This window comes from Scaptodrosophila lebanonensis, unplaced genomic scaffold, assembly GCF_003285725.1.
Source record: "Scaptodrosophila lebanonensis strain 11010-0011.00,11010-0021.00 unplaced genomic scaffold, SlebRS2 tig00000024-arrow-pilon, whole genome shotgun sequence".
Taxonomy (NCBI): Eukaryota; Metazoa; Arthropoda; class Insecta; order Diptera; family Drosophilidae; genus Scaptodrosophila; species Scaptodrosophila lebanonensis.
The window spans coordinates 5275085-5347173 of record NW_022060538.1 but is presented as its reverse complement, the minus strand read 5'-3'; the positions used below and the strand labels follow the sequence as shown (position 1 = coordinate 5347173).

The following is a 72089-nucleotide window of genomic DNA, read 5'->3' as shown; positions in this document are numbered from 1 at the left end:
CCAAAGCCAACCCTCCACCCAACCCTTCAACCGCTACTTTTTTTTACCAACACTAGCTTACACGCGACCATACTCCGAAAAGTGTAACTTGGGTTACAAAAGTTAGCGAAAAACTGTAAATTTTTGTGCTCGTTGCGCCAAACTGGGTTAAAAGGGGAAGCGGCGAGGAGGAGAGCCCACACATCACGGCCCACTTAATACAAATTCATGAATTTTTTAGCAGCGTGTGGTGGCAGTGCGAATGCGAATGCGAAAGCGAATGAAAATCTTCACTCGTCACTTCTGGGGCTTACAAACGGTTAAATGTAATTAAACGTCGTTTAGACGGCGGCTTATACATCAGAGTAATGAAATTCAAATTACGGCCGAAATGGAGATGCATCTGATGCTTCAATTGAAGCTGGTAGCATAAGTAACATGTCACATCTACACACACGAAAACACTAAGAGGAAACGAGAGTTAGTCTTCAGCTTGACTGTAGCGAAGGAGCAAAGGAGTTTCCTTAAAACACCATTATTAAGTTTCCATTCACAATTATGTGATACATCAATTACAACATTCTTTAGTTTGATATTTGAACATCACGTTTCATTTATTAACAGAGCATTGAACATTTACCCATCCTTCTATATCATCAATCAATTCGATACTTCTTCCAACACCTTTTTAAGCAACAACAATTTATTTGAGACACATTGTTGTTGGGTTAACAAACACAAAACAACTTTAATCCATTTTTTATATTAGTTTGGCAGATGAATTGAGTGAGTGTTTATTAACCGCTTAATTAAGATACATTGTAGCTTCTTATTAAAATGTATATTTTTGGTTATCCTCTAAATACTTAACTACTTGATTAAGCTCGGAAGTGGAATTGCTTTCGATAATGAAGTGATTTTTTCTGAGTGCAAGCATTGACAGCAGTCAGTCGTGTGTTAAAACGCAAGTTGACAGCAAGAATTTTTGATTTAACCAAGTGCATGATCTATGACAGCAAATATGTACGAGTATGTCTCGCACAAAGGCAGCAGCAGCAGCAGCAGCAGATATTAGGACAGCTGAGGCACTCGACATGGACTGACACACAACACAGGGACACGAAGGAACGAGTCAGAGGCCAAAGGATAGTTCCGAGCCGCATTTGGTTGAATCGCTCCTCTATTGCCAGTCATGAGTTAACACGAATCAATTACGCTCCTACTACAGAGAGTGAGATTGGATGGGATAGGAAAGGAAAGGATAGGATAGGATAGGATAGGATAGAAGAGAAGAGTGAGGCATATACTGACATTACGATTGGGAGAGCAAGTACTGCTGTCATACGACATTTGACCTGGAAGCTGCTATCTGAAGGATTTACAATTTAAAGCAAGTGGCCAATAAAACAGATGAACGAGCGACCAAACGCAACGTACTCATAGGCAGCAGCAGCATGAAAACAGGCAAGGGAGCGGGCTAAGAAGCAGCGCGGCAAAATGTTTGACAAGCAAAATGTTGGACGACTGCAGTGTACAAGCCAGTAGTAAGTGTCTGTGACTGCGACTGCGACTGTGACTGTGCATGTCTCTGCTCAAAAGCTGGAAAAACGCTCATGCCAATATCAATCGAGTTTATGGACCGCTGCTGACAACAGCAGTTGAGCGTACACGTATGAGACTCTGTTAAAGTATTTATGTGGATGTGCCAGTGAGTGATTCGATTCTGTGAGTGTGTGTGTGTGTGTGTATGTGTGGGGGTTTGTGGGTGTGTGGGAAGTGGTGTGTGGGTATGGGTGCGGGTGTGGGTGTGGGGCTCAGCTAGTGCGCGCACCAAGGTAATAAAAGCCATAATTACAACATAAATGACAGCTGTTACATGCGGCAATAGACAGGAATACTCGTACGGGTCAAATGGCAGAATGGCAGACTGGTAGAATGGCAGAATGGCAGGCACATATTAACAGCCATTATCAAACTATAAAGCTCTAATAGCTATTATTGTTGTAGATAGTGTGGGGTGTGAAATGTAATTAAATGTGAATAAATGCATGTTTAGGATGATTGGTTGGTTGGACAAAGGCTACGCAGTAAATAGGTCAGACTAGAAGCAATATTGACCGCCGGGTTAGTAGTACCGTTTAAAGTGTTTATATACTTCACACATTTCAATTGATTGAATGCTATGTTATTGCACTTTACTGGTAAGCGCATAGTTGAATCTAAAGTATACGTATCAGAAGGGACTTCTAGAATCGAGCTAACTGACATTTGTACTATGAAGAATCTAACTTCCAGTTAAATTATTTGCTATGAGTGCTGAATAATGTGGAGATAATGTGACGAATATTCACAATTGACTTTTGGATAGAGTTCCCAGTTGTAATATCAGAGTTTACTTTGTTTCCACTTGCAACTTACGGTTCGATTTTAAACATCCACAAATTATTTCCTTCAATTGAAACGTTGACAAGAAATTTTCACCATGAATTTCCATTTCAATTATAACTAACTATACTACAGGGTGCGCCATCTTTTATGTCGGTATGTAAATATTGAATAATTTTGTCATTAGTGAATCGATTGACTTGAGTAGACCAGTGTTGAAAACCTCAGTTCGAGAAATTGTACAGAACCAAATTAAATAAAAATATCTCATACTTGAAAATCGGTTGTTTATTTTCAAAGATATTCAATGTTTACATACCGACATAAAAGATGGCGCACCCTTCCAGTTTTTACCTAAGTTTTAGAATAAATGTGAAGAATTTCCATTAGAAATGGATTTAAAAGCGGGCTTTACTTTAAAAAAAAGTGTTCTCTTCAAGATAATGTGAAGAATATTCACATACTTGTATGTCCTTTGGAAAGAGTTTTTAGTTGTAATATCAGATTTTACTTATAACTAACAGTTTTGATTTTAAATATCCACAAAGTGTTGTTTCCAATTGAAATGTCCACAAGAACTTTTTAGCAAGAATTCCCAGTTTCAATTAAAACTAACTATACTAATAGTTTCTATTTAAGTTTTATGCGGAATTCCCTTCAGAAATGTTTTGAAAGGCGGTCTTGCTTTCATGATTTTGCAAACATAGTTCTAGGCGAGAAAGCCGTCTTAAATCAACACTTGACACATCAGAATGTCTCATTTGTTACCAAGTGCTTCTCTTGTTTAAGTTGACTCGTCATTTACTAGCAAAAGGCCTGAAATAGTGTGTCAAATTTACCAATGCAATGTATGTAGCAGGCTATTGACCGTTATTCAATGCTATTAATGCCCTGTGGAACAGCGGTCTACTCCTAAAAACCGACACTATTCCAATTAGAGTGCGGCAATGTGGAACAGTGAAGATAACTACACGATTTGGGCTTGAAATAATCAATGCAAACGTGCAGGCAACTGCACACACAATATGTGTCCGAGCACACAGGCCCAACATTACAAAAGGCATCTCCTACAACTGTCATCAATGGATGCGGCAGTGGCGTGCCGTTCAAAAAAGAGATGAATTTTGCGTAACTCATTATGTTGCTGGTGAGCAATGGACGACTGAATTTTACATAATTACCTACAGAGTCAATACAAACATACATATAGACACACACATACGTAGATGCAGCGGCTCGACGGATGTCGATAGGCAGTGCCTTGCTTTTGAATGCGTCCTGTGACTGACGGGACTGGCAGGCATGCGTGCTTTTAAAACTTCACGACCGCCCTGAGTTACCCATCTACGTATATCCATCCGGCCCGGTCCGGTTCGATTCGATTCGGTACTGTTAGACCGCCACATGCGCCCATTCATCGACATTTGCACATCGTCAGCGTTTACACTTGGAAAACTGCGCTTTGCTGGACCACTGCAGGAGGAACAGCCGAGCCCGGAGGGCAGGCCGTGCGGTTTGGTTTCGTCATTTTCAATGTAACTCTGCTACTTTTGCCATCAAATTGTGGTCCGCTGCATGCTCTGAGCCAATGCCTAGATTCCAAAGTGTTGAGCCAAAAATAACCGTGATAAGTTTTTGAAAATGGTACAGTATTGATATACTTGATATGTTGGTATGAAATACTTTGTAAAAGTAAGAGATTAAAAGCTTGGTATTAAATATAAATGTTCTATCCCTAATAGCAATTATTACTTAATCTTAAAGAAGCACATTTTCAATTAGGGTTTCAAACTAGCTTATGACTACATAATTTTTAATCGAAAAAATAGGTACTATATTAGATAGTATTTATACGTTTTATTATGGAACTCAATTCCATTAAAATCAGTGATTTTCAAAAAGTGGTAATACTAAGTTAATAATTTTAAATTGAATAAAATATTTATCTTTGATATTAAAAAAGAAAAAATACTCTTCCAAATTGGTAAACCAATCCTATACCAAGTAACGAAACTATTTTAAAGTTTATGCATTAACAAATATAACATATACAAGTATTGTATTATAAATATAAATATTCCTAAATTACTGGAAAGTTTGAATCCAATTACAAATGTCAATCTTTCTTGAAGGAACAATGATTATAAAATATCGTACAACGTTCCTGTTAACCGATTCTTGCCGTGCAATCTGGAAAAAGCATATGAAATAGCATTCAAGTTTTGAGCGATAGAAATACTGGTGGAGATTGGGAGATCCGTCTGAGATGAGTAAATGGGTATATGAGAATTCCAATTACAAAGAACAGTTGCAAAATCACAGTTGTTCGCATCCCTAGTGGCCAGCCATGTGTGAGTCACGCTTTCCACTTTACCACACACTTCCGCCATCGGTGGTCTTTGTTTGGACGCTAACGCTGACTCTGCTCTCATCGCCGGCTTCCCGACTGCATCATGTGCATCTATCAAATACACTTCAGTTGTGTAGTGCGCTTGCCTCGCGCAGCATAACCGCTTTTCAATTCTTTTTTTTTTTTGAGCCCAAAGGAGTTATTTTGGTTCTCTTCTGTTTGGTTGTTCCTATTTCGTAGGATTTATCGCCCTCTGGTGGATAGTGAAAGTGGTAACGTCATCAAGAATTTCTTTTGGTATGACACTCGTTGTCAAAGGACGGAAGAAAGGAGGAATTCCCGCAAACAAAGGTTTCCTGTCTTCGATGTTGGTCAAGCTCTTCCTTTTTGGTTTCAACCCCTGAAGTGAACAGTTGTGCGCGCTTAGCTCGATTATAAGTGGAAAAGTTTAACTTATATCAGATTATTTAAAAGTAATATTGTGGTGAACGTGGCCCAGAGATATAATTATTTATTCGGTCACTGTCCAAGCGCCGTATTTACCAGTAAGTGGTCTGTGTCTTGCCTGCAAATTTTACAAGGAATGTAATTCTAATTTAGAGCGAGCGAATGAAGCAATAGAAGCCCACCCGGAACCGAGGGAATTAGTTCACATAATTTGTGGTGCTGTTCCAGTTAGGGTAGGTTATTGGCATCATATATATATTTGTTTTTTTTTGTTTGTAACAAGGCTCTCTTATATTTAGAATTGGCACCACAAGTGCAAAATCAAGCACAAGTGCAGTTTCAAGCACAATTGCTAATTTGTTCGAGGTATTAGAACAAGTGCAGCCTACCCCCCGAAAAGCTCTGCACCGACTCCGTCACCCTGATGAAATAGGCGACAGTTCACCGTCGGCCTTTATATACGACAGTCGCCGCGTGCCGTTCAATTTTTAGTTTCGGTCGTAGTGTGCCGAGTCAGCTGCTTATGAGATTTCACCCAGTGGAGTCATTGACCTCGGGCCACCGAAACGGGAATTAATAACTTGCGTCAAACGGGCCAGCCACGGGTCTACGTGGAAGATTCGGCTTGAAGCTGAAGCTGCGACAAAATTTGGCTAAGGGTCCGTCCCCTAACCTTAAAAAGGGCGCAGACGACACCCATTTCATATATAGTTATATATTCTTTTATTTTATGGTTTGGATTTTTTTTTCTGTGAAGTCATTTTTCTTTTTTTTGTTATAGTGCATATATTGCGATACAAATTAGTGAAATATTACATATGTATATGCAGAAGCCAAAATATGAGCTAGCGCAAGGCAAAAGTGAAAAGAAGTTTTAACACCACCAATATAGTGGAAAAAAAAAATGTACAGCAATTTGCTTTGACGCCGCCGCCTCTCTCGCGTAATATTGTTCTGCTTTTCAGCTGGCCGCCGCTCACAAAAGATCTTTTGGACGTGGATCCACCAGCTGTGAATGTGAGTACTCGCTTTACTTATTTACTCCGCCTCTCTGAGAGAGCTTTTTTTTTTCCTTTTTGTTGTTTGTGTTTGAGGGCGAATGCGCGGGTGCTGCAAACCGGCAAACAATATATATATATATGAATTATTATTACGATAAATATATTGTTTGTCATATGTTCGCTGCATACGGCAGGCCACTTGCTGTCTATAGTAATTACAAAAAATTTTTAATTAAAAGAATTTAATTTTGAATATGGAAAAGTTCCTTTAAATTATTTAAAGTTGCCAGTCATATTATTTTGCCCTGATGCTGCACCTATACCTTTGAATTTTTAAATTGTTAACCATAATTTTTATTATTTTATAAATTTTATTATTTGCCTTTACATTATATACATCTTTATATGAATTTGTACAATTGATAAGCAAGGTTGAAATTGTTTTTATTGTATGGTTAACCACCACGAATAGTTATCTAAATGAATTTTATTCAAAATTTAAATTAAATGAATAGTTACACCATGATGTTTTAACGTGTCGTAATTTGTTAGAAGCCATGACGAGAGGTGGGTTTTTGACGTAGGTTCTGGTAATATTAGGGATCACCGGTTTCGACCTGCGGCCAAAGGTGATCATGGTAGGGTGGGCACCGAACCTGCTGACGCAACACCAGCAGCGCAGCAGAGACCAGAGGTAGAACCCTTTACAACGACAATTTAGTTTTTCCGTACTCGCTTTCTTTTCCGTTCTAATACTTTCCTCCAGACATACCAAAAAAACAAAATATCAGTAAAAAAAAAAAAAGGTAAATAAAAGCACGCGAATTTTAATGGCATTAAATATTAGCGATCGAGCAGGTAGCACTGCGGTCATAAAGAAGAACCACCCCCATATTGCCGACGACCGCCGTAGCCGGAACAAGCGCGTGCTCCGCTTAGCCGCTACACCCACCATCAGCTCGGCCCAGAGTAGTAGCGATATACGTTGCATGCTACAGTAATTAATAATATATTAATGTTATTTGGCGCCCAACGTGGGGCCAATTTTGGTCACGATTTTGGCCAAATCGTTACCTCGTTGGTTCCATTCTCTTAAGTGATAGGTCAGTAACATCAGACCACCTTTTTTGTTATCTTGGTTGAATATTTTAGTCCTTCCCTTGTCCTAGTGATTGAAGAAATTAGCATATTGTTCACAATTGTTGAAATAGCTAAAAATATATCAATTATCTTATGTGTTTAGACAAGACTCGCTGGATATGTCATAGCTTTAGATAGCAATGACTCCGCTGTCTAATACTGTTTAAGCCATTTAATCCTTGTGCTGCTGCAAAACTGGGGAGCCAATGTTGTCTATTGGTTTTACGTGGAGTACTGAGCTACGGCCATTCCATTGGCGCAAGCAGTTGAACAGCTTCACCCTTCGGTTGCATGATGGAAGTTACTTCACTTTCAATATTAAGTGCGTCGCCTAGGCAACCAATCCCCTCCCAACTTTTTCTTTTAATTTCATTTCTGAGCTTCAGTTTGGAATCGCAACGGTCAGGTGATCGAATTGTTGTCTTTTGCCTTTTCAATCCAAAGACGTGCTTAAACAAACTAGCTTTCTACCAGGATCCGGCTAAGCTAAAGTATACATTGCTAGGCGTGTGTAGGATAGGGTGGAAAACTACCCCACATAGGCAGCATAGTGTTACTGTTTAGTTGACCCTCCTCCTTTATTTTTCCTTTTATTTACCTTTCATAAATTGTCGTTCAAAGAAAACACATAAAGGTTCTAACATACCTAATAAATGCAAACCAATCGCATGGCTTCAAATATCTTCTGTGCAAATTTTGGAATATTTTTATTTTGAATCGATTTGAATAGCTATTAATTAGTATCGTATATTTTATTCGTTATATAGAACAAATTAAAAAGAAAATGCCTTTAGCGCGCAGTCCAGAAAGTTTGCTTTTGGTTGACAATATTAACCAAAACTGCTTCATTTGTTCTGAAGTAATTGCTCATCAGACTCAGCTTCTGAATACAACTTGTGGCCATACTTTTCATAAGGCTTGTTTTAATACAGAAGTAGGCTCAGCAGGAATTTGTCCCGTGTGTAGGCAGTCTCTGAATCCAACCGAGGCCAGTTCGCTAAGTAACCTTACTACGGACCGTAATACACCTTCTTGTTCAAAGCAACATCAAACTAGGTCTCAAACTAGAAAACAACAACACACGTCCCAAAACATGGCTAATCCAGCTCTTCACCCAAATTTGAATATAGAAGTGTCGGGAAATCAGTCCGAAAATGTTTCCGTTGATCGTCGTGTATTATCAGAAACAATTGCTGAAGCTGTTACGGCTGCGATGGCACAACACTCTCAACAGTTAACCCAGGCTATTGTTTCTGGCTTTCAAAGCTTGTCCGCTGCCACGGCTAACTCCAGCCCTCATGTACAAATGACGACATTGCCAGCGGTAGAACAGCGACCATTTCAACCACTGTTGGGTCTGTCTCAATCACAAGAGCATGGACAGACACGACCCGCACTTGGGAGTGAACGAACAGCAACTCATAGTGCAGTAAACTTTGATTTACGTCCAGATCGTATCAGTCAGATCATGGCAAATTGGAAGATTCGGTTTTCAAATAAAGCATCAATGACGATAGACGATTTTATATACCGAGTTGAAGCCTTGACGAATCAGACATTAGATGGTAACCTTGAATTGACTGCTCGATACGCAAGTAATCTCTTTGAAGGCAACGCTAGCGAATGGTTTTGGCGTTACCATAAAAGTGTTTCGCTAGTTCATTGGCATGATTTGTGCATCGCCTTACGTGGCCAGTTTAGGGATAATAGAACTGACCGCGATATACGTGCTGAGATTGAGCAACGCAAGCAGCGTCATAATGAGTCATTTGATGATTTTTATAATGTTATTGCTGCGTTGGCAGACAAACTGTCACATCCAATTGAAGAGTTTACACTGTTAGAAATAATTCGTGCAAATTTACTCCCCGAAATTCAGCACGAGATTCTGTATGAATCTGCCTCGACAATAGCAGCTTTGAGACAACTTGTACGCAAGCGCGAAATTTTTATAAAAACTCTTCCCAAGGCTCAAACGGTCACGCAACGATTTTTGCCTCGTCGGCAAGTGAGTGCTTTAGATGTAGAAGCAGATTCGCAAATAGCTTCAGATATGTCGGAGGTAGAAGATTATGAAGTGTTGGCACTAGAAGCGTCCTGCTGGAATTGTGGTAGCCAGGGACACAGGTATCAAGAATGCGTGGCTGAACGGCGTGTATTTTGTTACGGTTGTGGCAAAGCCGATACTTACAAGCCCAGTTGTCGAAAGTGCAATTCGCACCTATCAAAAAACCAGCGGTCGCGTGCACCATTGACAAGTGCACGCAAACAATTTGCTTCGATAGCAACCAACACCGAGTAGAACAAATAGTTGATTTGAAGCACCAATCTATTCACAGGAATTCAGATTTTGATGCTTCCCGTTTCGATACAAATTACCCGAATATGTATATTTCTCGTTGTCGTCAAAGAAGAATCGCCTTTAATAAACGTCGAAAATCAGAAATGAAGTTAATTTTAGCCACTATCATCGGCAAGAACCACGACATCCGTCCTTATGCACAGGTAACCATTTTCAACAAAAACGTAGTTGGACTTATGGATACAGGTGCATCCATTAGTTGTATAGGCGGAAAGTTCGCGGTAGAGTTACAAGAAACAGATGCAGACATAAAGCCATTTTCTTCAGCGGTCAAAACTGCTGATGGCCAAAGTCAAGCCATTATGGGGCGAATTAACACGGACGTATGTTATAAAGGCATTACAAAACAACTTACGTTTTATATTGTTCCCTCTTTATCGGAAGATGTATATTTAGGCATAGACTTTTGGACCATATTCCAACTGCTACCATTACATCTAATGACCACAAACTTTAATGTCTCCTCTTTAGAGGATTCCTCTATGAAACCACTTTCTGCTTCGCAAAAACAATCTTTAGCAATGGCAATCAGTTTATTTCCCTCATTTGCTAAAAAAGGGCTAGGTAGAACTCATTTGGTTACTCATACAATTGATGTGGCCGATGCGAAGCCTCTAAAGCAGCGTCACTACCCAGTTTCGCCAGCCACAGAGAAGTTGATGTATGTCGAATTGGATCGCATGCTCAAGCTTGGTGTTATAAAGGAGTCAAATAGTGCTTGGTCATCTCCGGTAGTTTTAGTTTGCAAGCCAGGTAAAGTTCGGCTATGCCTTGATAGCAGAAAAGTGAATGAAGTCACGGTAAAAGATGCATACCCGATGCCAATAATTGATGGAATATTAAGCCGTCTGCCTAAGGCAGAATATATAACCAGCTTGGATTTAAAGGACGCCTTTTGGCAAATTCCTTTGGATGCGAAATCTCGCGACAAAACAGCCTTTACAGTTCCCGGTAGACCCCTGTATGAATTTATAGTAATGCCATTTGGATTAACCAATTCACCACACACAATGTCTCGATTGATGGACAAAGTAGTCCCAGCGAATTTACGAAACGAAGTCTTTGTTTATCTCGACGATCTTCTCATAGTGTCCGAGTCCTTTGAACGGCATATTGCAGTTTTGGAAATTATTGCCGCGCAACTAGAACGCGCCAAGTTGACCATCAATGTAGAGAAAAGTAAATTCTGTAGAAAAGAAGTAGTGTACTTGGGACATGTGATTGGCAATGGCACTATTCACACAGATCCAGAAAAAATATCGGCTGTAGTCGATTTTCCCGTACCTAGATCGTTAAAACAGGTTCGACGTTTTCTTGGTATGACAGGGTGGTATCACAAATTTATTCGAAATTATGCAGCCATAGCTTCCCCCTTAACTGACACTTTGAAGCAGAAGCGTAAATTTTTGTGGACCCCGGAAGCACAGCAAGCATTTGAGTCGTTGAAATCCCAACTGTGCAACGCTCCAGTTTTGCATAGCCCAAATTTTTCTGCTCCTTTCTTTTTGCATTGTGACGCCAGCCATACTGGTATAGGCGCAGTTCTTATGCAGGAGAACGCTGAGGGAGATGAGATCCCTATTGCATTTATGTCACGGAAGCTCAATCAGAGCCAAAGAAATTATACAGTGACTGAAAAAGAGTGTCTTGCGGCTGTGATGGCAGTAAAAAAGTTTAGAGCTTACATAGAAGGCCAAGAATTCACAATTATAACCGACCACGCTTCACTTAAATGGTTGATGACTCAAGCAGATTTAAGTTGTCGATTGGCTAGATGGGCACTTAAGCTGCAGGGTTTTAAATTCAAAATACAACACCGGAAAGGCAGTAAAAATGTCGTACCTGATGCGCTGTCACGAACGCATACTGAAAATTTATCCGCTCTATCTTTAAGCAGTCTCATAGTGGATATGAATTCCAAAGAGTTTGAATCGGAAGAATATGTTGAACTGCGAACAAAAATTCTGTCTAACCAGGCTAAAATGCCAGACCTCAAAGTGGTTGACAATTTCATTTATAGGCGCGCTGAGCACGCTATTGGCGAAAAAGTATCCGATGATGCCTGTTGGAAGCTTTGGGTTCCAAAGTCGCTCGTGCACGAAGCACTTAAAGTTGCGCATGAACACCCTATTTTTGCACACTGTGGCATAAACAAAATGTTAGACAACCTTAGGCGTTTATACTATTGGCCAAATATGGTGAATAGCGTCAAAGAGTTTGTAAACAATTGCGATATCTGTAAAGGATCAAAGCATCCCAACCGTACGCTAAAACCTCCATTGGGTAGGTCGGTTCAATCGGAAAGGTTCTTTCAAAAATTATATGTTGACTTTTTAGGCCCCTATCCGCGTAGTAGGTCCGGCAATATAGGTATCTTTGTAGTATTAGACCACCTATCGAAGTTTCCGTTTTTAAAGCCAGTCAAAAAGTTAACGGCTGACGCAATAACATCGTTCATGGAAAATTACCTTTTCCACTGTTTTGGCATTCCAGAAACAGTAGTATCGGATAACGGAGTGCAGTTCAAATCCTTAGCATTCAATGCAGTATTAAAGAAGTATAACGTTAGCCATGTTTATACTGCTTACTATGCACCGCAAGCCAATGCGTCGGAAAGGGTTAATCGATCTGTTTTGGCGGCTATTAAAGCTTATATACGTCCGGATCAGAGGAACTGGGACGAGCAATTAAGCAGCATTTGCTGTGCCCTGCGCTCTAGCGTTCATTCCGCCATCAACACAAGCCCTTATCGGGTAGCATTTGGCCAGCATATGGTAACCAATGCTACTACATATAAGCTGTTGCGAAAACTAGACATGCTAGATGATCGCTCAATTCAATTTGAACGGGATGATGCCTTTGAAATTATTCGACATCAGGCTAAGAACTCTATGATCGCTCAACGCAATCGTAATGAGCGAACTTATAATTTACGCACTCGAGAAGTCACTTTTAAAGTAGGCCAGGAAATATTTAGGCGCAATTTTCAACAGAGTAATCTGACGCAAGGATTTAGTGCAAAATTGGCTCCAGCCTTTGTCAAAGCCCGTGTCAGTAAAAGGCTAGGAAATTGTTATTACGAGCTTGTAGATTTACAAGGCCGTCCGATAGGTAAATATCACGCCAAGGATTTAAAACAGTAATGGTTTGAAGTATTCCTGTCTGCTCGGTTCAAGCGTGTATCCCTCTTGTGCAGTGTTCCACCGCCAAGTGTGATTTCAGTGGGGGGGAAATTGTAGTGCGCTTGCCTCGCGCAGCATAACCGCTTTTCAATTCTTTTTTTTTTTTTGAGCCCAGAAGTAGGCAAAGGAGTTATTTTGGTTCTCTTCTGTTTGGTTGTTCCTATTTCGTAGGATTTATCGCCCTCTGGTGGATAGTGAAAGTGGTAACGTCATCAAGAATTTCTTTTGGTATGACACTCGTTGTCAAAGGACGGAAGAAAGGAGGAATTCCCGCAAACAAAGGTTTCCTGTCTTCGATGTTGGTCAAGCTCTTCCTTTTTGGTTTCAACCCCTGAAGTGAACAGTTGTGCGCGCTTAGCTCGATTATAAGTGGAAAAGTTTAACTTATATCAGATTATTTAAAAGTAATATTGTGGTGAACGTGGCCCAGAGATATAATTATTTATTCGGTCACTGTCCAAGCGCCGTATTTACCAGTAAGTGGTCTGTGTCTTGCCTGCAAATTTTACAAGGAATGTAATTCTAATTTAGAGCGAGCGAATGAAGCAATAGAAGCCCACCCGGAACCGAGGGAATTAGTTCACATAATTTGTGGTGCTGTTCCAGTTAGGGTAGGTTATTGGCATCATATATATATTTGTTTTTTTTTGTTTGTAACAAGGCTCTCTTATATTTAGAATTGGCACCACAAGTGCAAAATCAAGCACAAGTGCAGTTTCAAGCACAATTGCTATTTTGTTCGAGGTATTAGAACAAGTGCAGCCTACCCCCCGAAAAGCTCTGCACCGACTCCGTCACCCTGATGAAATAGGCGACAGTTCACCGTCGGCCTTTATATACGACAGTCGCCGCGTGCCGTTCAATTTTTAGTTTCGGTCGTAGTGTGCCGAGTCAGCTGCTTATGAGATTTCACCCAGTGGAGTCATTGACCTCGGGCCACCGAAACGGGAATTAATAACTTGCGTCAAACGGGCCAGCCACGGGTCTACGTGGAAGATTCGGCTTGAAGCTGAAGCTGCGACAAAATTTGGCTAAGGGTCCGTCCCCTAACCTTAAAAAGGGCGCAGACGACACCCATTTCATATATAGTTATATATTCTTTTATTTTATGGTTTGGATTTTTTTTTCTGTGAAGTCATTTTTCTTTTTTTTGTTATAGTGCATATATTGCGATACAAATTAGTGAAATATTACATATGTATATGCAGAAGCCAAAATATGAGCTAGCGCAAGGCAAAAGTGAAAAGAAGTTTTAACACCACCAATATAGTGGAAAAAAAAAATGTACAGCAATTTGCTTTGACGCCGCCGCCTCTCTCGCGTAATATTGTTCTGCTTTTCAGCTGGCCGCCGCTCACAAAAGATCTTTTGGACGTGGATCCACCAGCTGTGAATGTGAGTACTCGCTTTACTTATTTACTCCGCCTCTCTGAGAGAGCTTTTTTTTTTCCTTTTTGTTGTTTGTGTTTGAGGGCGAATGCGCGGGTGCTGCAAACCGGCAAACAATATATATATATGAATTATTATTACGATAAATATATTGTTTGTCATATGTTCGCTGCATACGGCAGGCCACTTGCTGTCTATAGTAATTACAAAAAATTTTTAATTAAAAGAATTTAATTTTGAATATGGAAAAGTTCCTTTAAATTATTTAAAGTTGCCAGTCATATTATTTTGCCCTGATGCTGCACCTATACCTTTGAATTTTTAAATTGTTAACCATAATTTTTATTATTTTATAAATTTTATTATTTGCCTTTACATTATATACATCTTTATATGAATTTGTACAATTGATAAGCAAGGTTGAAATTGTTTTTATTGTATGGTTAACCACCACGAATAGTTATCTAAATGAATTTTATTCAAAATTTAAATTAAATGAATAGTTACACCATGATGTTTTAACGTGTCGTAATTTGTTAGAAGCCATGACGAGAGGTGGGTTTTTGACGTAGGTTCTGGTAATATTAGGGATCACCGGTTTCGACCTGCGGCCAAAGGTGATCATGGTAGGGTGGGCACCGAACCTGCTGACGCAACACCAGCAGCGCAGCAGAGACCAGAGGTAGAACCCTTTACAACGACAATTTAGTTTTTCCGTACTCGCTTTCTTTTCCGTTCTAATACTTTCCTCCAGACATACCAAAAAAACAAAATATCAGTAAAAAAAAAAAAAGGTAAATAAAAGCACGCGAATTTTAATGGCATTAAATATTAGCGATCGAGCAGGTAGCACTGCGGTCATAAAGAAGAACCACCCCCATATTGCCGACGACCGCCGTAGCCGGAACAAGCGCGTGCTCCGCTTAGCCGCTACACCCACCATCAGCTCGGCCCAGAGTAGTAGCGATATACGTTGCATGCTACAGTTGTTCGATACGCCAGCAAATAGTTGCCTTTGGGCCTTGTTAGTCATTGCATTGAAATTAGTGCGTTAATAGCTGTGCAGACTGAAACTTTCGCTTGGAATGTCTCCCACAAATTTGAGCAAACTTTGCAAAGCGGTCGTCACCCACACTGTCGAATAGTTCGTAGCTGGGTCAGTGGGTCAATCAGTTGGCGTTGGCTGTTAATCTGCGGTTTATTATTCAAGCAAATCCAGACCCCAAATCAAATATTTACAGATCGTCGCTGACATCCGACTAATTAACACTGCCCACACAGGCATTTCAGATTAGCAGCCATCGTCCAGCATAAACTTTTCGTCACATCTCGTGATTAATTTAAATGGCGCATAACTTAAATGTCCGTACGGAGCGCTTTAGCCTAAAGCACTCGGAAGCATTTTGGCAGCGTTGATTAGCCACAAACACTTTGCGCTCCATTGGGACGTCGCCTCGTTAAGAGTGTCTTGCCCTGTTTCTCTGTGCCTGCCGTCTATCCTGAATGGATATGCATTTTGCATGAGCTCGACCCACACACATACTTGTACTCGTATACCAATACACTCACTCACCTGCACACGTTAAGTTTGGCTAATAGCCGTTTAGTGAAGAGGCGAACTGGACAATGTGGCGGACACGCAATCGCCATGAATGCCGCAAAACAAATGCAATCACCGTGGAAGGCCGCCCCCATCTCTGTCGCCTACACCCACACCCACACCCACACCCACACCTACAACTCACCTGATCCCACCCACCCCTCCAGCCCACATCTATGCTACATATTTTATGTATGTATGCTACGCTAAGCTGATTTGGCTCAACTATGTGGGTGGTGTGTGAGTGGCACAGTCAGACTAATTTCGAGTTCATTTCGAAAATAAGCATACAAGCTTATTGAGAGACGTCCGTGAGATTTAATGCCATGGAGCAAGCGCGCCCAATTATAATTTAATGCCACAAATGAACCAGGTTTGCTATTTAATTCTAGTTCTTTATTTTAACAAGGTGCAGTTGTACTTATTGATCAGCATTCACTTGACTTCCATAAAGTTAGCTGAAGTTGTAAGCAGGTCTATTGTGATAATTCAGTTCGTTGTTCGGCCATTGAGGAGGTGTTCGACGCTATTTTCTGTTAACTTGAAGTTTTAGCATCCAGTCTCGCTTCATATATGCAGCCAAACATTCATAGCAGTAGTCCTTTCATGTTGTAAAAAACACTACAATTGAATTTGTAATTCATTCCAAATATTGCTACGCTTTAGATAAGGTTTACTAATTGTAAATTTTTTAATAAAAAATTTAAATATCAATGAATTATTGTAAGAATATCAAAAGGCTTGCAACATATTTCCTTGGAAATAAAAAGTTTCTCTCAAATCTCTTAAACAATTTTCTTTCATTATTAATTTATGGCCGGTTGTAAAATTTTAAAGACATGCTACACATTCGAGTATATAATTCTGGGATTTCCCAACAACAGCAAAGCACTTTCGTCATTGTGTATAAGTAAGTGGAGTGCTATTCTAAGTAGGGAGCGCATTGCCACAGAATAGTAAATTACTAATACATATGTCGACAGAAAACATACTAGAATACTTAGAGTTCAAATTATATTAGTTAAAAAAATGTGTGTTTATATTTAGTATCTACATAAGGTTCAATAAGCTTCAAATTAATATTTCAGTCTGGGCTGTGGGATGATGTGTTTTGAATTTAACGGTTTATCTTGAAGTTTAAAATTGCATTATTCTCAATTTCTCACAAAGAAGTCAACTTGAGTTTTTGAAATGATTTGTTTCTAATTCATGCACATTTTTATGGCACATAAGCGGAATATGCTTAGCTCTTCTACTCCCACTGTACAACTGTCTGTTGCTCCACATAAATCTTCGCAAAGCTGACAACAATAACAATAACAACAACAAGTACAGCAACCATTTGTCAATTTTAAACACATTTATTGTATTTGTATGCCTGTCTAGGCCGCAAAAGGAGCAACAATAATTTAATAACCAACAAACGCCAGACACAGACAGGGATCGCACACATAACTTTTCTCATATAAACAGATATGTACATATATACATATATGTGCATGGGCTACCATATAGAAGATTGGGCAAGTGATGTGCTTGTCTATGTATTATTCAAATTCAATTATAAAAAACAGCAATAAATAAAATGAAAAAATGTATTTCTATGCAAAAACACAGAAAAATGCCAGACCAGCAAATGTAAACGGAGTACAAGGCATACATTGTATATATATATATACCTACATATACACGTATATATGTGTGTACAGTACATATATCATTTGGCCAAAATATCTTTGGGGGCGCAAACAAGCGAGCGTCAAGTTCATAAATAAGAAGAAAAATTGACAAAATTAAGCGTAAAATGCAGGGAAAATTGATAAGAAAAATGTTGTCGCATTTGACGAGTTGCCGATGCGGCATACAAATAATAATATTAGCAATAATAATAATCAATGTGTAGTGTAAATAATAAATAACATCTTATATAGATGGTCCGGCACGCACACACTCTTATATACCAGCAAGTCTGCCTTTGGCAGCCACAAAAATGCCAATAAATTGATAAAATATGATGAGCTTGAATTTGATAGCCGCCATAATAAACTCGGTAAGCGATTAGTGAGCACACGCATATATCGTGTATGTATTTATTTATAAGGAAGGGCACAACGACGCCTGTGAAGTGCCTAAAGGTCAAACCACCCTCCCTCCCTCGTCCCTCAACACAGCCTAATGGGCCACAATGCAAGAGAATTACATAATTTATTTGCTGTTAGCGTAATGTTATTTATACCTTTCAATTACAATAACAGCGGCTCGGCAACAACAGCAACAAAGTAAATAATAAAGCATGACCCATCAGCAATCAGCCAGTAATGTCCCCACCCGTCCCAGCCGCCCTGTCGACTCCCACTTTCAACCGTAATGCGTGCTTATAAATAACTCTCTGTATGCCCCTCCCCTTCCCTCCCACCCACCAATCGGCCCACCCACTCGAAAGGTGTGAATATTAAGCCAGCGTCCGCAGTCGAACGGGGCACAGAAATTTACGGTTGCCCGTAAAAGTTCTGTTCAGTCATAACTCAAATTCATGCCTCCCGCGGGACCAACAACACTGCCCAGCCCCCACAGGCCCCGCCGCCGTCCTCATTTGATTTTAGTGAGCCGCCTTTGTCACTCGCCGCCGCACTCGGCGGAGCAACAAATGAGGCTGCAACCACGAAAGCATAATTCAAAACAAAGCCAACCGCAAGGCGGCCAAAACAAGTTACTCTAGATTTCGGAATACTTGTATGCTTTGCAGTTGTGACAGAAAAGTAGAACTAGTTCAAAGTAACCATGGAAATGTGATATAAAATACTATACTGATCGATTCTGAGAAATATTGCAGAAACCGACGCTAAGCTGTGATATAAAAATAGTTAAGAAGATCTTGAAGTCGAAGTTTTAGCCCTAACTATAGCATGAATGGATTCAATATTTCATTATACAATAATACACTTGCCGGACAATTTTAAATAACTTCTATTCCCTAGTCCAAACATGTCCTGTACGCACTGTTATTCCCGCTCAAATAAAACATCATGTTATGCTGAAGACTCATTATATATAGTAAAACTCATAAATAATAAATATGTCCAAGATATCTTTATATACTATACAAGCTGAGTTGTTGACAATTTGTGTCGTGCTCATACAATAGGGAGCTGGTCACAGTTACAAATTCCGTATTCCGTGTTGGTCGAGAATGATTTATTTAATATAAATAATATAAATAATGATAATATAAATATAAATAATGATAAAATAATAATAAATAATAAATTCTGGCAGCAAATCTAATAATTATAATAATATAATAATTTAAAAATGTATATTTTATTCGCATACTTTTTATATTGAAACTTTAACTAAAAAAGTTCTCCAATCCTGTAACAGCTTTATAAAAAGAAAAAAATTAACCTATATATATAGGGTATATAATTTGTAATAAATATTCTCTGCATATAGATAAGACTAGTTTGGTGTTACTGGCTGTTATGGTTCAAAAGTTTTCACCGTTTATACGGACAGGCAAATGTAGGCGATAATCTAATACCAATGACTTGTTTCTAGTGTTTCCTTCGACATCTCCAAGTTTCATGAAGTCGATGGAAAATTGCTAAGCATCCAATATTCACTCATTTCTAACCTCCATTTGTAAATTGCTTATAATTGCAATTTCGATTATATCTTCTCTTTATGTGCCACGAACTAGTTGAACTAGTTCAAACTAGCCAGCGGAGCAGTGCCAATAAATATATGGGCGTGTGGCTGTAGCTGTGATGTAATTATAGATTGGCAAATTCTAAAATTGTCATTAATTGTTGCAAGCAGAGAAGAAGAGGAGACAGCCAATGTGGAAGCACGGTGAGACCCAGTTGAGGTTTTATCGAGCGACGGCACGAGCACGAGCTTGGCATATAAATGTCAGCTTGTCTGCGTGTTGGCGCGACTGATTGAGCAACGGATACGTTTGGACAATTGATAAAATGTGATAAACGCAGGGTACAGGCGCAGGCAGTGACACTGGTACAGACATAGACCCAGACCCAGACCCAGGCCCAGGTACACCACATAGTAGGCAACAACAAAAGAAACAACACAAACGACTCTCGCACACAAAAGACAAATGACTCGACGTTTGTTTTATGCAGCGAAGCATTAGCACGTGAGCCAAACGCTTGGCCAAACAAATTCAATTTATAGCGAAGCGGTCGACAACAAAAACAATAACACCAACAGACAGTGGCTAAATTTTTAACTGAATGGCAGCCGGGATGCCTGGCTACCTGGATACTCGTACTAGTATACTGGCAAGCGACTTAACCGTTTTGAAGTTGATTTATTGGCCAGATACAGCGAAACTAAAATGCTGCTTTTAATTTCCGCTCAACCGACATGCCAGTTTGTGATTTGGCCAGAGCGTGAGAGACCACACAATTCAAATGCAAACGAGACGCTTGATAAACAACAATGAGTGTGCGGAGCTTTTCCAAGTAATTCGCCTAAAAGTAGACAACAGTAAGCAATCGGCTGAGGTGCAAGGACATAACCCTGTCAACATTTTAAGGGCAATCATTACGTTTGTGTTAGGTCTCCTATAATGACATAAATACCTCAATTATCAACATCTCAATAATATCAAAGTATTACTTATTCTATAGATTTGATGGGATAATGTTATATTTAATGATAAATGAACCACAAATGTACTTGTATTTCCATCGACATAAAATAATTTCGATATAATCCAGGAATCCGAATGTGTAATTGTTAATTTGGGTCTTTATAGTATAGGAATTTCCAAAACATATTTATGAACTCAATCACGAGCATTTGAAATAATATTTAAGTAAACAATTAACATGATCATTTTTCATTCCACATAGCTACATCCGAGGACTTCTATGTGATCTTTCGAACCATCCTTAATCGATAAATATACAGATTCGACAAATTTGGTAATTCTGCTTAGATTCAACCCTAAGCAGTTTGAAAATTTTTAAAAGCGTTATACAATTTGCTGATTGCTTTTTCAGACATAGCTCCGCTATTCAAACGTAGTCATCCTTAAGATTATTTTCCGAAACACCCAACACGATCTTCTTCATTTTTATAGCCTGTACCCAAAGGGTGAAAAGCTATACTAGTTTTGTGGGAATGTCTGTAACAGGCAGAAGGAGGCGTGGCAGACCCCACAAAGTATATATATTCTTGATCAGGATGACAAGGCGAGACGATATAGCCATGTCCGTCTGTCCTTTTGTATTAACGCAAGGATCTCAGCAAGTACAAGAGCAAGAATAACCAAACTCGGAATCCAGATTCTCCTAAGTCCGAGAAAGGACGAGTTTGTGTTTTTCCCATAATTCCCGTAACTCCCGTATTTCTTGGAATTTTGGACTCAAATGCAAATACATTCATATAGTGATTATGTGTCTGTGTGCCAGGTTTCATTATGATAGGTTAATTATGAAGAAAGTTATAGCCATAAACATAATCTCTGCTTAAGCTCTGCCGGAAGGGGTTTCTGCTTTGACTTATTCTTTTACTTCTGATGCAAATCTATGCTGTTGAAATTGTACATACATTTTATGTCTGTATGCATGTGTTAAATATTTTATATTTAATTAAATTAATTAATTACTTTTTTTTTGTGGGGTGGTACAGGGTATTTAAGAGTTGAGCCCGCTCGACTTTAGCATTCCTTTCTTGTTTATTCTTAAATATAGAAGATTACTTCACAGCTGATGCATAAAACCTATCGAAGAATTGAAATGCCTGTCGCGTGGAATTTCTTTGCAACATGAAGTAGCATCAGTTTGTATTCGGTCTCTACGAAAATGTTTTCAGGATAACACGCCATGCTATCGGCTAGCGTGCATCTGCAATAAATAGACTTTGCGTGCCCAACTGTCGTTGCCACTTTAGGCCCAGTCAGGTGTCAGCGTTGTCCACTAACCGCTCCCATCCCCATTTAAAGGTATGATGAACGTGGAGTGTAAGTAATTTATAATTGCCGAGCAATCCCACACAACACACGACTGCAAAATATGTGCAAATGCTTCACTTTTGATGCGTTCCGAACGCATTTTTATATGCCATCTACCCTCATATCCGAAATCTCCACATAGAGTCGACAGAGAGTAAAGATGGAGAGGAGGCGTTAAAATCGATTTGCATACTTCATAAAATGCCTACGATAGCATTTTTTGTGCGCGCTCCGTTCTGTTGATATGGGAATTGTGGCCATAGGAATGGGCCTGCGGAGAGAGTTCCGCCTGCGGTTTGAGATGCGGTCGAGTGTATGAAATGTTTATGCGTTTGTCTGCGTGGCAATGTTTATAATATTTTTAACGTGGCAGCCAACGAGCGCGCAACAAAATGAAAAGCGAGTCTCCTTCAAGTGTCATCAAATGTCACCAAACTATAAAAAATCATCCATGTACACGTATAGTATATTGAATATGGCACCAGAGAAGGGCAATGTGCTACCTAGGCCAGAAAAAAGATTCATTTTTGCATACGAATAAATGTATATCGTATGGTGCAGGATTTCCCAGTCATGAAATGCAGACAGATTGGTTCCATAGGAAGCTTTTAATGCAATGAAAGCACATTGCCTTTAATGGACAACTGGCAATATATATTATATATGATGCCAATATTTTATATACAAATAATATACGCAGCTATACGGTTAGTCAATGTGTTCTTGAAGCGGCAGATATTCAAATAAACTAAAATTATAAAGTTAAAATGTACAATTGTAAACAAAAACGTTTTAAGTACTTATATTAATATTTGACTATAGAACCAATAGCAAATTAGTGAAGGAATGATTGGGATAATGTGGACAAGATGATTCCACTGACAACGTGAAAATAATGGTGCACGATTACAGCTGACGTTCAGAGAAGAAGCATTGTATAAGAATGCTTCATATATGTATAGAAATAAATTAAATTACAATTTCTACTTGATGTAAAGTTTCCCGCCATTCGCTGGGCACAAAAATTAAATCTCTATTTCTCTCTTATCTTACTCTATCATCTTTTATAATTATAGCATCGTACTTCTGCTAGTTGATCCATATGCCATTATTTTTCAACATACTTGGCACCTGTCCATGCAACTTTCTTACGCCCCTCCGGCGGTCTCTTTAACGCAGTCAAAGCGTGCCGGATGGTCAATAGAGACTTTGAGCGCGGGCAATAAAAAATGCGACACCAAATCATTTTGCGCCACAAAGAGACAATGGCTCGAACCCAAATATAAAGCGGTGAGGTGACATCGAGGAAGGCAACAGGGACAGGGGCAGAGGCAGAAGCAGAAGCAGAGACAGTGGCATCAAAAGCTATTCAAAACAAGCGTCGAATTCAAACTTGTCACGTAATAAAAAACAAGCAAAAACAATAAGCGAAAAGCCAAAGCGAAAAGCAATCGCTCGACAAATAATAAAAATGAAATAAATTTGCATTTTTGTCAAAGCGAATAACAACAACAAAAAATAACATCATTGACAACAACAAAAACAATGGGAGGAAATTCGACAACAATATACAAATCGCTGTTTGATTTCATTATGTAACACAAAAAACAATAACATGCCGCCTGAAGCCGGTCAACACCCCACCAGCAACGGCCTTCCCCCCACCCGACCCACAAACACATCCATTTCCTCTTTGTCGATTGTCTTTTGAATCTTTTTTGTCGCTTTTGCTTTTGTTTTCTTATTTTGTTTTCTTTGCATTGGCGTTTGTTTTGACACAAAAACCTGATATCTCCAATTAGATTTCAAATTGAATTAATTGAATTGCATTAAAATGATTTTGTGCTTTGTGGTCCTGCTCCCCTTTCCTTTCTCTTCCTTTCCCTTCCTTTCCAGCACCAATGCATTGCATTTATTTGCATAATTCAAAGATACTTCATTGGGCAGATAGAAGCAATGAATAATATCTGATTTTTTCGCTTTTATATACTATGTACGAGTATGTATGTAAATGTATATTTGGTGTATTTTTTGTATTCCGACGACTGGCATTTCAATTTGCTAAAATGTTGGAGAGGGGCATGGAATGCTCAAAGGATTTGTGTATTAATTATAACGCGTTAAACTGAAACTTTTATTCTTTTGCGCTTAATAAAGCGTAAGCGCAAAGTTTTTTCTCCTCGCCTCGCTTTACTGATTCCTCTTATTCTTTTTTTTTTTGTGGTTGCCATGACGTGTAAGCGGAACAAAGAAAAAAGGAAGCAAAACTTTTAATTCCGCTAATGTCGATTTTTAGTTAGTATAAGGACGCACACACACGCACACAAAAACTTATGAGAATATGAATTATGTGGGCGTGGTGTATTCCTGAGCTGAGAGCGTGTGTCACGACGACACAAGCTCCAACTTATGCCCCCTCCATCGGTAGGTGTGTGTGTGGAGGCGCAAAATTTCTGCCTAAGTCGGCTTAAATATTTCTGCCAAAGTATGCAAAAGCAGCAAACTTCTAGATCCGAATCACTAAAATGCCTTACCAATGACAGCCATGGAAGCATATTACAGAACATATGAACACATTCATTATGTACATACGTTTTTACATACGAGTACATATGTATATTCACGACTAGTTACTCAAATTATATTATGAATCTGGCACAGCATATTTAAAAATGCTTGATGTGCAAGACTAGTCTATGCATGGAGCGAATACAAAAATTTTTGAGGCAAAGGCGGGGATTATAATATTATCTGATCACATTTGACTCCGACTATTTGAATACAAATATGTATTATCGCCTTTAAAATAAGCTCCTTCCGAGCTTAAACATATATGCCAACGGTTAATCCAATACATACATTTGTTGTAAGCCCCGACCGGATGGACTTTAGTTTCTTTAAGGAATGACTATACGGCCGCAATCAACTCATTGCTCGAAACGCATATTTGAGTTTAGAAACAGGGCGATGTCACTAAACATCAAATTATACGAATAGGGTGGCTGACCGATGACTTTTACTTCGTGTTTCCTCAAAAATTCAGTTAATCCTGCTGGAATGTGACGGCGCATTATGAATATCATGAATAATTCTTGAATTGTTGGTTTGCTATAAGCCTTGAACCTTAACAAAAATGTGTTGATCCATCTCCTATTTACTTCAATTTATCAGAGGTGGACGACTTGCATGGAGCAAGATTTCTAACAATTGTATAGCACTAAAACACTTGATTTCGATAAGATTGAATTCCCAAAACACTTTTGAAACAGTTTAATTAATTCCGTATAACTAAAACCGGCTTAATAAAACCCATATAATGTATTGTTGGCATAAAAGGATGCAACTCTTCAACAAATATAACATTAAAGGCGTTGCAAAAAAAATCTCATTGCTCCACAATACATATCCAAGTGAAAATATAAATCTATCTATATCTACTTGTATATTACAGTAAGTCCAGCTTATATCAAAGCTATGTAGATTCTACTTTGTAGGAAACTGCTCCTTCGTTTACATCCATTAAATATTAATTAAAAAGTGACGATCACCAAAACTTTCCATCAAATTAGGAGAAAACGCCAGAAATGGATTAGAAAATCCAAAATGTTACTGGATAATCAGGCAGCAGGTAATTGAAATTTGTTAATGCTAAAATTGCTTTGCCACACACCCTATTCATTAGATCTAGCCTTCTTGCATTATTTCCTTTTCCAAACTTGAATAAATGTCTCGATGGTAAAAGATTTGCCAAAAATGTAACGAATGTTTTCCCCAAAGGTGTAAAAAGTTAAAAATGATTCAATTCTTTAGCGCACCTTTAAGCATTTTAGATAATTCTGAAGAGTAACAAAACAAATTTGCTGAATTACAAGTATGTTGTCCTCACACCCATCCGCATTTGGAATTATGCATGGCATTGATATGCGCATCCAATTTCCAAATCACACCTTCATGTCACAAATGAATTCATTTCAAAACTAATCGCGATGAAATGTGTGCACAAATGTGCTAATTAAGACGACAAACTAATTTGGCTTAATTAATGATGAGCGATTAAAATGCGTTGCCAAGTCACTGACAGCCACACATAGTGTACGGGAAAGACGAGAAACAACCCAGCAGTTAAAGATGAAGACGATAGTCGGAATGCGATGGCAGCAAATACGATTACATATTTAGTGGGCAGCATTGCATGAAAAGCAATTTAACCCATTTTCTACCGGTTTTCACAATTCGTTGTCCACTTCTCGTATTTTGACAAAGTCAAAATTTTCCACTGCAAGCTTTCGGTTATTTTATAAATTCATGTATACTATAAGCTGCAAACACTTTAAAAGCCGATAGCAGTTAAGGTATTGTCAAACAGGCAAATAATTTATTTTCGATATAAAAACAACAATGCTAAATTTCTATATGTATATCGATAATAATTCTTTGCTCAGAAATGTATACTTTAAAGGAAATTCACTTTACTTTTCACAGATATTTGTGTCAAATTTTTACGAATTTAACATTTTTCTTCTTTATATTTATTTCTTCAAATAAAAAAGTTTCCCGAAAACTAAAAACAAAACTTAATAAAAATAAAATAATAATAGAACAATAATAATTAACAATAGCAGCACAAATTTGCATCCCAAAATTCCTAACTAAATTACCGAACATAGAAATAAAATATAATGAAATAAACATTTTATGTTTTTGTTTTTCAATTTAAGCAGCTAACGAACCATAAATGACTCCAATCGTGTTGGAAAATATATACATAAGTATTTATAAAAAAAATGTATTAAAACTTAAATTGCGGCGTGGAAGAACCGGGTACCCTTTACTCTTTAATTAATATAAAGATCAGTAGAAATGGATCTACATTTCGGAGCTTAAATATTGTGGAACCATGCTTGTTGCAACACAACATTTAGTTAAAACCTTTTTCTATTGAAGCAAAGTTTTTTTAAATAATTTTCTTAATATTTAATGTACACTTGTACCTAAAGGGTTAAAGAGCTGACCCCTCGGGCACTGGGCAGTGTCGCATAAGCAACGAAAACAATAACAACAAGCACCAAAGTTTACGAAATCCGGCGTGCCGGGCTCTGAACGCTGAACAGCGCCGCCAGCAACGAACGTGGCTAAAACAATTTGCGAAATTTATTACATTAAAACGTAGACTTGACCAACGACAACGATTACAGCAACAACAACAGCGACGGAGACGGTGGAACACACTTGTCGTCGACGACTTGTCGATCCGATCGATGTGCGCGGTGTTTTCCATTTTGGCCTTAAATTACGAGAGCGAACTTGTTGCAGTCGAATTCGATCGATGATGGACGCACCGCTGCTTGTCCGGCGATCGATTGTGGGTCGGTGTCGGTGTCGCTGTCGTCGCAACTGATAGATTTTGGTTTTGTTTACACGACAACAACACCAACAACGATCGATGTTTCGATAGCAGCGCAGTATGTGGATGGAGGCCCAACATTATTTATTTTTTATTTTTTTTATATTTTTTCGCACATTTTGCATAAATTAAACGCGTCGCATTCGCGCCATGGCCCAAACTCGGCCTCCCCAATCAGTTGGTGATATTGTGTGGAGCAGTGCGGTTCGGCGGCAAATCGTGGCATGGCATCGTCACTCTAAACGCAAAGTAAACAAAAAACATAGACGAACCAATTATCGTGCCAAATCCAAAACATTCAGCCGAGGTGTAACAAAATGTGGCGTCTCTCTGGAGCCATTTGGTTACTGCTGTGGGCGCAGTGGCCCCCAGTTAGTGAAAGTGCGAAGCTTCCCAAGCGAGCCTATCCCGCTGGCGTGGATTTCTTTGATCATGAGTTCACCAGCGTGGCTACAGGTAGGAAGCGTTCTAAAACACCATTTACATTCTTGTATCTACACATCTGTCTTTGGATTAGCGGCAGTTTTTAAGAGACAATTTTTAGCTCAGACCCTGGCAACAGCAAAATGTTGTAGTTATAATTTTTTTTAATGGGCGACTTGATCACAGTATCAACGTTTGCAGTTTTCGAGAAACAGATCCATATGCATGTACATATATACATGTATGAACAATTTTGTAATATTTTTGGAAACTAAAGCAATATTCACACATGCAAATAATGTGCCGAGAAACTTCAAGTGTATTATAAGTAGGCTTTAAAAAGTAATTCGCCAAGTACGCTTGAGTATATAATTCTTATTAGTTTTAAATTGCAATAACATCATTTGCGCGATCATATTTTAAGTATGTTTGTGTTTTAAAAAGAAACTCACCTTGCTTTAAACAATTTTTATTTCTCCCTATTCTGGTGATTAGTATGTGTGTATACTATTGTCCTTATACCGCCAGTGAAAGAAAATGTCCTTCATTCATATTTCCACTTACGCGTTTCGATCGCTTTTCGTCACTCAAATTCCAATCAAATATTGTTCAATTCAAATATTGTATGTATACATTCTACATATGTGAATCACATAAGAATTTTTAATGCACTGAACTTGAAAACATACGTATGCATATACATACATGCATACATACATACAAACGCGTATGTATAGTTTTGATGTTTCCAATTAGTTGACTTACTCAAAACTTTAACTCAATCGTACTTCCTTACGTTTATTCAACGTTTGTATTTTTATGCACAAATGCCCTCTGGTTATGTATTTTAATTTTTTAATTGATCTGATTTGCTTATTTTATACGTTCGTTTATATATTCACACATTTGTAACGAATTCTCATCTATTGCTGCACTTTTCAACTGTCTGCTACATACACTCTTTCCAAAGTCAGACGCGTCGACTCTCTCTGCTCTCAGCGTTAGACATTTCGTCCAGCTGTTTGTCCAGTTGTGCTTGTTCTTTTCATTCTTCGCATATTCCTCGTGCTCCTACGCATGCCAACAAGCGTTTGTCTCCTTTGCCCTAGACATTTAATTTCGTATAAGACGCCGAAGTGTCTAGATTTGCGAAATATAGAATTTCGCGCCTGTAAACAAATTGCATATGTACATACATATGTATGTAGTATACGTACATACATATACATATAAACGTATGTTTATTTGTGTGTGACATGTTAGAAGTTTATCAATATGTTTTCGGAGTATTTTTACCATTTCACATGTTTCTGTCCTATTCGGTAGATTTATAGCACACAAAAAATACCAAAAAAATTAATAAATTGTCTGATTCGTCTTTCGGAGTTCCCTCGGCGCTGTGGCGAGGCCATAATGTATGCATTGCGCCCAGGGCTGTCAATTTCGCCTTTTCCCCGTCAAATCTGGCTGTTTTGCAAGGCCTGTTGCGGGAAAAAATTGAGAATTGCGGGAAGCGGGAATTCTGGATTTTTTAGAAATGTGTTTGGCTTTTTCCCCCTTTTTTAATTTTGTCACCATTCATATAAAAACTATAAGAAACTGGCGGTTCATCATTATTTATCGATATTTCATCTCAATACCAATAGTGCGCGCCAATAATTAAATGTTAAATCTTACAAATGTTAAAAATAAATAAAAAGTAAAATAAATAATAATTAAATGTTAAATTGTAAAATGACAAAATACACCTAATTCTGTTTTTACATGGTTTTGATTAAACACGGTGTGAAAATTAAAAATTGTATATATTGTTACACGACTTTATTCCATTTGGTACGATTAAAAATATAAATTGAATAAATAAAAACACACACAGCTGACCAACAGCTAAAAACCATTCATTATCCGTGTTATATGTGTTTTAATAAAATATACATATATCCTTTTTGTCACTGATTTTAATAGGATTTAGCATTTTTGCATATGAATGTCTTTTTTTACACGGTTTTGTTCTGCAACCAATCTACGTGTAGAAACAGAATTATGTGTTACCAAACTAATTGATTCGCAAATATGATACGGATAGGGTTTACTGCACGACCTACTGTACGACCATGTCGTACAAAAGCGAACCTCGCAGAACTGAATGATTTAATGTAAATATCACCTTACAACAAATAAATTGGTAAAACCATAATCGCTTTTTTTAGATTTTTTCTATAAATTTTCATCTTTTTTTGCCCTTCCAGTTAGTTTTTGAATTAAAAAAATGGCAGCACTGATTGCGCCTTTTAGTGCTGCCGTTAATCTTTTACCGTTAACCGCAGTTAAATTCAACATTTTCGCTATTGGTGTAGGCAGATAGGCACTCAAATAATTGGATTTAGCGCAAGGTAGCCGCAAAAAAGTTTGCAAATTTAGCATACGTTTTAATTTTAGTAAATTAATGTTAAATTGGCAATTCTGCCATTTGTCAACCCATGTGAGGCAAGCGCCTTTTTACACAAACATATTAAGTCAGTTAGGGATGTAAGTCGAAAGGAAAACATCGATGCTGATGTACATCGATGTCTGGTCGATGCATCGCAAAAAAAACATTGATGTTATAAAAATGTAACTTGCCATAGAAAAAAGCTAATATTAGGGAGAAAATCACCAGAGATGTTTGAAATAAAAAATGTTTATATATGACAGTCTCATAGTATATTACAATCAATAAAGTACTCGTAATAATGACTTTTGATAAACTTGTATGGCTTACTTCAAAATACTGATTATATACAGTTTTATAAACAACGACACGTTGCAGCTACGCCTCTTAAGCATATTAAGTGTGGCATGAAGATCAAATGCTTAAAAATCTAAAAATTATATTACAAAATGCACATTTTAATGAAAACAGCAAATAATTTGTAATACAAATATACCTTCTTCGGTAAGCTTCGGTACACAAAGAAATGTGACCGCCCAACAAAACATGAATAGTATTCGATGTTTGGACAAACATCGATGTATCGATAATGCATCTTTAGTAAAAAAAAAACCATCGGAAAACATCGATGCACTGTGGTAAAAACAGCGTCGATGCTTGATACATCGATGTTACAGTTGGAGCGACAGAGATCATTCATTTACGTTAGAGATGGACACGACCACGAAATGGACCGTTAAAAACACGCACGTGTATACACGAGAAAATTTAAAATACACTTAATTCTGTTTTTACACGGTAGATTGGTTCCAAAAGCAACCGTGTAAAACACATTGATCATATGCAAAATTAGGTGATTAGTTCCTTATCTCTAAAGAAAGATATATGATTAATTTGTAAACCGTGTTATATCAAAATCGTGTAAAAACAGAATTAGGTGTACACTATTATAATATTTAAACGAAGTGTTATCCTAGATACGAATCGAAATTTTATATATGTATGTTTTCTCGTGAGTGTTTTTTCGTGCCTTTTTGATTCTTTTGATTGAAATATGTAACGGAGAGCTTCTTGTGAGAATAAAAAAGTTGTACCATGGATAAAATGATAATACTTTGTCTATTGTCCATGAGCTTCTGAAGCAAAAACATCTTCAGGTTTATTGAATCGCCATAGTCACAAATTTCCAAAACAACAATGTTAATTGTAATATATTTATTGTCACAACAAAAGAACATTCTTTTCGTTTTGGGTTGTTTGTGTGTTATATAACCTAACTATATTACTACGAACTATTTTTTCAAAAATTAATTAAGAAATTTCTCAGACATGTCTGATTACAAATTGGTTATTTGTTCATCATATTTTTTTTGCATATATATTTCTGTGTGAAAATAAAGATTATCTCAAAAAAACATAACTATAAAATGGTAATTATGTTTCCGAAAACAAATTTAGATTTAAATAAAATGTAAAAAAAATTCTTATATGCATATCAAACAAACAGTATGAGAATCAGAATTCAAAATGTTGATGGATTTTTATATCACTGTTTCTCTCAACTTATTTAATTCAAATCTAGATCTTTTTGAAATTTTGATAAGACTTATTTTCATAATTTTTGTAAATGCATTTATTTCAGATGAATACGACACGTATGGGCCGGATATTGGACACGATGAGACGGGAATTGATGATCCCGAGACTATGCCGCGTCTCTTTCAGGGAGATATCGCAATAGATCCCTACACATACATAACGCTCCGCCTGGGCGTCAATCCCATGCGGCACCCGAAACGGTTGTGGCCGAACGGCACCATTCCCTTCGAGATAAGTCCGCGATATGTGCGTCAGGAGCGCGAGTCCATTGTACGCGCCCTCAAGACCTTCAACTCCCTCACGTGCATAAAGTTTGTGCCTCACGATGGGGAAGTGGAGGATTACCTGTTAATAGAGCCCCCTGAGGAGGGTCCGCAGGGCTGCTGGTCCTATGTGGGTAAGCGTGGGGGCGAGCAGGTGGTTTCTCTGCAGCGCCCGGACGAGACTAGCGCCCATTGTTTTAGCAGCGAGGGTCGCATTATGCACGAGCTGATGCACGCCATCGGTATCTATCACGAACAGTCACGCGCAGATCGCGACAACTTCGTTAAGATCCATTGGGAGAACATTGTGCCGCGCTTCAGAAAGAACTTCAAGCTGATTTCCCGGAAGCGGGGCAAATACGCCTACGACTACGACTACAACTCTGTAATGCACTATGGAGAGTTTTACTTCAGCAAGAAGAAGGGGGACAAGCCCACCATGACGCCCTTGCAGCCGGGCGTTCGAATTGGTCAGCGGAAGACGATTAGCAAAATCGATTGTCTGAAAATCAATGAACTCTATGGCTGTTTGAAGGGACGCAGGGCCAAGATGTACAAGAGTTTTTGTCACTTGTTGGGCTTGTAGGCTCTCCAGACTATATTAAGTACAATCTTTATGAATCACATTGATTTCGCGTATTTAATAAATTATTTCTAAACGAAACTTGAATCATTATTATACATATATGTATGATATACTTGAGTATATGCAAAGAACCCAAATTATTGTTTTGCTTTGAATTTTTATAAAATTATTGTCGCTCACTTTCAAATTTAAGTTCGCTTTTGCCTTGGCGCCTAACTATCAGCGTTGCCACTCACCCGGCAAAAGGGCTGCCAATGTCGCAGTGCTACCCAACACACATTTTCGTTTTATAAAATTATATAAGTGATACCAAATCAAATTGTTAGCATTTTTTAGGCACAAGCAAGACGCGTTTTCATAAAATCAGCCACTTGCGTGGTATATTTTCTACCCTCTGTTGATTTCCATTTTGGTGCGAGGTTAGGTAAGAACACACGCGCGGTAGTTGCACGGGTTTTACATAAAAAAATTTGAAGCGCTGTGAAAGTATTTGCATAAGCCAAAGTCACAGTTTAAGATGTTAAAATTAGTGCAATATGTGGCAAAAAACCCGTGCAACGCCATATCTGTGCCCGTATGCTGCTGGCGCAACTTATTGATTTCACCATATGCATCTAGCGTGGAGAAATGTATAACGCAACGTCGCCATTTTCTTTTTTCTTCGGCCAATAGAACGACCAGCATCGGCAGTAGTTTTGCTTTTCTGTGCAATCAATCATCACTTGCACATCAGGTCCCAGGAAGTCGCCAGCGTCAACTATTGACCAACACTGACCAGGAGTTAACACTACTAGGCACATTTTTCTCCCAGTCCCAGCGTGCGTTTCGTTTGACACACAAACTCGAAACGTCCAGAGCAGTCGACGAGGCAACATCAGAGGCGCTTCCGACTAGTGAAAGGCAAACACTGTCCAATAGACGTGCGAGGAAATCGCTTTTTACTGATCCCGAGGAACAAGCAGAGGAAATCAAAATTGATAGAATAATGTAAGTGCTTTTGTATTTTAATACGAAGACCGGTAGTTGCCGTACGCTATATTTGGTTTTTTTCCGTCGCCATCTTTTTTCATGCGCTTTGCGCTTGTGTTTGTGAATTTCTCTATACCTGCATGTGTAATTAATGTCGTGTTGAAACGTCGGCACAAAGAGAAAGGCAATGGGCTATGTACATACATATGTATGTATATACATCCATTATAATTTCATCAATAATACATTGAGAATTCAATTTGTTGTAATTGAAGTGGTTAATAATTTTTGCAGTGTACAGTCGATTAGTCATTTGTAGCTATTGCTTATTTTTTGCTCTTCCTCAAACATGCTATTGTATTTGCAAATGAACAACATTCATGGCTTTATCTAACTAAAGTCGCGGCCACGCAGCAACAACAACAAAATGTATGCATACGTCGGCAAAACGACAGCGCACGTCATAAAAGAATTTACTTGATTTGTAAAACGTGTCTTTGCTTCGTTTGCTTTTTTATAGCATTTTAATTTGGCCTGTGTGTCTAAACACGCGCACGCACACAACGAACAAACCCCACATACATATTCCCACACATTTGTATATACATGTATGTATGTATAACATAGCTGTGCTTGTTGAGGGATCCACATCTAAATATCCGCGGCATATTGGCGTGTTCCGTCTGCTCTGCTTTGTCGCACAGTTGTATAACAGTTGTAGCACAGTATTGGCTTTGATTTATGCACGGCCGCTATTCGGCAGCTGTCAACTGAGCCGCGTCTACCCACGATTATGGTTATGGCCGGTGCTGCTGTCCCTTTTATACTGCTGTTGTTGTTGGTTTAAAATGTCAAATAACGCCAATTGATTATGAGCTTGCTTGGCGTGCAGACAATTCGCTTTTTTGCATGTCTAAAGCGACAGGTAGACACAGGTCTCAGACATTTGGCATTCGGCTGTCGACGAACAAAACAGTCAGGGGGTATATGAAGGGTTGACAAACAGAAAGACGAAACAACAAAGGGCGGTGGCAGCCAAACAGGTAAATTGACAGCCCAATAGACAGCGCAGTAAGCACATGCATGCCAACGTGCACATTTATATGTACATACATGCATACATACATATGTATGTGTGCATGCGTGTATATTAATGTCAGCCTTAGACACAAATGTTAAGTTGGCTGCCGAGTTGTTTAGTCGCTCTTGATCGCATTTGCATGCGCGGTGTATAGGCTTGCATTGCATGTTGTTGTCAATCAAATTTCTTATATTGTTTGTATTATAGAAAATTTATTTAATTTTCCTAACACGCAATTAGTTTTGTTTAAGTTTATTGCGGTTGTCGCTTTAATACGAGAAACGGCATTCTTACACTACAGCCATCTCGCTCTAGCGCACGCTTGTCACATTACCACGCTGTCAGCTGTTTAGCAAGGCTAAAAAAGAGTTGCCAGTAAGTTGGGCAGCAGTTTGCCAGAACACGCGAATCGAAGTAGACGTAATCAGAAGCACGAACGACCAAAGTTAGCAACAATAAAGTAGCATGAGATCAGGGTGCGCCATTCACATACGAAATATTTGAGAAAATAATTTAATATATCAGAATTACATGTTGTTTTAATGGAATATGAAAACATACTAATATGTTGACTGCAATGTTACCTTTCTTAAACGAATTCCGTATTTTTAATTATTAATTATTTTTAATTGAATGTTTGGTGTTTAATAAATATCTCACCTCTATATGTAAATAATGTGTTGTATTTAAATATCTGCAGGGCACCCCACGATCGCGACTACGGCTCAAATACCCGTGGCGGCCGCGATCGCGAAGACGATCGTCGCGGCGGTGGAGCCGGTGGTGGCGGAGCTTCGCGATTTGGTGGAGGCGGCGGTGGTGACTACCACGGCGTACGCAATGGTCGCATCGAGAAACGCCGCGATGATCATCGCGGTGGACGTGGTGGATTTGGAGGCGGAGGTGGTGGAGGCGGATTTGGAGGTGATCGAAGAAATGGCGGCGGAGGTCAGGATTTGACATTGCGCCCTGTGGATTTCTCCAATCTGACACCGTTCAAAAAGAACTTCTATCAGGAGCATCCCACGGTAGCCGAGCGTTCGCCCTATGAGGTGAGCCGTTATCGCGACGAGCACGAGATCACAGTGCGTGGTCATGCACAGAATCCTATTCAGGACTTCTCTGAGGCTTATTTCCCCGAATACGTTGTTAAGGAGATTCGTCGCCAAGGATATAAAGCGCCCACTCCTATTCAGGCGCAAGGCTGGCCCATTGCCATGAGCGGTGCAAACTTTGTGGGCATTGCCAAGACCGGATCCGGCAAAACACTGGGCTACATATTGCCCGCTATTGTACACATCAACAATCAGCAGCCGCTGCAGCGTGGCGATGGACCCATAGCTTTGGTGCTGGCGCCCACACGTGAGCTCGCACAGCAGATTCAGCAGGTGGCCACCGAGTTCGGATCGTCGTCATATGTGCGCAACACGTGCGTCTTTGGCGGCGCACCAAAGGGCGGTCAAATGCGTGATTTACAGCGTGGCTGTGAGATTGTCATTGCAACACCCGGTCGTCTTATTGATTTCCTTTCTGCCGGCTCCACGAACTTGAAACGCTGCACCTACTTGGTGCTGGATGAGGCCGATCGCATGTTGGATATGGGCTTTGAGCCACAGATTCGCAAGATTGTCTCACAAATTCGTCCTGATCGCCAAACTCTTATGTGGAGTGCTACCTGGCCCAAGGAGGTCAAGCAGCTGGCTGAGGATTTCCTTGGCAATTATATACAGATCAACATTGGATCGCTAGAGCTGTCGGCCAATCACAACATTCGTCAAGTGGTCGAGGTGTGCGAGGAGTTCAGCAAAGAGGAGAAGTAAGTACTGGTGCTATAGCCAATACCAAGTAGAGCTTATATAATATTTGAATTCGTAGTTTTCCTTCATGAGGAAGGTTTTCAAATATTTTTAAAAACTGGTAGTGGACTCCGTATCTTACCATTACTAACATGTACCTTGTCATTCTCTGTAGATTAAAGACCCTGCTCTCCGATATTTATGACACTAGCGAGAATCCCGGCAAGATCATAATTTTCGTTGAAACCAAGCGTCGCGTAGATAACCTTGTACGCTTCATTCGCAGTTTTGGAGTTCGCTGTGGCGCTATTCACGGCGACAAGTCGCAATCAGAACGCGACTTCGTCCTGCGCGAATTCCGTTCCGGCAAATCCAACATTCTGGTGGCCACCGATGTGGCGGCGCGTGGTTTGGGTAAGTCCCGTTTAAATGCCTGACTTATATTTCTAAGTAGTTTTTGAACGTATGCCTCGACGCGAGGTTGTAGACTTGTAGCACATCTGAGACATACACGTAGGACCGTTGCTGCGTTCACATATACACAGAACCACTCACATCCACTCGACTGACTAGGTATTTACACACATTGCTATACTCACGTTATCCGAGTCATCCAAAGAGAATAAATCCCGCATTTAGACTTATGAACAACATACCTAGTGAAAGCCCAGAGAGATAAGGTTGCAAGTTAAAATTCAAACCCTAGGCTAAGTCAAAAACAAACAAATTTTGCCAAACATTAATAATCAACTTAATTTTCTATTCCCAAAAACCCGTCCCGCCCCCAACAAAAAACAAAAAAAAAAAACCAAAATCAAAAACGTACTTACGTTTCAAACACGCTGTCCTTTGTGTGTGTCTCTCTCTCTCTCTTCCTCTCTTTTCTTTTGTTTACAGAGGCCGTTTATTGTAGTATGATGGGGAGGATAAATGACAAACATCAAATAACTTGAAAGTGTAAAGTAATGAATGTTGAAATGAATGCATATGCAATTGCATAAATGAGAAAGTTCGCATACGAATCGAATTATCGAGACCGCGTTCGCTTGGCTGGAACGGTGCACACAAAGAGCGTCGCACACTTTTTGCCACATTGCCATTGGGAAAAAGTGACGCCGCCAATCGGAGCGCCCACAGCTGCACAGGGTGCAGAGCCCCAGGGGCCATTCATGCAATCGTCTTGTTGAGATGGCCTGGGCAACGGAACCCTGAGCAAGTGCAACACGACGCGCGATCTACCAAATGATACCAAATATATATTTATATATTTAAAAAAAAAATGAAAGTCAAACCACTCTGCTATCCCCAACATCATGCATCATACGTGGCCTCTGAAGTTCCAATTTTGAGAAAGTTGATTTGTGTTTACTGCTCGCTACTACAAACGATATAACTGCCCTCAATCAAGAATTGCACCTACTGTCACACGGCGGCACACTGAAATCTGACAACACTTAGCAGTTGAGCGGAAAAGGCGGCGCTACCAAAGAGGCAGGCGGCACATTTCTTCTCGAGTTTGCAGAGGCTGCTGCCGTCGTCGTCGTCGGCCGGCCGGCTTGCCGGGTTGCTAAGCACGCACAACAAAATCAATACAGCAAGGACAATAAATGCGCATCAACCGATGCTGTCGGGATGTCGCAGCGTATTGACATCATCCGTTCACCCATCCAAACAGACACAAAGACATACATAGACGCACAGGTAAACTGCACGCCCACTTTCTTTGCTTGCCAGAGAACGGATCTTTTGGATGTGTGGTGGAGAGATGATGGGTGAATATCACTAGTTGCGGAGAAGATTCTGCGGCCTACGAATCTATATACACACATATGTAGATCAACCTGCTGATGCTGCTGCGTGCCTAGCTACCAATTGAGCCGTCTGACCGACAACCGCCCGCCAGCCACGCCCGCTTGCCGCCAATCGAAGCAACTGCTAGACGAGAAACCGTGTGCACAGATATAATGTGAAAACAATAACACAAGCGCGCCTATATTCTTGAAGGCGGGCTCTGTGTTGCCTGTGAACACCACCCATGTTTGTAGAGCACCACACTGTGTGCAACACACAGCAGGCAGGCACCGAAAGGGGCGCGCGCCCGCGGCTCCAAGTGATTACAAAACTCTCGACTCGCTTCGACGTGCGAGATCCTCCAACTCTCGCCGCCACTTAGCCGCGTTGCCGTTTTGCACGCTCCACTCTCTATCTATCTATGATGCACAGAGCGGCGCGACGCGACGCGGGGCACACTGAAGCCGAGAGTTTGAACCACGAGCTGCGCAGCGCACCAACTTTTGAGATTTTGATTGAGAAAAATGAGAGTGAAACAATTTGTAGCACCAAGGTAACGTACATTTTGAAACATTTTCTTTTTTTGTAACCAACTAAAAAAGAATACAATCAAAAAATAATTTAAAAAAGAAGCAATATATCAAACATGGCACATGTTGCGTTGATAAAAGAAGAAGCAAAAAAGACAAGTGTGTTCAAAGTGTAAAACATCTCGAAAACGCTAAAAATTGTTGCGAGCGGAGAAGAAAAAAATTGAAGTAAACAAAGAAAGAAAATACGGAATATTTGGCAATTTTAAAAACTGTTTTTACCCAAATCCCAATTGCATTCTGCTTGTGCTAATATGCAACATTTCTCTTTCACATGCCATTACCTGCAGACGTGGATGGCATCAAGTATGTCATCAACTTTGACTATCCCCAAAACAGCGAAGACTACATTCATCGCATAGGACGCACAGGACGTTCGAATACAAAGGGTACCTCGTTTGCCTTCTTCACCAAGAACAATGCCAAGCAGGCTAAGGCGCTCGTCGATGTGCTCAGAGAGGCTAATCAGGTGAGATACATTTCCTATATCTATATTTTATGTATAAGCAAATAAGCCTCTCTTTTTGGCCGGATTAATTAATCATTAATTATTGCCGTATATGCAAGAGGAGGCATATTAAATTGGTGGGATTACGCCTTCGGTGTCCATTGCGGTCTTTAAATCCGTGGGAAAACTATCATCCTTGACTCCCTCCACAGTTCTAAATACAAAAATGTTTTTGAATATATATTATGAGCAGTCAATTTTAGCTGCAAATTATAAGATAAGAATCAATATCAGCCATTTAGGGTTATGCAATTATTGGCTTCCTATAGCAATTAAAACAATGTTTGTAAAACACTTATTAAATGTTATTATATTTCTTGCATTCTCCTACAGGATATCAATCCCGCCCTGGAGAACTTGGCCCGCAATTCACGCTACGACGGTGGCGGTCGTTCACGGTATGGAGGTGGTGGCGGCGGCGGCGGACGTTTCGGTGGCGGCGGCTTCAAGAAAGGCAGCATGAGCAATGGCCGCGGCTTTGGTGGTGGCGGCGGCGGTGGTGGTGGCGACGGAGGCTATGGAAATCGCAATGGCGAAGGCAGACACACGCGTTTCGACTAAACGTCAATAGCAGAAAGCGCTAGACTTAAGTAACTTTAAGATAACAAATACATAAGTTTAAGTTTCGTACAACAAGAGCAAAAACTATCATAATGTATAAACAACTAACTATCCATCAACGTACTCAATGTTTTGTAAGAGTACAAAAATCAAAACACACAATTTGAACATAGCACTTTATGTTCAAGTCGTTTCATGAAAACAAACCAATACAAAACGTAAAAAAAGAAAAAATGTAATTTAGTTTGGCGCTTATCATTCGAAGTCATGTAAACACGCATAGAAACATTTCACAAAACTGCTTAATTTTTTAAAATATGGATGTGATAATTTTAATTTAATGCAATTTATGTATCACTTATCGAAACTAAACGAAACGCGTCGTGTAAGAAGCAAAGATCATTCCCATTTGCTAGCTAACGTCGTGCCGTTCATAGTGACTGGATGACGAGGATAATGATTATATATATATAGACATGTATGTATATGATGGACAATGAACAGAAGCGAGCAAGAGAAATGGTTCGCTTTTGTTTGTAACATTTTTCAATTTACTTGTGAAAATTAACTTTTGGATACCTTTATTGCGTTGGCACACACAGACACAAACAAGCAAACACACTCCTATCTCTATACACTAAACAATAAGTAATAATAACAAGACAAAACAGAACAGAAGAATGATAAGAAACTGTAAAAGAATATTTCTCACTCTGAACTTAAATTCTGGAAAATAATAAATGTGTATACCAACTACCACTCAACAATGGACACGTTTCTGCTTTATCTCGGATGTTGCGAACAAGAGAACAACCAGGTCAGGTTAAATTCAATTAAAATTTAAAGCCCAGCCCAAGGCTGGCTGCTGGTGTTTCTGCTGCTTCTACTTCTACTGGAGAGACTAAACAGACATGCAAGCGAAAGAGCCCAACAACGAAAGGCACAAAGAGCCAGAAACTCAAACAATGGAATTCAATTTCTTAAGCAGCCATAAAAATCGGCACGGCATAACCCCAAAAACAGTGAAAAGTGCTAGGATTGGGTGACGAATGGAGGGGGGGTGGTGGGTCGAGCGGCAACAATTTGCCATCAATGCGGCCATTAGGGGAAACGGAAATGATGTCAAATATCGGCAGAGAAAACAAGGATGGGAGGACGAGAAGGGCTGAAAGGGACGGCGGACCGTTGACCAAGTTGTGTGCTTGGAACGCCAATGAACTGTCGATTTCTGGAGAGCATTGTGTGCCAGTCGGGCAGGCACTTTGTGTTTGCTGAGGGAGGGGCTGGAATGTCGAGCTCCTGCTCTGGTAAGTGTAAAATAAGCGTGATTGCAGAAATATTTTTGCAGACATCATTAAATGTAACACTTAGCCGCACTGAAAAGTGTCAATCCAATTTCTCTGACGCACAATACGGTCGGTAGACAATGGGAGCGGATGGGTAATACTTGCACAGAAGCTATAAACATTTTAAAAAGCACTGTAGTATTTAATGCTGCAGAGAATCAATTTCTGAACAGGAAGATTTCAGAAAATTAGCTTCGTCTATGTTGGGGCCATCGATTCCTACCAAGATTCGTTTGCTAGGTTTCTTAGGTTAAAAATATTGTAGTAAAACTGGAAATAAAGCTTAGTTTTCATAATTTTGGAATTGTGGACCTGAAATTCCGTAGGGGGGGAAATGAAATTTTAGAAAACAACTAAAACTTGTGACGGTTGGGCACTAGCGTTGTCTTTATATCAAGTTTGATCAATATGGGCTCGGCCGTTTCCGAAATGGAGGCTTTCATATAGACGGGCAGATTTTTCTAAAACTATTCATCTATGCGGGTGCAGGATATAAAAATAGAAGTCAATTTAGTTAAAGTGAATTTGATATCTACCGATCTTTCTTCGTCATGGGGTAGATATTATTGACATCTGACGTGTAGATTTGATGTTTTCTTTTGCTTTACAAAAAGTCATTTCTGTGGCTCTAGGAGTCCAGTTTTTTGGTGGCCTAAGCCATCAATCCCGGACATATGACGGTAATTAGCGATAACAAATTGTGATATCTAGTGATATTTCTTTGCCATGAAAGAGGTGTTGAAGTGTGACATCTGATGTGTATGTCTGATGGTTTTTTTTACTCAACACAAAGATTCTCATTGTAATGGTATTCTCATTCTCATTATTTACAAACATATATGCCATTAAAGAAAGGTTTTAACTATACAGTTAACAAGAAAAATAAGTTTTTCTTTAAACATGTCGAAGAGATTAGAAATTTTTAGAATATCAATTTCTTGATTAGTGCGAAATTGAACAAATTCTCAAAAGTTATTGGCTTCTTTTTTCTTTGGCTATATTTAAATGCAATATCAAATTCCGAATCGGAACCAATTGATGTTTCAATTTCGCCTGAATGCTTATAAGCATAGCCCATGGTGCTGTGCCGAGGTAGAGATAGGAGGAAGATTTGCCGAGAACTGGCGAATGGAGCCAGATAAGAAATCGCACTTGATGTGGTGGATGCTGCTGCTGCCGTTGCCATTCTTTCGACTGCCGGTCGCAAATGCCGCCCCGGGCGACAAAGTCGACAACCGTGTCTGACACCACATTTAGACGCAATGAAGCCAATTCACTTTCGACTTTAGCAATGGCGATGGCTTGGGCATGGCGTTGGAAACGAGCCCCATCTGCTGACTGTTGGTCGATCCCTCTCGGATGTTCTGCTCGTTGCTGTCCTGTTGTCCTGCTGCCTTGGCAGCCATTGGAATTTTGGTGTGCGTCGCTCATATTTCTTCTGACAAGTTCTGTATTGAGGCGGCGGTGGTTCGAGGCGCACGCGCCTCCCACTCCCCGCCCTTCCTCTTTGAATACCCATTGTGTCGGCGTTGATAATGACAACTCCAACCGTGTTGCTGAAGACCAAGGGCCGAGGCGTGTTGGAAATGGCTGTGCTGCGGTTATTGAGTTTGCGGCTGGTTGCCAGTGGAATATGCCATTTGTTAGGCGGCTTGTATAATGGGGTTCTATATTGGCGACTATATCTGTGGGTGTTCTATGAATAGCTAAATAGTGTGTGTGTGTGTGTAGATAGACTTTACAATTGCACTCTGATTACATCCTCCAAAGGGGCTTTAATTATTACTTGGAAAATGTTAATAATGATAAGAATATGATTTGATAGGATTATCTGTAGGAACTCAAACATACATATGTAGATAATGATATGTCTGAGAGTACAAAAGGTTAGATAGGAGCATATGCATTAGGCAGATTTGATATTTCTATAAATGCTATATTTATATAAAATAATGTGGCATATTTGCCAAATTGAAATAAAGTATGATTTCATCATGCACAAAAATACATACAAATGTATGTATGTATATCTATCTCCTAGAACTGGAGAAACAACGATGTTTCGATGTTTTTGCATTAATGTTTTGTATTAAATTCAAATCAAGCGATATTTTCACAAATTCAAAGAATATTACACAAACCATTGAAAGTATAACATACATAAATAACAATTCAGTGGTGGACAAGTAGTAAAGAACATCGAACATCGGGAATAAAACATCGATCTCTATTACTTATCGACGAACTGGCAGCACTATTTAAAGGCAAATAAATATCAATGCATCGATGTTTTAGGAAATTAACTTCCCATAGAAAAAAAAACGATTATTAGGGAGAAAATCAGCAGCAATGTTTATATATCAAGAGAGACTGTCATAGTTTATACTTAATGTTGTTAATCAAAAAAGTACTCGTAATATTGACTTTTGATGACTTGTATGGCTTCCTTAAAAAAACTGATTATATACAGTTTTAAAAACAACGACACGTTGCAGCTACACCTTTTGAGCATATTAGGTGTAACATTATAGACGAAAAAATTAAGAACAAATGCTTGACAATCTAAAATTTGCATTACAAAACACACATTTTAATGAAAACATGAAATAATTTATAATTCAAATAAAACTTCTTTGGTAAACCACACAAAGAAACGTGACCGCCCAACAAAACATGAATAATGTTCGATGTTTGGGCAAACATCGATGGATTGATGATGCATCGATAGCAAAAAACTATCGAAAAACATCTATGCATCGTGGTAAAAATATCGTCGACGCTCGGTACATCGATGCTCTTATACCCTGTACCCGTAGGGTAAAAAGGGTATATTAGGTTTGTGCAAAGTATGTAACATGCAGAAGGAATCATCTCCGACCCCATAAAGTATATATATTCTGAATCAGCATGACGAAAGAAATCGATCTAGACATGTCCGTCCGTCCGTCCGTCTGTCCGTCTGGATGAACGCAAGGATCTCAGAAACTATAAAAGCTAGAATAACCAAAGTTGGCATCCAGATTCTCCTAGGTCCGAGAAAGGACGAGTTTATTTATTTTTTTTTTAAATTCTTGTTTTACATTCCTACAAATAATATGATTCGACCAAAAGAAGAACAATTCATTTGAAATCAATATATAGTTATATAAAAAAAGCTAAGCTCTGATAAGCATGTAATCTATTTAACTAAAATGTATTTGAATTGTGTAATTTTATGATTCAGTGCATATACGTATGTATGTATATTTTGATGAGTTCTGATAAATAGAAGGCAGCATTCTCTAGGCTGTAGGAGTTTGTCCGATTCATCATTTATCTGCCCTAAAAAGAGAAAGTAATACAATTCGTTGAACATACTTAAGTATATACATATGAGGATATATACATCCTTTATCCTATTTACCCCAACATTAATGCTCTGTTTGTGTACATGCACATTAATTGCCTATCCATGCCAACTGTGCATAATTCTGGTCCCTCGACCATAGCTCGTTGCACCCATTTGCGCCCGTGCTGTCTTTCTATTCCTTGCCCCACCACTTAACCTCGCTGTGTCAAGTCGCTGTGAAGCAGGTCACTTACTTTGCTGTGCCCGCCTGTTACACGAGCGCGCACTCAAATTACAAAAGAGAGACGCCACCAGCATAAATTCATTAAATTTGCCTAATTTCGCTTTTGGTACACACACACACACACATTCACACACACACACACACTCACATACTTAGGGCTTGGCAAAGGCAATTGCGATGCGTTGTCTGGTGCCACAAAATACATGCAGTGAGCAAATGAGGGCCTTGGCATGCCAAGACAACCAACCAGTTGAAATTCATTGATTGTATTTACAACACCCCAATGTGCACTCCCCAAATACACACACACATACATACATATGTATATGTATGTATATATATATACTACACCCCCATACACGCAGTCTCACACATGCAGCCGGCTCTTGGGTAATTTGACGCGTTATCACTTGTGTTGAGTTTGTTATCATTAAGTTGGCGTGCATGCGGATGAGGGTGAACGAGGGGCGTGTTGGGTGAGGGCGAGTGGGTTGAGACATGTATGGTTGTCGGCTCATATTGGTGCTCGTCTTGTTGCCTGCTCATCTCCTCTTAAGCCAAATCAAAACTCAAGCAGTCGGGCGTTGGGCTTAGGTTAATAAGATCCACAAAAAGAGGCTCAGAGCTAGCGACCCTCACCTACATCCTCAACCGCCTAGGATGCTTAAACGTTTTCACTTACACACACACACACGCACACCCACACACACACACGCGTAGACATTAAGCACATTTTAACTGCCTGCGTGGCTGCCTCACTGCCGGGCTGGCTGGCAGCAGCAGCCAACATTTAACTACTTACCGCTGTTCTGCGCCTCGACTGCTTGTTTTTGACAACTTGGGCATAATAAGACATTAACTTCATACACATCAAATACTTTATTTATAGGCGCATAGTATGTGTGTGTGTCTTCGTATATATATATATATATATATATATATATATATATATATATATATATATATATATATATATATATATATATATATATACGAAGACACACACACATACTATGCGCCTATAAATAAAGTATTTGATGTGTATGAAGTTAATGTCTTATTATATATATATATATATATATGTATATATATATATATACATATTTGTTTATGTGTGTGTGTGCGTTTACTTCCTTGTTGGTTCCACGCAGGCACTTCAAACGGCAGCCACGCCCATCAGCCAGAAGCGTTCTGCCTCAACAGCCGCTCAAGCGTCTTAAATTTCTCTTATGGATGTGTTCGTGTATGTTTGTGTGTGTTTTAGCCTCTGCTCATATTTTGGCCATCCGAGCCCCTGCCAACGCATGCTGCTTTCCTTTTTAATTTGGCGTTTTTTTGCTGCTTCTTTTATACTTGTATTTCATGCTCTCTCTCTCTGTTTATTTACCGCCGCTTGTGCTGGCTGTTTGGCAAATTAAGTGCAATTGCTTGAATTTAATTTCATGCAAATAAAAGTTTTGATTAGACGTTGCTGGCCCGCACCAGTTCCCCAAACCGTATATACAACATACACACATCTATATAATACGAGTATGTATAGTACATGTGGGTTTGGCGGGAATTGCCGCCGCGTCTTCTTGTTGTAATTAGGCGCTTGGGCATACACTCATATGTTCAGTCAACGAGTTAGTCAAGCAGTCAGTCAGTTAGTCATTCAATTCAGCCATTTCGCCTACGTGCCTGCCCACGTGGCGTATACTTATTCGCAATATCAAGTATACGTTCGTCCATAAAAGTCACGTAAAATTGCGAAAATCTTCATTGACTTAAATAACGACAGAGGAGTCCATGAAAAGCATATGAACTCAACTGCATTGTCATTTAAAAAATATATTATCTTGGGCCTTCTCAGCGCCATTTTTCGTAAGCTTTTCTCTGCTCGTTTAAAAGAATTGCTAGCTGCTTTTAATAGTTATGTAACCAAACAAATAAAATTTGATTTTATGCCAAACAATTTGCTAAAGATCACTTTTCTAAGTGTTGTAACTAGTTACATTATGGAAAATTCGATAAGACGTTCCTTTCGGGCCGGTCTGAAAAGGGCTGAAGGTTGCAATTATAAAATTAACAAGTAAAAAAGCTAAAGTCGGGTGTCCCGACTTTGAAATACTCTGTACATATGTTTACAATAATTATAAAAAATAAAAAAAAAATAAATAAAAAAAAAAATTGGATCGATTTTACCTCTCTCGGTATTCGAACTCACGTAAAGGGTGTATAATTGCACATTTACATAGCAATTGCGTCTGTGTGAGTGTATGTATGCCTATGCGCATCAATTCGTGTCTGTGTAAGCATTTTCGCAGTCAACCAAACAGCAACATCAACAGCCGCGGGCAGCGCTTGAGCAGCGCTGCAGCAGCGCTGCAGCAGCAAATATATTTATGGCTATAACTTCTTGGTAAATTGGTCTATCATAGTGAAACTTGGCATACGGACACATAATTACTAACTGGGGGTATTTGCAAAATTTTAGTTCGAAATTCCAAGAATTACGGGAGTTAGAGAAAATCGCATTTGTGGGGGAGAGGGGGAAGGGAGGGAAATTCCAAAATATACATTTTCTGCGTATTCAAACAAGGCATCTTGGACTAAAATTTGGTGTGCCTAGGTCTTATAGTCTCCGAGATATAGGCGATTATACGAATGGAAAATCGGAAAAACCCCCATAGGGGGGAAGTGGGGGGAAAAATCAAAAAAATAAAACAAACTCGTATAGAATATACACATAACGCATCTTCGTGCAAAATTTGGTGTCTCTATCTCTTATAGTCTCTGAGATCCAGGTGTTCATACGGACGGACAGACGGACAGACGGACAGACAGACAGACAGGGCTAGATCGACTCGTCTTGTCACGCTGATCAATAATATATATACTTTGTGGGGTCTGCCACGCCTCCTTCTGCCTGTTACATTTTTCAGCTCCCGCAAACCTAATATACTCTTGTACATTTCATGTACAGAGTATAAAAATTTGGGAACAGTCTGGCAAAGGCCACTAAAGCATCATTAATATTTAGATTTTCAATATCTGTCGGGCTTATTTGAGCTGCCATTTTCTTTTCCTGAAATTAAAGCATAACTTGCATTTTCAAGCCCAAAATCCACAGCTCAATAGCAGCGGCGAATGAGGCTAACGCCCGCACCCTTGTCGCATAATGATGTCGCACCACATTATGTATTATGTAAATATGAAATTCAATTGTTTAAGCATTTAGCAGGCTGCATAATTTATTAAAATGGCACACCTGACGCATGCCGCCCAGCTGGAATACGCCTAGAACCTGGCTCAGAGCAACCGCTGAGCAGGGGGCTGGGGCCGAGGTAGACCCAGCCTTGGCAACTGTTGGACAAAAATGACAAAAGACTGCGGCATCGACATCGGCATGGGTCGTTGGATGCTAGAGAGAGCCATCTCCCTCCTGGATGTTGGTGTGTGCCTTGACGTTGATGGCTATTGGCTTTTGTTGTGTTTCAACAGAAACAGAAACAACAACAGCAACAACAACAATAAACAAGCAATGTGTGCGTACGAGGCGTTGCAGCAGAAGCAGCATCAGAAACAGCGGCAAATGTACTGACATGACTAGAATACACATACACACATAAGCAGATGCTGGCACTGGTAGCTGGTTTGATGATGATGTTGCCGCGTCCCAGGAAAAGGACGCCAGCCAGAAGAAGGATGGGAGCGGCGTGCACACAATGTTGCCTGCATGCAGCTTTAAAAATAGACGAGTGCAGTACACGCTGCTCCTGGGCGCCTCGTCCGGATGCGCCATCGCAAAATTGATTTTTAAACAACGCCGGGCGGGGCGAACTCATGTCGTTAGCAAATCATAAAAGTGCCACATACCATGCAGCCGAAGCTGTGCAGTCTAGTTCCATTTTAATAAGTTTGTCTATTCTACAAGTATTAGCACCGAAGATTTTATAATGACCCCAATGCTTTTTAAGAAGTGTTCAACTTAAATATAACCCCAATGCTTTTAAAGAAGTGTTCAACTTAAATATAACCCCAATGCTTTTTAAGAAGTGTTCAACTTAAATATAACATTTTCAATACAACCTATATGTATGTAGTTATGATTGAATTAAGTCGAATAAAAGCAATGATTTACTTCACAAACTTTTTACCCTAATCTGCGACACATTTTGGTTCAAGAAATTCCAAGTCGATTCTCGGCAATAATATTGTCCATAAATATCAGTTTCTTGGTCAAAATTTTAAGTTTTAATAATCTTAATCATCCATTTGTATGGGATACAATATACATGTATGGGCTTGGGAATAGTTTGGAGTTCGTAATATTGGAATATGTGAAATGAATAAATTTATTTCTGTCTTTTGTAAATCACAACAACTGAGTTGGACTACTAACAGGTGAACAATATTTAATTTCTTTATATACGGCTTTTCCATATGACATAATGAGACAAGCCCTAAGACTTTGACCAAGTCGAACCTTAAATATAAATAGATAGGTAACATGTTTGGGGGTTCTTTAAAATGGTGATACGCCGTTTAGGCGAGCAATCGTTACTCCTGAATGATATCATCGTACTTTGTTAGTTTTTGGATTTTGCAGGCCTTCTTCTTTGTGGGAAAAATTCCAGCTAACACTTCCAAAAATACATAAACCTTCTATGTAACACTTTCAGAAACCTAGACGCTCAGATGCACCAACAGACAGGAACGATTTTGATTTAATTTTAATTGATTTCATTATATTTTTATATTTTTCTGGCATTAAGTGAACAAGGCGATCAATTACTGCTCCCCCCAGCAAAGTCGGTACAATAGAGCAAGGAGCCTTTAGGCATTAGGCATTGCATCAAGAACAGTCCAACCACTGTTCATATGATGCTCTTGAGAAACTAGTTCTTCCATCTTCCATGAACTGGCGCAGCACCTTGGTGCTGAGCGTAAAGTGCAGAAACAGTAGCTATGCTAGTGGCACTGCCCACGCGCGCCAGCTAACTGTGGGTTAATAGCGTTGCTTTGTCGCATAATGAGCAAGTCGGCGTGGTCGGCGGCACGGTCATGGCAACGCTCCTGCTTCTGCAGCCACCGCGCCTTGCCACGCTGCAGCTGACATTAAGTAAGATAGATGGCATTGACGTTGGTGTGTTGGCCACTCCGCCAGCATCATCACCTACAAAGCATGTGCAGGATAGATAGTGTTAAGGGTTGATCCTTTGAGTCTTCGTATTGGTGCCGATTTAGTTCTAAAACAGCAAATTCAATTTCGCCAAAAGTTTAGGGTGCACTTCCCCCCCATCTCCCACCACCCAAATTACTCGACCACCGATGCGTCCGTCGGTCAAGTTAATTTTGGGTTCAAGTATTGCCCCCCCTGATGACTTGATGTCGTCAACTTTATGCGCACAATCTGCTGTCGCCATCGTCGCTGAGGCTTGACTTTTGGTAAATTAGCGTTGCAAATATGCGCGCCTGCCGCACAAAACTCGTTATCCTGTGCGCGTTATCCTGTACGCTCCGCCAACTTAAGTGTGGCTACAAAATTTTCATATAAAAGTTCTTGGCCCACGCAACAAAGTGGAGCTGTTCTGGCTCTTGTTCTTCTTGTTGTAGCTCCGGCGCACTTTTATGCGAGATTTATTGCTATTTAAACGACGTATAATGTGTCCTTGCTGTGGTTGTTGCTGGCAATGCATACATACATACAACCACGCATTCGAAGAAGGGGAGAGTTGTGGAAAGGGTAGGTGGGGACGCCTGGACAGACAGACACCGGCAAAGGGGATGGGGAGGGGGGAGCGCACGCAAACACTCTCAGAAACTTGACAACGTGCTCAAGTGGCTGCCTGACTGTCTGTTGTATCTTCAGCCGCCCATACACACACACACACACACGCTGGCATTCATTCATTTATATATACGAGTTCATATATATGCATGTGTGTATACGACATTCATATCATGCCATCCATTGTGCAATATTTTATTTACATTTTTTACTTTCGTCTTCGTCTGTGTTGCCATTTCTGAATCCTTTTTTCTACGTTTTTCAGTCGCCTGCTGTTTGTTTATTTGTTTTTGCCATTTGTGTTTGTTGTTGTTGTTTTCATTGTTGGGTGCTCCCTGCTGGTCTCTCTCCTTTATTTTGCGTGCCGCCTATTTACATTTTTGTTTCATTTTTCTAATGAGCTGTAATTCCTTTTTTATTTGCTGAGTCGTCGTCACCATCATAGGTGCCATTCAAGGGCGTACTCAGCGTACAGAGGGGGAAGGGGGGTATTTTTATCCACTGCTTGCAACATCCTAATTATAAACAATACAGTCTTAGCTTCGTTTTTTTACCTATACCTATACCTATAATTGTATCAAATTTTTCGAGGTAATACCGATAGTTACTTATGCCTTTTGCTTAATCTTACGAATAGTTGATATTGAATCAACTTTCAATAATTATAGGTACATAATAAAGTCACTTTTACCTGGAAATCCTGCCTTGAACTACTTATATACTACAATTTTGTTAAAACTGAATGGTTTTAAATAGCTGTTCCTTGTATTATTATGTGTTATTTTCTTTTTCAGAAGCCACGACAATGTATCATCACAAAGATACAATAAATGCGTACATAAGAAGGCTTATAAGATTAAAGCTCCAAAGCGGACAAACGGACTCCAATGTTTTAATGACAAATCTTCGATTAACTTTAAACTTACCTTGCATGATCTAAGAGAAACTTTCAAAATAAACTATGCACAATCACAATTCTTTAAAATTTTTTGTGATTTCTTGTTGTATATATTTTCTGAAAAGTTTACATTTCCTTCAACAATCATAATTATTGTATTCTAACGGCCCCAGTTAGTTATCAAATAGTTTTTATTTCTAATTTTCAATAGAAGTTTTAGATTAATTTGTATAATGCTATTATGGATTGTAGTCTGAAAAAGTTTATATGTTAGTTTTATGAAGCTTTCTGTTTTGTTTATGGGAAATTCTTTCAACTGAAATACTACTTATGGAATGAAAAGTTGAAATTAAATTAGACAGAAACAATACTTCAATATTTTTAGTTGGAAATTATAATTTTTAGATCATCTATTTTGCATACTTAAATTATTGAGCTTCTTCCTTCTCTTTTGTTCCCTGACTTTTTTCCACTGATCACAATCAACTGATGCTGTAATAAAAGTTGCAATGGCTCTTCACATCCGAAAAATATATCTGTATCTTTGTTATAGAAGGCACCTTTTGATTTTCTGGCCTTTCTGCCCCCTTGCGTGCGCCTTTGCCACCATCGCTGTGAGTAACAACAACTACAACAAACAATTGCAACAACCACGGCAGCAGGGGGTGTCTTGAATGCTTTGTTGTTGTTGCTGTTGTTTTATATGTGGGGCCGCATTGAAGTGTCTGGGGTGTGAAAAGTCTTTCTAATGTGCAAATGACTTTTCCGACGCCGTTTGTCGTTCACCAAGCCGTGTCATAATGAAGCCTTGAGCACTGAGATATGTGCCTCTGCCTGTGCCGTACCTGGTATCTCATATCTCGGCACGGGCGTCTCGATGACGACCAGCAATGTAATTGCATTTCAATCAATAGACACCCTCGCACGCATAGGCTGTTCTTGTCGCTGCTGTTGTTTAGATGCTTTTAAGCTGATTTTAATTAATACGCGTTGGATTTTTTAATCGGGGAGTGTGGGCCTATTGTGCTAGAAATAAAGTAATTTGAATTCCTTAACTTACAATAAAGCTTCAAGGAAATGTATTTATGCACGAGGATGCAATTCGAGCCAAGTCCTTTCCAAATTAGGCATAATATATTTGAACACTGAACCAAGTTTTGGAACATGAAACGCGTACAGTACAATTAATAAATAGGTCTATAATTAAAATTTGAAGAATTTGTTTGTCTCCTTGAAAGTATTATTTTCTGCTACAAATTTTGTCATGTATATTAAGATAAGCTCATTGTGTATGCACATGACAGCTAAGCATTTACGTGCAGCTTATCTTTTATCTTTAGTTAGTAGATACTAAGACTAAGAGAATAATTTATATGCTGCACTTAATTATCGCGTTAGGATGTTGTTGAAATTAAAACTATTTAAGATAACATCTGAGCTAAGTCGGCAGGCATTTTTGGTTCCATTGCCATTAACAGGGTCTGCTTTCAAATGCAGGCATTCAAGAACTAAGTATCTTAGAGCCACAATTACGTGTGGCACTTTGGCAGAGTGGGGCAGCCCCGAGCACTTCTTGCCATATTTATTTTCAATTATAACGCATGCCACTTTGTAATGCTCGACCCATTATTTGCACTGCATATTGTGTTTGGAGAATTTCTATTTTTTGTTTTGCTTTCTTATTCTTTGCCCTGTTTTTTTTTTAGTGGGTTTTATTACATGCCAAACATTTTTCATATTTTCCGCATTACTTGCATTTATGTATGAAGCGACAGACAAGACACAGATACTCTCACACACACACACCCACACACACACATACACATACACGCACACACAATGTTATCTGTACGCTTCCGGCTGAAAGCATTTCTTAGCACACAGAGCCGCGCGTCTCCGTGCGTTCGCTTCTCTGGCTCAGCAGCCACGTCATCAGTGCACAACGTGACCACCAAGTTGTCTTGGCAAAAATGGTCAAAAAATAAATGGATGATTGAATGAAAACCCCAATGAATGCAGCAGCCAGCAGGCAGCAGGCAGCATCAACAGCAGCTGCCCAAAAAGCAAACTCCACATCAGCAGCAGTAGAACCAGCAGCAGCGAAAAATGGCAGCGGCAAAAGGCCAAGTCATCGTGTTTAAAGCCAATAGCGGTCGCCAATTTCCGGCTGCTCTTTGCTTTTGGCCATGGCTAACAAGACGCTTGCCTGCTGCTTGCTTGCTTACTTGCTCGACATTCATTTACCATAAGTCCGCCAATTTGTATGTCGCGCTGCTTTAAGTTCATTTCTCTGTTCGCATTTCCAAAGGAAATTTCTGCCAAGAAATAGTCGCCGCTTGCGAAGAAGAAAACTTGCTGCATTCTGGCACGTTGCCTTATTAAATTTTCACACGCATACACAGACACATAAAACACAACAAACATTTACTGGCACAGTCGGCAAACCAAAACTTCAAGTCAATTCCTAAATGTGCCACGCTAAATTGTAACTGCTCCAATTTCGCGTGCAAAACCAAGAGACTGCGAAATGACGAGTAGGGAGGGATGGGCTGCGGGCTGCGGGGAGCAGCGAAAATGCCACGGCCATTATTACGCTTGTTTTTGTTGGCTTTATTATTACATATTTATTTTTTGCTCGCTGTCATCCCTTTCGCCTGCGCTCTAAGAAGAAAGTAGCAGTGGGTGCCGGCAGGCTGGCTGGGAGGCAGGCTGTGAGAAAGGCTGGCAGACAGACAAACAGACAGGCAGCAGTCTGCAACGCGTCTTCGGGGATAATTGAAATTGTTTGCACAATTTTACACTCCAAAGGCTAATGGAGTAGTCGACCGAGCGACCAGGCGACCAAGCGACCAAACGACCGACCGACCGACCGAGAAACTGCCTGACTGAGCGCGACCAGAACCAGAACCAGAGCCCAGCAACTAAGTAAGACGAGCCCAGCCAAGTGGCCTCGGTTGCTTTTTCGGGCTGAAGAGTCTAAGCCCAGTAAGCTGTGAACAGTGAACTGTGAGCACGGAATGCAGTGGCAGGGCACAAGCCAGAGCTGCAACAGTAACAACAAGCAACAACAGCTATAGCAACAACAACAACAACAATAACGCACGCCCAAGGCTGAGAAGTGAAGTTCAAATGAAATGTTAAGCAAATTGGATTTGCAAGAAAGTATACACAGAAATATACTATATAAGTACTAGTATATAAGAATATATACACTGTGTGCGCAAATCCATTGTTGAAGGTTGGTCAAGGTAGCGAGCAGAATAGTTTTTGTATGGCAGCTAAAGCTACTAGAGCGCGTACTTATAATTAAGAGCATGCAATGTCCGTCAAATGTTTCCACAGTCTTTCATATGAAAATATTTAAATTTTTTACTACACTATGTGTGCAGTGTTACAAACATTATTTTTCGAGCACAATCCTTGTTCATTTCATTAAACACTAGCCCGCAGCAATATTTTGAGAATAGACAAGCAAAAAGCCGCAGCTGAAACCAAAAATGTTGCATTAGCTGGCAGCTTTTCCAACTACTTAGTTAGTTGCTTCGATATTACTAAAAAATTACCGAGCTTGTTATCTCATACTAGTTTATATTTTCAATAAATAAATAATAAATAAATAATTTCAATAATCAATAAATTCTTTGAAGTGCATTAATTTTGTTATTTGCGTATATGAAACAACATTTTCATAATTTAATTTTCAAACAAAATTATTCATAAATCAGGTAATTTTTATCCATATACTACTATGTATATTTAGTTTTTATTTCAAATTAAAAACGCACAAATATTAAATGATTTTAACAGGAAAATGAAATTGATATAAACGTTGATATAAGCAAGTACAAATAAAGATTTAATTCAAAAATCTGACATATATTAGAAAGAAAAGGTAATGCAATAATTCATTTATGTACATATTCTTTAGCAATTGCTTTAGATAATATAAAATTAGGTTTCCATTACTTATTATCATATAAAAAACTGTTGAATAATTTGTTATCTTCTTATGAAAGGAAAAGGCTCCCACACATAAGGGATATTGCTATTAAAAAAACTTACAGGTGGCTTCTCTTCAAGAGTCGGCGTGGCAGAGGGGGAATGGGGGCTCGAGGGATTTCCAGATCAGGCGCTAAGACTGGAGGCCTCACGACGCCTATTAATATAAGGCTGGCAGACTGTTTTAAATACACTATAATAACGATGTAGTACAGTAGTTTGACATAAACCTTTTATGGGGCAGGGTTAAAGAGAAGTGGAGCTGGTAATGGAGGGTACTACCGCATCAGTCTTGGTAAGGACGAAATCTGTACGCCGCTAGTCTCTTTTAGTCTTTAGTCTTTCAGTCTACTAAATTTTCCCTTTGGCATTATTTATGCTAGTAAAATAGGAGAAGTCATGTGTCTAAGCTTTAAAACGTATTAAAGCACTGCACATTGTTTGAATCAGACATTTTGAACAAGAAAGGAATGCTAAAGTCGAGCAGGCTCGACTTTTAAATTCCTACCCCACAAAAAAAATTAAATTTAATTAAATTTAATTAAATTAAATTAATTTAATTAATTAACTAAATCGGGAAAAATGAACAAACTCGTCTTTTCTCGGGCTCAGAATCTGTATACCAAGTTTGGTTATTCTAGCTCTTATACTTTCTGAGATCCTTGCGTTAATACAGAGAGACGGACAGACAGACGGACGGACAGATGGACAGACAGGCGGACAGACAGACGGACAGATAGACGGACAGACGGACAGACAGACAGACAGACGGACATGGCTATATCGACTCGGCTTGTCATGCTGATCAAGAATATATATACTTTGTGGGTTCTGTCACGCCTCCTTCTGTGTGTTACATGTACACAAGCACAAAACTAATATACCCCTTGTACCCTTTGGGTACAGGGTATAAAAACCAATTCTGTCGAATAACTTTTTTTTTTAAACTGAATTGCCATCAATGGACGTGTACCAGATTTAAGTTCAGTTGATCTTTTTAAATAGCAATCTTTTGCTCTTCATAGTTGTATTCAATTTTTTAATAAACTCTCTATAGGTATCTTTAAGTTATTTTTTAGGTATCTGCAGTAGTAAGTAAAGCTGCGTAACTAAACTTAAAATTCAGCTGAGATCCTTTTGAGAAATTTCCTGGCTATACTACATTCAGGAACATCAATCATAGTGCAAACATTTCTTAACGGTCCTTCCGTTGTGATCCAATTTGCATTCATACACTTATCGCTTTCTATTTATGGTGGAAACTAATTACGTTGACCTGCCACTACTGTTGACATAATTGGGCAACACTTCAAAAGCGCACTTTCAATACAAACACCTCAGGCCGCACACTTCAGTACAAATATAAAATATTGCCGCTCCAATTGGTGGCCCAAAGAATTTCTGCCACATAATTCAAAAAAAAAGCGTCGAAAAAGGAAAAAATCGCTTTTCAATTGTGTGTGGGTGCGATTGTTAGGATTCGAATTTGTGTTGCTCGGGTTGCTCGCCATATTTTGCAACCAACCTTGGGCAACATCTGTGTTGTGTTTTCTTTCTTTCGCCAGCGAGCTCAGGCGCAATCGTAAATGAAAATTTGAAAATTATTGCAACAGCAGCAGCGTCCTCGACAGCGTCGGCACATCATTGGAATGGCTTTTGGCAGAAAGTTAACGTTTTGTTGTTGCTGCTGTTACTGGCGTTATGATTATTGTTATTACAGGCCCCCAATCTTAGCGCCCACTCATAAAGTACAACCAAACACACACGCTCTCTCCCCCTCTCTCACACATACACAGACACACAAAATGCTTGGAAAATTGAAGAGAAATGTGCCGAAATGTCGAGTCGGCGACAATTTCTTGCCTGCTTCTGTAGACTCTGCAGCTTTTCTTGCCTTTTCAATACATTTTCTAGTTGTTGCTGCATTCGAAATTTATGACTTTTTGACTATTGGCAACAGATTGGTCGAAGCGAGTTCATTATTTTGTTCTCGGGTCACTGGCAAACTTTTGAATTTTAATTTGGAAATTATGCGCATTCGCATTTTTAATGAACTGCTGTACTCGTAGTCATGCATTTGATGGGTTTGTTTATTTTTGGCCTTCTGTTCGTTGTTGTTTGTTTCTTCATGGTTGCGGCTACGGTGGCGTATGAGCAATATTTGGCACCCTTTGGCAATGTGTTTGTGCCGCCTAATTAACTCGCTATAAATTATGCATATCGCTTGAGTTTGTTGCAAAGCTGGTGTACTATGGAGACTTGCCACAGCTTAGCAGCAAAATGGTGTTAATTGTGCGTCAGCAACGAAAATGGACACGCGCGATACAACAAAAGTCAGCGCGCCAAGCAATACCAACTAGCTCTGAGGGTGGAGCTGGGGCTAGTGTTTGACAATGTGTGCATGTCCTGGTCATCATCAACTCCCCCTGCTGCTTGGCACCAAGTACGCGTACGCCATGCAACGCGTGCTGAGAGTTGCCAAACAAAAACTTGCAAGTATTTCCAACACTTGAATGGAAACTTTGAATTCTCTTTCCATTCAAATAACTTACCTATGCATACAAGAAAACAGTTTAGTACGCATAAAGAGTAAGTTAGAACAAGATAGAACGCCACAGTCGAGCAAGCCCGACAGTAAAATAGCCTGTACTCTCCACAAAAATGAAAAAATTAAACAAACAAAAAAATTTTTTAAAAAAAATTAAATTATGAATGAATGAATTAATTAAAATTAATTAATTAAATTAAATTAGAATACACGTTTATGATCAGTTTTAACAGCATACATTTACATCACGTACCTATGCGTGTTTATATGCGTGTATTTATGCAGCACAAAGTTGAACCAAAGCAGCAACAACAACAACAGCTGCGGGTAGCGCTGCCGACAGAGCTGCAGGCAGCGCATGAGCAGCGATTTTAATTATGGCTATAACTTTCTTCAGAATTGACTTATCATGATGAAATTTGGCATACGGACACATTAGTACTAACTGGATGTACCTACCAAAATTTATTTCAAAATTCCGAGAATTACGGAAGTTATAAGAAAAAACACGAATTGCGAGGGAGTGGGGGGGGGGGGGGGGGGTGCATCGAAAAAAAAACTCAAACTCGTACTTTCTCGGTCTTAGGAGAATATGGAAACCAAGTTTGGTTATTCTAGCTCTTATACTTTCTGAGATCCTTGCGTTCATACGGACAGACGGACGGACGGACAAGACTATATCTACTCGTCTTCTCATCCTGATCAAGAATATATATACTTTGTGGGGTCTGCCACGCCTCCTTCTGTGTGTTACATACATGCGCACAAAACTAGTATAGCCTTTCACCCTTTGGGTACAGGCTATAAAAACACGGCATAAGCCTATTGCGTAATAAAAGATGTTCTTCGTTATTCTGCACAATATAATTTATTTAAGCGTACTTTAGTTTTTCTTTAGAATACTAAATATGTTTTCTAATAATCGAAAATTTCTTCTGCACTTATTAGACTGAATACTCGTATAAATAAATTAATTTTTTTTAGTATCAAATTCATAAACTAATCATAAACGTAGTACGTTTTAATATTAATTTGATATTCTTTATAATTCTTATTTTTTCAATTTAACTTTTTGCTATTGAGAGCGTTTCCTGAAACTTTTTTTTACAGACTCTCGTGATGATTTATTTATGTAGATGCAGATGATTGATACTACTTTAATATTTTAATACTTAAATAATAATGAACACTATTGATTGAGACTTACTTGTATATCCTTCCTTATTAGATAAGTCTCCATTCAGTAATTTTCGAGAATATCCTTAAACACACACTTAACTTTAAGTTGCAGTAACTAATCTATTGCTTTATGGCAATAGCCGATTTAACAAATATATAATTGAAATAAAGTACACATATTAAATATAGTGTGATGTGTGAGATTAATCTGCTGCTCTGAAATACTGTTTTTATAGATATGAAAAAAAAAATTTAAGTAATTTCAATAATATCGATCATCTTAATATCTCTATTTTTCAGAATCTGTCGCACTATTAATTTCTAAGCAATCCTAATAATTAATTTTTTGTTTTTTTATTTGTGGTATTGTATCATTTATGTACCTATAGTTCATATGCAGTTCGATTATTTCAATTGAAAAATATTAAAAAAGGCATTCAATATTTTTTATTAAAATGTATAAAGATAAGACTAAACGGGCTTTTGGTTCTAATAATGGTTTCGGGGAAGTGCTTCGTCTGTGAAGAGCTCTATTTTCAATGTAATCGTTCAAATCAGTCTAAGTACATATACATACTATATAATTAAAACAGTAATTGTTGCTTAAGGTGGTTTCGGTGAAATAGCGCGGGGAAAGTATTTTTAAGTGAATCGTACCAATTATATTATATAATGGATATCACTAAATAAGGTAGTGGCTTGGCTTATGTGTTTAGTGTGGGAAGAGCAGAAGACGGCTAAGTTTTTAACAAATTAAAGTCAGTGTACATTTTGTTGTTGTTGATACTCGTAATCCCAACATCGTAAGCTAATCAAAATGCCTCATTTGTTGTATAGAGTCAACAGTAACTGCAAACTACAACAATTTTGAAAACAACAACAATGTTGTTGCCATATTTTACAGCAGCGGCAACAACAAGTTGAATAACAACGCACGATGAGAGAAAAGAAAAAAATCGAGTTAGTTGCCAACATTTATGTGCGTTTCCGGTTGCAATTGTCACGGGGCTGCTGGTGGCAAACGGCGCAGGGCTCTGTGAGTAGAGTGGGAGGGGTGGGAGTGCGTGGGAGGTGGGGTAGAACTGCAGAGATTGCGCGAACCAAGCCAACGGCAATAGCTGTGTGAGTGGGCATTAAACGTCGACGTAGTTGTTGTTGTTGTTGTAGTTGCTGTTGCTGTTGCTCTGGTTGTTGTTGTGGATTGTGCCAAAACATAAACGATGCGAGGCAGGCGCACAGCGCCCAACTCAGTCGGTCCATAGCACGGCGCCGACTTGGCCCAACATAAAATATCAAATTTTATGCATTTAAGCGATGGTTGTGTGTGCCGGCGAGAGAGGGGGAGGCGGGGAAACGGGGAGGTGCGAGGGGAGAGGCGTTGGAGTTACGCCGTGCTGTGCTGAGCGCGCGCGTACACAAACTTTTAATTTTATTTCAGGCTCTCGCGGGTAAAATGTGGGGCCAACGCAGCAACAACAAAGCGACAGCGACGCCAACAATAACAAACATGGCAAGCATGGCAAACAGGGAAACAAAACAGGCAAAGGAAGACAGGATGGCGCGGTCTTAGCCAAGTCACAAACCCTGCGCGACATTTCGGGCTGTCTATTGAGCATTTTATTGGCTTTGGCCTTTCAACAGGCAGCACTGCTCCTTTGGGGCTACCTGCCGCTCCCACTCTAACTGTCACTATGAGGTGCTCTCTGCCTCTCCCTCTCCCTTTCCCCCTTGCTCGCCCACTCTCCACTCCCCAATTAACATGCAGTTGGGTGCAGCTTTAAACTTTAATGCAACTTTGTGCGCCGGTTTATGTATTGCAATTAATTTTGATTTGCGCGATATGCTCGCAAAAGCGAAAAAGGTTTACATTGTTTACGATGCTGCTGGCAAGCAGCAGGATGATAAGCTGGCGGTTTATGTTTTCTGCTTATCTCGCAGCGGTCATCTTTATATTATAAGCCCCCAAAAGTCTTTATTCGTTTTGTGCGCTAACAACTTTGTAGTCGCAGCACAGTGAACGGTTTGGGGTATGAAATCAACAGAGCCAGCTTTTGACTACATTATTGCGCCCAATGAACCAGTTCATTACTCCATGAATTCATAAGCTAGATATTTTACAAGTATATGATTGCTAACAGTTTGAAATCTTACCAAGGACTCCAAATTTAGAGGCAAAAATTGATACAACTTTTTGAAGTGTGCAATAATTTCATACCTTAACTATTTCCAGAAAAATATTTTACTGAAAAGGACGCAACTCTTAATTTCATTTATTTGTAAAAAAAAATTAGCTTTCTAACCAAACCAATATTGTCATTAAACAGTCTTAAAAATGTATTCTATAGAATTTTTGATTTATGTTGAAAACAAAGACATTTTTTCTAACAGAAAATAATTCATTAAAAGAATGCACGGATTGTTAATCGCATATTTGTGTTCATTTAATTTGAATTACCACAATTAATGTATTAAAACAATTAATAATAGTAAATATGTGTAATCATATATGTTTTGATTTCAATTCCACTTTCCCAATTATTTTATGCACTGTTCTTGGCAACAACAACAATCGCAATCCCTGTTGCTGCAGCTCTGCAACTCTCCAGTTGTTATCGCGGCTGATACATTTGCTGCCAGCCACTAATTAAAGCGTATTATTTAAGTTGTTGCTGCTATTTTTGTTATTAGCTTACATTTTTTTTTAAAGCTTGTCGGTTCTACCACCACCGCTTACTTTTACACGCCACAAGTCTGTTTTTCAATTATCAAGAGGATTATGTTAATTTGCGCGCTATTTTCCATTCATTTGTTTTTTTTTTTTTTGTTGAATTGCTATCTGCACCACAACAAATCGCAGATTTATGCGTATGCAAGCATTAAGCAGTTGATTTTACACGTGTAGTGGCATTATATACTCGTAGTTTATTGATAAATATGGGCATTGATTGTGAAGTTGGCGCTGTTGTATTTATGTTCAATGGTAGACCGGAAAATGTTCATTAACAGGCAATTGATTGCAGTTCAATGATAGCTGACAAACAGAGACAGAGGGAAAGGAAGAATTGTATGTAGAGCTCAATATAAATCGGCGCAGATTTATAAATGAATGTTAAATAATCAAAGCTAGTACCTCCATCGTTAATCAATTAGAGCTTAGAGTTTTATGTTCAGTGATTGCGATAATTAAAAGCTCAGTCAACCCCCTGCATTTTAAATAATATAACCTGAAGGCTGTATATCAGCAGACCGTCTCATCAAACGGACGCCAAATTTAGGGGGCTGCTGCAAGGATACTACTAAAGCACAATTTGTGGTGTAGTGTTTAAATTTGTGTTATTAGGCTACTAAGAACTTACTCGTACATTTGTTTTTTTTTTGTCTGATAAAATACATTGATACATCCCATATTAGTCTATCTAAGAAATTTATTAACTTAAACCAACATTTTAATTGAGAATATATAGCACATGTCTCTAAACCATAGTACTTTTTGCAACACTTATTATCGGTTGGCTTTGTTTAATGGGTAAATGAAGGTATGATGTTTCTCAGTAGACAATAAGTTGTCAATATCCGGTAGGTGGGCTAATTATCTGGGCATCTAATTATAGCAGAAAACATATAATTAAAGGCAACTTGCAATGCTTATGTAAGCAATAATTTGCCTTCGTCACATATACACAAAGTCATGCCTCCATCCATTTGGCAAACAAATAACTAATGCATACTATAAATAGTCAGTCAGTCAGACAGTTAGACAGTAAGTCAGACAGTCAGCCAACCAGTCTGTTAGCCAGTTGGTGAATGAATAAGTGAGTGGACCAACTACAATCTACTCTATCTGAGCCTCTTAGCAGCCAAGATAAAAGCCCGAACTTAGGCAAATTAAATTATATACATGACTAGCGGCCGCAGTAGTACTAGTAGTAGCTGCCTTCATTAAAGACATCAAATCAAAGATTCGCAGCAGCCTGCAAAGTTACGCATTTGAATTAGCAACACAAAATATCTGAAATTATTTCGTTAGAAGCTTTTGCCAACTTTTCGTTACACTTTGACACTTTTTGCCTTTTTTTCTTTCTGTGTCGTGGCACGCTGTTGAGCCCTGGGCGAAGCGTTGAATTGGCATTAGAAATGGACCGACACGACAGACGAGCAGCTGGATCGGACAACTGTATTGGACGCCGATGCCCCGTTTGCTTGTTTGATGCTTTTAGCTAAAGGGCCAATATTGATTTCGATCTTAATTAACTTTGGCACATTTGCAGCAGTCGCCAATACGCTGTACAGTTGAGCGCCCACCTTACACATCAGAAGTAGAAGCAGGAGCAGAAAGAGCGGGTACAACAACAAATCCTCTGCCCTTCCACCACCCGACCATCATACCTTGCCCCTCTTGTACTTGTAGTACCCTGTAGGAGGAGCTAAGGCGGCTCCACAGTTTGTTCAAAATGTTTGTAACAACCGCAAGAAGGCGTGTTTGAGTGTTTTTCGTCTTATAAAACATCTGCAAGAATGATATATTTGTAGTTTAAATTCAAGTCGCAATTGTTATAATCTGCCTTGGAAAATGGTATAACAATAGTATGGAAATGGTATATAAAATATGGAGAAGATGCAAATAATATATTAAAAATTTACTTTAAAATTTTCAATAATATACGAATGATGTGAAAACTATATATCAATAGTCCACCAAAAAGTCTTAAAAACTTTTTTCGGGCCACAGCAAGATGGAGAACAAATATTTTCTACAAAGACGAAATATATGTACCTGTTCTGTAAAAGCTTGTTTCGAATTAAGAATTATTACTGGATTTCTGTAACTAAATATATCAAGTTATCCCAAAGGTAATGCAATTGGAAGTAGTGTATTATTTGTGAATTCCTTTCTGGATACTGGCTACAGGGTATCTCAAAATCGGTCGCGCCTTGCTATATGATTATTGTTTTCTTTTTAGGACGCTGTCGATGTGGCTGCTATCCTTGTTATTTTCCTTGTAGTTGGAATTGTTGTTGGTCCTACTGTTGATGTTGTTGTTGCTTCTTTTGCTAATTTGTTTGCGTGCTCGTTTCGATGTGTTTTCTCTTGCTGCTCGTTTTCATTTTCGCTTTCGTTTTGTTTTGTTTCGGGCAGGTTTCCCAGCATTTTCTAAAACCGTAGCTGGAGCGCTTTTCCAATGGGTGTCAACCTTAGCTACAGATTGATACTAAAAGTTTTGCTGTGGGCGTGGTCAGCCCACAGTTGTACTTTCTATTGCTTTATTATCATTTTTTCTTTTCTGTTTGTTTTGGGTTGTGCAGGTCTCTTGAACTTTGGCCATTATCATTTTTTGCCGCCCCAGCTCTTCAACCCTATCTCTGCTGCTCAACCTAACTCTTTTTTATGTCTTTGCTATTTGCGAGTTGTTGTTATTGTTGTAGTTGTTGTTGTTGTTGTCATTACACTGATATGGCATTTTTTGATTGGTTTTTGCAAGATTTGAAGTGCCGTGCGCTTTGCGTTTTAATTGCTTACTTCATTTCTGTTACACTCTCCGAACATGCGAATACAAAAAAGTATTGTAGCAAAAAATTTGAAATGCTTTTCGATGGTTTGTTTCGATTCAAAGGCCGGGTTCTGGTCCTTTGAATGTTCTGTGATACAGTTTCCGGTTCTAATTGTTCCACTTGTCGGCAGTCAGCTAGTGGAGAGCGAATCAAATGAAATAACTGTGCGGCCTACGTTCGAAGAGGGAAAAAAGTAAATAAAGAATTGCCCAATTTCAGGCAGTTTAAGCTCTTGGCTACACAATAAAGGCCTCAATTGGTAGACTTTGACTTCAGAGGCGATTTAATTGCTATGCAAAGTGCGTCGACAGCGGTTGGCTGGGCCATTATTAAATTGGTAATTTGCTAATTAAAATCATTTGTAACACATTGAAACGAGCAATTTGCTTGGGAAGAGGGGCCGGGAGGTCGGGATAAGAGGGGTCGAAAGCTCGTCTTTTATGTAGACTAACTTGGCATGGGCATAATTATAATTCAAAGTAATTTTCGTTATTGAACACATACTTTATTTAATTAAAATTTGCAACTGCCCTTCAACTTGAATGGGTGCCGTTTACTAAATTGATTGTGAGTCTATTAAATGCGCAAAAGCATTTGGTCAGCTCAATGAAAAGGCATTTAATAATATTAATAGGCAAATGGTTCTGAAACTCGAAAAGTGCTCGAAAAATTGCCAAGGTTTCATAATATTTAATTAATTAACGTTTTATATTGCCTACTTTTGAGGTTTCTACTTCTTCATTTTTGTTGCCAAGTGTTAGAAATGTATCAAAAAAAAAGGAAAGAAAAGAAAACAAAAAAAGCAGCAAAGTCGAGTACTTAAACAGGCACAACAAGTTACTGAAATAAAAGGCACAACTGGAGCAAGAACAGCAACTGAAAACCTGAAAACATTTCCTCGACAGTTATTCATTCATTCAGCGTTTGTTGGCGACGGTCGGCGCGGCAACAAAACTTTTAATTAAACAATTTTGTTGGTTGGCAACGTAATTTTAAAATAGAGTGGACACAATATTTTGTGCTTGTCCCACCGAAGACGTTCTCGAAAACATATATACGAGTATGTATAGAAGTATACAAGAAATATACTGAACTAAAGTAAGAACAAGCAAAAAATGGCAATATTACGCATTTAATTTAAATCTAATTAAATTTTTGGCTTGTCGTAGTTGTCGTACAAATAAATATAAACACACAAGAGCAAAATCCCACAGCTATGGCAACGATAAGGCACAGAATAATGATGGCGATGACTACGACAGACTTCTAGACTTCAGATTAAAGCCAACACGAATACGACAAAAACGACGACGACGACGTCAGCGACGACGACGAAGCGACGCACTCTAAAGTTGACAAAAAGTTTTTAATAAGGCCAAAAATGGGCAGCAACTGGCAAAACGCAATGAGGGCCACGTACGCAGTGCAGCATGAAGAGTGGTCCGAGGGAGGTGGTGGAGTACTGTCCAGAGTCTGGTCGAGGCGCATTCATTAGAAAACTCAGCAGCTATAATTAAAGTTTACTTTTGCGCTGTCCATTGCAGTGAGCAACAACTTTTATTTTCATTATACTCTGTACGGGACGGGGAAGAGGGCATCTTCCTTTTGGCCAATGCCAACATATTCCACATCATGCGAATCACTGAATCAATTTATTTTTGCTATCAAATTATATGCTTTTAAATATGCATTGAAAATCATAGAACTTTTACTGGTTCTTCATTCGATATGGCAAGAAATGGAGATGCATATTATTTCAATAATTATTTTAATTGATTTCAATGCCTCTTTCTCGATTTCAGCTACGCATTAAATGGCTAGTATATACCTTAAATATATTATTACGGAATAAGATCTAATTTTAAAGTTGCAGCTTTTCAGTTGCAAGGAAAGTAGGAGAACTAAAACGTTTCAACTTTTTTAATAACCTGATTATATATAAATTTTTAATCTGACTAAACTGTCAGTAAAATATGCAGATGGGTTTAAATAAATTATTCATTTGATAAAGAGAAATGTGAATTTTGTCTCAACTTGTAAAAAAACATCTTAATTGGTATTAATAAATAAAAATTCGCTCATTATCCCTTTGAAATTCTCTATTTATCCGTATGTACTTGTATAGTATTTAAATATAACTGTATATGAAAGAGAAATACGCAATCAATGCACAGCACAAGCTAAGGCAAGAGCTAAGGAAATTCAAAATTCTTGCGGTCCACAAAAACAGAAGCACGCTTGATTGATATTTAAATATTCACATCGTTCATACTTTGTATTGAAAACGCCAAATAGCTTTGAATTGATTAATTAAATGGATGGAGCCCGCATAGAATAAACGTAAAATACATGCATGTGCTTATTTATATGTGCACCAGTTGCATAAGTTAACCAAATTATACATAATATAATACAGATTTCAATTAGATTGTAGAAATTACTCAATGCGTAACACAGCCAGATTCAAATTTCCTTTGTTCATTACCCGGGATATCAGATTAACGTACACAATCATACACGCAGATAAGTAAATATGTATACTAAAAGTATTTACTTATTTATGTATAGTACATATGTTTAAGCATGTTTAAGCTTTCAGTATCTAGCAGAGTATTTTGTTTCTGTTAAGTTTCAGTAGAACTTTATTGGAAATGAGATCAGTGCGAGAAGGAAAATATGTATCTAATAAATACACACAACTACTTGGAAACGGCGGGCAAAACCTACTACATTATATTATATTGATTATTTAAATTCCTACAACAAGTTTTTAGCAGAGAGAAAACATGTTAATTTAGATGCAACAGCAACTGTTTGCTTTGTGCATTATTCATTTTAAAAATTTCTGCAATTGTTTTTATTTATGAATTAGTGCCAGAAAAATGCGCTACTTCTCCCGACAATGTCTACAACAACAATTTTTATGCATTAGCAATTCTGCAAAAAATTTTGGAAAACTAAAAACATCTGCGTTCTTTAATTTTGGGCTCTTTTTGATGTATCCTGGTCTGTGGGTGAATGAGGCCGTTTTAGAACCTGTTGAAAAGTTACAATCAAATCATGAAAATCTTGATCGTGTCTTCAGCGGGGAATTCCTAGTTCTATTAGGCTAGATTTAAAAGCTTTATTCCTTAACTTTCTTTGATCCAAATAGTCCGTACTTCGTCATACAATTTCCATCACTTGATCCAATTAGAACATTTATAAATTCTCTCAAACATTATTTAATACCAATACCAAGACCAAAATTCTTCAAGCTTGACCAAATAGCATAACACAAACTTGAACATACAAACATAACATAAGAAATAAACACTAGACTAGACAAAAAACCAATTACCCCATACCACATTCCATATGGTGCTATATGCTCCCGACTTGTGTGTTCCTTTATAACCTTAAGACCAAATTCCCAGGCAACTCAAATAACATATTTCTTATTAGAAATCTTTTTTGGGAAAGCATTAAATCATCTGTTTTATATAATTAAGATTAAGTAATCAATGTGCAAAATCTGCCAGCTGGAGACCCCAGCAGTCATGGCTAGAAATAACCATGTCGACTTAGTAGAAACCTTACGCAAGAATTACAAGTATAATACTAATAAAAAAAATAAATAATAAAGAAAAAATAATAAATTTGTTTATCTTTATTTCGGTACGAGAACTCAAACATTGAAAGCTCTATTGTTAGAACTAGGGAAGTGCCTCAGAGAATTTCATAATCGAGTGTATTCGGATGAAGCTGAACATCAAGGTTTCCTACGCTACAATGCTGTTGCAGTTGCGTGCAGGAGATTATAGTAAAAAAAAAGGACGATAGCTCGGTTGGTACGTTTCGGGCGTGTGCAGCTTTTAAAAAAGCATTATCCAATGTTTTTGTTGGCCATCATCTCCATGCAAAAAACTGGGCAAACAAGTATAATAATAACAACAACAGCAACAATAAGGGCCATTAAATTGCCTTCGTTGTGGACAGAACACAATGAAATTTGTGGTTTCTCTCTTTTTTTCGGATTGTCTTGACATTTTAGCATAAAAATTCGACAGCGTAGAAATTTCCATAACTGTTTCGCGTTTCTATGTCAGTAAAACCCTTTTGATGTGCGCTTTTGACTTCTAAAAATCACCACAGAATGCAAAAAAGGCCAGCAAGGACGACAAGATGCCGAACGGGGCTCGTTTACAAAACAAAAGGCATGCGGCCGCAAAATGGCAAATGGCTCGCGAGCCTTGCCTTGCCTCGCATTGTTTACTTGTCTGTGGGCAGTGTCATTTTTACAGTTACACGCCAAAGGACTAAATTAAAATATCTAAAAAATGGCGGTCTAATTTACATTTGTAAAGCGAATGCCGCAGCCCATTGTGTGACTGTCAAAGGCCGGCAGGGAGTGGTTGGCCAAAAAATGCTCGGGATCAGATTTGCTGGAAAAAGCGCAAGCAAATCTTAATCACTGTCAAGTTCAAACGCCCAGCTCATGAATATCAATGACAATGAGACAGGACACAGCCGCTTGTGCGATATTTTGAGCGATTTGCACTGATGCGTTAAATTTGTATACCCTGTAGATAAAGGGTTAAAGAGTGTGCTTGGCTAGTAAGGCTTTATGCAACAGGCAGACTAAAAACTTTGAAAAATTACCTTTGTAATGAAAATCTTTTACATAAGTGTTAAAAAGAGGGGTCTGCTATAAATCACATATATATTTTGCTTTTTTATTTGAAAAAATTAGTATTCAAGACTGATTATGTTAGGACCGATGATGTAAGCGTAATGAAAACAAGCGAATGGTTAGGGTTCTATTAAGGCAGCTTTTCATCTGCAATAGGTAGGTGAGTTTTGAGGATTAATATTGAAACTATTACTACAGAAGAGGATATACATACATAAGTATTTACACACATAATTTTCGTATCGACATGTAATATCTCCTCTTATCCGGGCCGATGGGGCCCCATTGACAAAGCTGGCGGTGAATTTTAATTATTTTGGTTGTTTATTTATTTATTTATTGCCTTCTATTTCTTTTTTAGGGAGGGAAAAGGACCCATTTCCCATATCCGATTATCTTGTTACCTTGTTGAACTTGTAGAAGTTCAAACATAAATCTGTAAAGCAATTAGATAGAAAGACTTGTTCACCCTTTTGAAAGTTTTCAATCGTTTCAGGAGAATTGTTTTCATTTACTTAAAGCGTATATGGTAGTCGGATGTGGTACTCCTTTTAGTTTTCTTTTATCCTTTCGCCCTCCAGTTGTATTCGTCAGCCCATTGCGGCTTGTGTTTAATTTAAAAAGTTTGCAAGTGTTAAATATATTTTTGTTTGGGTGTGTTGTTTATTTATTTGCGGGCTGACCTCAGTTTATTGTTGTCTGTTCAGATGAAATAATGATTGCGTGAAGCCGTCGATAAGTGGGGGAGAGCTTATGAACATTTATTGCAATTTGACGTTTTTATTTAATAAAAATAAATTGAGTTTATTTTGTTAGTCAAGCGACATGAACTGATTGAATCTGATAGCAGCAATGCAAGCGATGGCTACGAGTATATCTGAATTATTTGTACATTTATATATATACAACATATATACTTGTATATTGTGCGTGGGTCGATGTGTGTTCTATGGATATTTTCCTCTTAATTAATTTTTAATGACATGCCATTTTATGTATTTATGAACAATTTTTCGTGCTATGATGTGTGTGTATGGGTCACATGTGTATTTGTATGAGTAGGTGCGTTTTCAATTTGCTATTGTTGTTGTGGCTGCCCTGCATCAAATTACCAAGTGGTCGCAATGAGGCAAACCACTCGTTTATATGCAGTTTGTGTAGTAATAAAATATTTTTTATATTCGATTTTCATTCTAGGACACTTGGTGTGTGTAGGGAGGTATGTTTGCCTCCCTCTTCAATATGGACATAAATATTCTTTATGCTCATATATACACACCAGTTGTTTACATGTAGCTTAAAGCACATACCCATATATACATACATGCATGTACAATAAATACAGTGACGGTGGAAAAAATAGCACAAGCAAATTCCAAATGCAGCTTCTGTTCAATGCACATTTTCTGTTCTTACTTACTAAGGTTATGTATTCAACAGAATCCAGATATGGGTCAGTCTCGAAGAAAGAAAATACCAAAAAACCTTGCCTCACAAAGAGAATATCCATGCTGAAGTTGGCAGAATGTTCTAACAAAATGATATCCATATTGCTAGTTTATAGTTGCATTATGAAATGATTGTCTCTTCCCGGAGATACCTTAAAAATTTGCCTGAAGAAGTTGCTGCAGGCAGATTCTTATAATAGTGTTATTTTTTTTACCGCAGCTGTATGTTGTTTTATTTGTTCTGTGGCATAAGAAAAGTGGCCATGAAACGGGCTGAGTGCTTGAATCTCGTTAAATTCTAAAAACGACCTCTGTTTTTGTTGAACTTTGCTGTATTATTTCAATTGAGTTGTTTTTTCTGAGATTTGCTTTTGATGGAATTTCAACTTGGAAATAAATTTTAATACGTCTTTATAAGTCGCTTTGGGTTGGCAAACTTAACTTGACTTGTCCCTTTATTTTTGGAAAAAATAAATGTAAACTTAGTTTTCACTGCGATAAAATAAACCAATAACTGTTGTTCATACTAAGAGTAAATAAAATAAATTAATAATTAATTAACTTACATTATCTCTTGGGCACCTGGGACATGAGTACGTGTATGTAAATCTAAGTTTATTCGATCAAGGCTAACAGCAACAACAGCTTTAAGTGAAGCTTTATTCCGTGCTTCTTATGTTTATGGTTGTTGATTTGAAAACCTGGCATGGAACAAGATTCAACATCAAAGATACTAGTTTTAAAAGATTAATCAACTATAGAATTTCTATGTTACATATGTTATAGTTTTAAGTTAATTACGCTTAAAGTTTAAGCTCGTGCATTGTTGCAAACAAAAACGGTGCTTCTTTTCAAAAATTCTGTCCCTAACGTATGTCAAAAACTGTTATAAACGGAGAGTTCAGCTTTAAAAGATATAGTTGGAGATACTTGATTTGAGATTATTGTCATTACACTGCAGATTCTAAAGAATATGAAGACAAAGAAACAAGGCACTACATTGGAGATCAGAAAGTTATACAACTTTGTTTTACCTTCAGATGACTTGACTGGATAAATCAGACTGGCATTACAAAGAATCATGCCTGCAACGGAGACTGGTCTGAAAATGCAAGAAAAATTTAATTATTCTAGCTAGGAACAATATGCCTATGGTAGAGGACGAACTCTGAATAAAGTGTTGTTAACAGAATCCTCCTAGGACCTTATACTCGTATAAAAAACACAGTTAACTTATTAAAACTTAAGTCGAATAAAGTTTGTTGGGCTTAATGATTACGTTTGAGCACT

The 72089-nt window shown here is 38.7% G+C and overlaps 2 protein-coding genes across 3 annotated transcripts; both read left to right on the top strand.

Annotated features, from left to right (window-relative positions):
- Positions 1 to 27533: 27533 nt before the first annotated feature.
- Positions 27534 to 32535, top strand: LOC115621961 (low choriolytic enzyme). The gene is made up of 2 exons (XM_030515809.1): positions 27534 to 27672; positions 31713 to 32535. Exons 1-2 carry the CDS (start codon positions 27534 to 27536, stop codon positions 32516 to 32518), a joined length of 945 nt encoding a protein of 314 aa, XP_030371669.1. The 3' UTR covers positions 32519 to 32535.
- A 485-nt stretch (positions 32536 to 33020) lies between these two features.
- Positions 33021 to 40581, top strand: LOC115621775 (ATP-dependent RNA helicase p62). Of its 2 annotated transcripts, XM_030515527.1 has the most exons (5): positions 33021 to 33505; positions 35269 to 36384; positions 36540 to 36778; positions 39036 to 39214; positions 39587 to 40581. In XM_030515527.1, the coding sequence occupies exons 1-5, from the start codon at positions 33036 to 33038 to the stop codon at positions 39812 to 39814; spliced, it is 2232 nt and encodes a 743-aa protein (XP_030371387.1). In that variant the 5' UTR covers positions 33021 to 33035; the 3' UTR covers positions 39815 to 40581. The 2 variants fall into 2 exon arrangements, with proteins under 2 accessions (XP_030371387.1, XP_030371389.1); XM_030515529.1 differs by lacking the exons at positions 39036 to 39214; positions 39587 to 40581 and adding an exon at positions 37262 to 38499.
- The last annotated feature ends 31508 nt before the right edge of the window (positions 40582 to 72089 follow it).

What these genes read in the sequence shown, in the direction of transcription:
- LOC115621961 (XM_030515809.1), top strand. Translation starts at nt 27,534, where the DNA reads ATGTGGCGTCTCTCTGGAGCCATTTGGTTACTGCTGTGGGCGCAGTGG. An exon ending in GTTCACCAGCGTGGCTACAG is followed by an intron (nt 27,673 to 31,712) that starts GTAGGAAGCGTT and finishes CATTTATTTCAG; the next exon opens with ATGAATACGACACGTATGGG.
- LOC115621775 (XM_030515527.1), top strand. Translation starts at nt 33,036, where the DNA reads ATGTTAAAATTAGTGCAATATGTGGCAAAAAACCCGTGCAACGCCATA. An exon ending in GAGTTCAGCAAAGAGGAGAA is followed by an intron (nt 36,385 to 36,539) that starts GTAAGTACTGGT and finishes CATTCTCTGTAG; the next exon opens with ATTAAAGACCCTGCTCTCCG. An exon ending in TGTGGCGGCGCGTGGTTTGG is followed by an intron (nt 36,779 to 39,035) that starts GTAAGTCCCGTT and finishes CATTACCTGCAG; the next exon opens with ACGTGGATGGCATCAAGTAT.